At 33.8% G+C, this 72,089-nt stretch overlaps 7 protein-coding genes across 10 annotated transcripts; 2 read left to right on the top strand and 5 right to left on the bottom strand.

The window, feature by feature from the left end:
• Positions 1-2,997: 2,997 nt before the first annotated feature.
• Positions 2,998-13,689, bottom strand: LOC108208701 (starch synthase 3, chloroplastic/amyloplastic). The gene is made up of 16 exons (XM_017379222.2): positions 13,296-13,689; positions 12,658-12,718; positions 11,163-12,554; positions 9,994-10,208; positions 9,542-9,812; positions 8,978-9,153; positions 8,439-8,546; positions 7,541-7,650; positions 7,223-7,328; positions 6,681-6,851; positions 6,363-6,491; positions 5,999-6,181; positions 4,741-4,872; positions 4,535-4,646; positions 3,735-3,858; positions 2,998-3,461 (listed from the first exon to the last, which is right to left on the bottom strand). The coding sequence occupies exons 1-16, from the start codon at positions 13,413-13,415 to the stop codon at positions 3,329-3,331; spliced, it is 3,543 nt and encodes a 1,180-aa protein (XP_017234711.1). The 5' UTR covers positions 13,416-13,689; the 3' UTR covers positions 2,998-3,328.
• Positions 13,690-14,965: 1,276 nt separating this feature from the next.
• Positions 14,966-22,198, bottom strand: LOC108208702 (calcium-dependent protein kinase). Its single transcript, XM_017379223.2, has 8 exons — positions 21,224-22,198; positions 19,656-19,799; positions 19,397-19,549; positions 18,617-18,732; positions 17,836-18,003; positions 17,614-17,741; positions 15,518-15,617; positions 14,966-15,414 (listed from the first exon to the last, which is right to left on the bottom strand). Exons 1-8 carry the CDS (start codon positions 21,927-21,929, stop codon positions 15,340-15,342), a joined length of 1,590 nt encoding a protein of 529 aa, XP_017234712.1. The 5' UTR covers positions 21,930-22,198; the 3' UTR covers positions 14,966-15,339.
• Positions 22,199-23,918: 1,720 nt separating this feature from the next.
• Positions 23,919-24,531, bottom strand: LOC108208704 (uncharacterized). Its single transcript, XM_017379228.2, has one exon. It carries the CDS (start codon positions 24,451-24,453, stop codon positions 24,121-24,123), a length of 333 nt encoding a protein of 110 aa, XP_017234717.1. The 5' UTR covers positions 24,454-24,531; the 3' UTR covers positions 23,919-24,120.
• Positions 24,532-34,176: 9,645 nt separating this feature from the next.
• LOC108206583 (protein S40-5) lies at positions 34,177-35,194 on the top strand. Its single transcript, XM_017376929.2, has one exon. It carries the CDS (start codon positions 34,365-34,367, stop codon positions 34,983-34,985), a length of 621 nt encoding a protein of 206 aa, XP_017232418.1. The 5' UTR covers positions 34,177-34,364; the 3' UTR covers positions 34,986-35,194.
• A 3,904-nt stretch (positions 35,195-39,098) lies between these two features.
• LOC108208820 (protein DETOXIFICATION 40) lies at positions 39,099-41,371 on the top strand. The gene is made up of 6 exons (XM_017379373.2): positions 39,099-39,520; positions 39,599-40,230; positions 40,348-40,404; positions 40,493-40,731; positions 40,844-41,049; positions 41,169-41,371. The coding sequence occupies exons 1-6, from the start codon at positions 39,191-39,193 to the stop codon at positions 41,235-41,237; spliced, it is 1,533 nt and encodes a 510-aa protein (XP_017234862.1). The 5' UTR covers positions 39,099-39,190; the 3' UTR covers positions 41,238-41,371.
• Positions 41,372-42,563: 1,192 nt separating this feature from the next.
• LOC108208819 (heat shock 70 kDa protein 16) lies at positions 42,564-71,426 on the bottom strand. Of its 4 annotated transcripts, none has more exons than XM_064088326.1 (10): positions 71,271-71,426; positions 69,785-71,013; positions 68,878-69,087; positions 46,676-46,774; positions 46,449-46,589; positions 45,736-45,933; positions 45,032-45,178; positions 44,821-44,949; positions 43,129-43,259; positions 42,564-42,991 (listed from the first exon to the last, which is right to left on the bottom strand). In XM_064088326.1, the coding sequence occupies exons 2-10, from the start codon at positions 70,946-70,948 to the stop codon at positions 42,892-42,894; spliced, it is 2,319 nt and encodes a 772-aa protein (XP_063944396.1). In that variant the 5' UTR covers positions 70,949-71,013; positions 71,271-71,426; the 3' UTR covers positions 42,564-42,891. The 4 variants fall into 4 exon arrangements, with proteins under 4 accessions (XP_063944396.1, XP_063944397.1, XP_017234860.1 ...); XM_064088327.1 differs by having other exon boundaries at positions 71,206-71,369; XM_017379371.2 differs by lacking the exons at positions 68,878-69,087; positions 69,785-71,013; positions 71,271-71,426 and adding exons at positions 47,552-47,761; positions 48,796-50,024; positions 50,282-50,436.
• Positions 55,332-57,457, bottom strand: LOC108207818 (importin subunit beta-1). Its single transcript, XM_017378250.2, has 2 exons — positions 56,046-57,457; positions 55,332-55,949 (listed from the first exon to the last, which is right to left on the bottom strand). The coding sequence occupies exons 1-2, from the start codon at positions 57,440-57,442 to the stop codon at positions 55,769-55,771; spliced, it is 1,578 nt and encodes a 525-aa protein (XP_017233739.2). The 5' UTR covers positions 57,443-57,457; the 3' UTR covers positions 55,332-55,768.
• Positions 71,427-72,089: the final 663 nt, after the last annotated feature.

The raw sequence follows: 72,089 nt of genomic DNA, 5'->3' as shown, positions 1-72,089 counted from the left end.
AGAGAGAAATAATGGTGTCTGACACAGACTGCCTTTTCTGATTGTGTTGTGAATGGGGTGACAAACAATTCAAATGGAAAAAAATCAAGAAATTGAAACACAGCTCTTGAACCCTATATATAGACAAAGGGTTGATCAACATATAAAAAAACTGAAATAAGAATACTTAATATGCTAGATCTATTATGATTTCGAGATTCTGACAAACACATGTTATAACGTTACGGAGGTGCTCTAATTTAGCTCACTATGTGTGTTAGTTTAATAGGATAAGAACATATGCTTGTCTTGGACAGTTGTATAAGTATAGGAGAGTGTAGTTTTTAATGGCAATCAGATTCAAGGGTCTAGAGTAGTAGTACTATCACAAAAGGCTGGTTTCTGATTGGGAAAGGTGGAGATGAACCATTGGTCTCAACTTTTATTTTCTCTGATTTCACAAACCTTATCCAACTCAGGAGTTATTTTATATCCAGACCAATGAGGGGGAAGAAAGAAAATGAATGCACAATAAAAGAGGGCACACACATTTGGTTGGCCAAAGAAAATGAAGGTGTCAAGCAATTGGTTGGCTCAGCATCTCCAACCATGCTCACCTCTCAGCTATATTTTCTAGTTGACATCCAAATTTACATATCCTCTCAAAAATAGAGCATGACACTCCAAGATAATTATGTAGATTGTTTATTTTAGGAGACGGGACTTGACACGTATTTTAAGACTTACAAGTTACATAGAGTATAAAATCAATACTTATTTTATTAATCAAAGCTCCTCGATGGTGTAAAGCAAATGTATAAAACATTGTTTTTAAATTATGACTAACCATTATTGCTAACATTCTTGAAGTACAACGCCTTATACTTTACAGATTCAACAAATTTTATATAATCAGTATTATATATTATTTGTAACTAACCAACTTAACAACATTGCTCTTGTGCAACAATTTTTCACGATATCCTGTGTGTCTCATTTATTTCTTAACGTGTCTAGTCATGTGTTAAGTTGTGATTAGCAATACAATACACTTGTAAAAATATTAAAAAAAAAAATTAATGGTGCAAGTACCGGCAAGGTCCCTCAAGTATGACACCCTTTGCTATAACTTAAAAATCTGTGGTGGGTATTTTGTGAATAAAAGTGTGAATTAATGCAGAGTTTCTGGTTCTTATCTACTCACACAGTATACTACTACTCATCACTGTATCCTTTAATGCTTACCGGGTGTTAGGGCTATTTCAGCTGCTGCAGTTGCAGACTACCATCATACTGCTGCACTCTGCACCTCAAATATGTATATATCCCATGTACATATATTAAGATCATGCATATAAATTACTAATAAATACAGCATTACAGTACAGAATTATAAATGGGCATGGAGGGATACAGTTAAGGGTCTATAATAATTTATGGGAGTGTGGTAAGGTGAGGAGTCATCTCATATCAAATCAACTGCCTTTACATGGATGTTGACATCTCACTGTTCATATGGCCCAACCTTCTTTTTCTTCCTATCATATACTACTCCTAGTTTTAGTTGTAAAAAAATTTCATCGACAGCTCAGAAAATTTGTGTCATCCGAGTAACAAATATATAAAAACATATCATATGGTGTGTGTATACGTACCCCAGTCCCCAGCTCACGAAATTGTGTGTTTCAAGTTTCACCCAGATCAATGAAAATTCATTTCTTTTTGCTATAGGTTTCTACTACCTATGCTATGTTCCCCAGCCCAGAAAACACCCCCACCCAAGAAATTAAATTACAAACTTACAGGTTACAGACTTACAGCTAGTAAAAGAAAACTGGTACCAGGGTAACGGTAACTTCTGAGCAGTAATTTTTTACAAAATTCTCGGTTCTGTGCTTTATTTTGTCAATGTATATGTGATGGACTGCATAGTTTTGATAGGAAGTAGTTAATTAATGTACTAGAAGTGTATAACAATACTGCTGACAGAGATATCCATGAACTGGTTAATGTGATTTCAATTTCTTGTTAATGATTTAAAAGGAATAAATATATAATTCAGCGAAACAAATCATTGGCCTATTGAACCCTTGGAATCTGACCAGGGGATGATTTCGGCTGACAAGATTATATGAGAAGATATATATTATAAGCACACTGTAAAGGATACTCCTTCCTTTTTCTTGCACTTGATCTTTGAATTTATAGATAAGTAGGGTCTTTAATTGTTGATCCCCAAGCTGTCCACTCACATAATAGGGTCCCAAAATCACACCCTTTAACAGTGACTTCCACCCCCATAATCTTTTTATAAAAACGGTGACTTCCATTGTCACATACTACTCTACAATCTACATACTCCGTGACCCCCCCTAAATTATAGACATCATGCATTTTAATGCTCAACCTATTTTTTTTAATAAAAATTTAATATTTAATTTTTTATTCAGGAAAAAATAATTAAAAAAATCATAAAACTATACTTTATAAAAATATTAAAGCGCGTGCCAAACAATGAAAAAAATCGTATAGAAATGAGTGTGACGGATAGAGGAGTATATGTTAGTGAGAAGAGGCCATTCTGTATGATACATGAACTCTGGACCTTGCCTGTACACAACTTCCGCGTCAAGAATCTACGCATCTAACGAGAAGTTTCTGGTAATTACAATCATCCTATTATTTAAAGGAGGTTGTTTCCAATGAATCGACCTCGAGAGACCTTACGTTGTTTTATACAGCTTGTCGCGAAACACTGGCAACTTTAAACTGTTCTGCCATATGATTCGTAGTTGGCCACTAAAGATGAAGTGGTGGTGCCCATGACTGCAGTATCCATATACAGCAGCTTGCCAAGGCTGACTGATGGTGATACAATGTAGTATAAGTTTAGGTAACAATGTGCTCATGTTTCCTCTAGGCGAACCCTTGATGCAATTGCAACCATTTGCTCTCAACTATCAGAAGATATATGGTTGCACTAGCTGTTCACCACTAAAGAAAGGATAATAAAGAATATGTAAAGATATTGCCAGCTACTTGATTTTCTTTGGCTTTCTCCTTTTATTAATTTATTATCGTAGGAGTTACAAGTCGACAATAGTATTTAGTCTATACTAAACTATAAACTTATGCTAAACAAAAAATGTGTGAAGCGCATATTACAATTCTACTAGCTCTGCCCCTCTTTCTCTGTGTACCTAATTGTAATTAAATTAAATATATGCAGCTGTATCTTCATTTAAAAGGAAAGGATGACAGACAGACGAGGAATTATCACTAAACTGTACAATGGCAAGAGAAGATTTACTGGCACCTCAGCAGCCCTGCTGTTCCAAACAGGTTGTTCCTACAACTTTCGAGCTGCATGGTAAAGCTCCAGGTAGTCAAGGGCTGGTCTGTTCCAAGACCAATCTTGCTCCATCACAAGCTTGCATAATGAGTTGAACCAATCCCGACCCTCATACCAAGCAGACATTGCTCTGGAAATAACATTTGGATGAATTCATTTTGTACAGAAACAAAGCTACAGATAGGAGGACATTATAAATCCAATTTTGTGTGTGCTTGTATTTAATCATTATTATTATTATTTTTTTTTTTTTTGGGGGGGGGGGGGGGGGGGGGGTGTCAAACTACATTACATGGAACATGTATGTGCATACTAAAGCGAGAGACCAGTTTAAAAATAAGCCGTTACCTCATGCAACTACCAAATATAAACAAGTTTTACTGATCAAGCTACTGTTACTGACCTATTGACAGCATAGTCTACACCAGCAGGATCGGCTCCCTCAAAATTGAATCCATTTGGTTCAAGACCTCGTGCTTGTGCTCTCTCTTTATCATGGTCAATATCAAATACAGTATCGTAAAGCCCTACAAGTAAACAAGGTCAAAGTGACAGTAAATACATTTAATATAACTCGAATGTCTTACTTTATCATTGGATCTATCAAGTTCACAAGTTACAGGTGAATGGCAATTGTGAAAGGATGCAAGTAGCTTTTTATGTTGCTCTTAGATACAATTGTGTGTTACTACTTAAATGATATAAAAAGCTCTTTATGTGAAAACAAGGTGCTCTTGGTGGATTCAAATCCATACATACTTCCATCAAATGATGATGCTCTCGGTGGATATCTTAATCGCTTGTAGCATTTTATGTTGGAGATGATACATAATTAAAAAATATCATGAAAAAGCAACTTTTCCTATTAATATCAACCACCTAAAATTCCTCTGTTAATTGTGAGCAGGTGGTGCACTAAAAGCTAGCTAGTGGGGAAGAAGAAGATATTTCTCTACAGGCATGTACATACACAATATAGCAACAGAACTTATAAACTGGAAACCATTCATTATTATATGAAAGAGATACAGACACAGTTGGCTATGAAAAGTAATATAGTATAATTCTCCATGCTTGCAATATATATTCAGAAATTCAATACTTACAAAACAATTTGAAAGATGTAATTTCTGTATTCATCAAACATAAAGCTATAAAGTTCACAAAACTAAAATAGGAAAATAAACACAAACATTCATGTACCTCCAGTTTTACGAACAATAGGTATTGACCCATATCTCATGGCAGTGAGTTGAGTTAGTCCACATGGTTCAAATATTGAAGGGACCAGAATAAAATCTGCTCCTGCATATATCTAATGATGCCAAGAATTTGAACTGCGTTAGCTGTAGGAAAAATATAATTATGCATCCAAAATGCTAAATTCAAAAAGTTCCACAAGATAATACCAAGTGAGAAAGAGGTTCGTCATAGGTCAGACAGAGTCGTGCACGGTCATTATGGGAAGAGTGCAAATGACTTGCCATATTAACAAAATCATTTTGAATGCGAGGATCTGGAGCTGAACCTAGTAACACTACCTGTAACAACATATAATCAGCAATAGTATAGAACATATACATACTGCAAAATAACTAGTGCCTTGCCCTTCACAAGTGTTATTGGTCTGTTATGTACTTATTGCTTCCATGAGCACCTTGACTGCATATGGATTAATAATGTCAGATGAGGTCTAGAGTTTATTTTTACGGCTCCCTAATTCCTCTTTTCAGTGTACTAAAAAACTAATGCACTGAAGTGCCACAAAAAATAAGTTTGACTCTGTAGATGATGGTTTACATATACATGCAATCCCCGAGCATTGATGCGTACATTGTCATGTTATTACAAAATGTATTAGATGGCCTACACTCCCAAAATCTTATGGTGTCGGGAGGAATTGGTGGTTCAGATTATATCAATTTAACAGAAACCATTTCTTGGTTGAACAATAGATGACTAGGAGCCCATCTTTGGGTCTTTATACAACAGAGTATCCAAACTCCAAACTAAATTTTGAGAATATTGAGGGGTACCAAGCTTCAACCTCAAGACCGTAAACCTCAGAGATTTGCTAGCATCACACCACATTAGATGACCAATTCTCCAACAATTATCATACATTGTGACTCTAAGTTTTAGTAGAGAAATAAAGAGAAATCAATAAAATTTCTTAACAAGTCATGTCCCAGTTCTCTCAGTAGAATTACTTGGTGGAAAGGTACAGGAGAGTGTATACTTGTGATTTTCTTCCCACTGTCCAGATGATTTGGGGTAAAAGCTCTCACATAACATTAACATAATAACAAAACTACCCTTTTTAACCCGGAAAGCATGACGAGAGAATATGTATCAACTTCCTTTACTTTCTATATTCTTCTCTTCTACCTTTAAATGGCTTCAAAAACACAACAATAAGGTCTTAAGATGGTTAGGATCATATATATTTAACAATGTGTCATTTGTCGTATACAAGTCGATAGCTTCCCATCTGAAAAGAGTTAGACAACTAAAGGGTCCCTACACTTTCACAATTTACAACACAGCATATAAATGTGCATCACATGCAATGCTGCATGCACAAAATTGAGTAAAAGTTGGTTGTATTATATAATTTCACAACTGAGAAAAGTACACAAAATCTATTCTGAAAAAGAGTTGGATTACCTGTCCGCCACGATCCAGTGTGCGCCAAATGGCATGTTTAATAAGGTGGATTCCTTTCTGATGAGTTAAACGAGTTATAATTCCTACCAGAGGAAGATCGGCTCTTTTCAGACCAAGTTTTTGTTGCAAGGCTTCCTTGGCAGCTCTTTTACCTTCAACAACATTTTCTGAAGTGTAACATACCTGATATGGAAGTTCCAATTGTTAGCATAACAAATGTATATTAACAGGAATGAGTTCAATTAAAGATATTACGATTCTTAATTTTTCTTTTCATATGTGCGTGTGTCTGGACTCAATTAAACAATAGTAATATCTTTGAACATGTAAAGATAACGTCTGGAACAAAGGATGACCAACTTACAGGAAGGACTTTGTCATTATAAGGGTCCCATATATCTGGGTCAATTCCATTTAATATGCCGTGGAACTTGTAAAGATGAGGAGCAATTGCAGGGTTTCCAGAAACCTCTTTTGAGTAGGTGGGAGATACCTGCAAACATATACTAGATTATTTTGTATGCCAGACAGCTCTGATTAAGATTAGAAAAGTTGGGCCATGCAAATAAATATAACTTGCTCAAACAATTATACTTGTGACAAGTAGTTCTAAGGTTACAGAGGAATATCAATCCAAAATTCACAACAATAGAAGTGTTTGAGGACGGTCTTATGCACCAACCGTTGTAGCCTTATCTGCATATGCCATTGCTTTGCCAATTAAATGTGCTCCAAATTCAAGGTTATGAATTGTGAAGACGACACGAGCTTTACTAAGACCATAGTGCACATAATGATCCTTAAACAACCACGCAACTGGAGCACTAGACCAATCATGGCAGTGGATTATATCCTGCCAAGTCATAGATAATAGATAAATAAGTAATGGCAGTCTGATTTCTAATATGAAAAGACTGGATCTATTGTATGCAAGAAAGTTAATATTAGGAATCTATGTTTCTTTATAGTCTAAATCTAAAATGTATCTTTCACATATTTATAGGCAACAGGTTCAATAGGATACTTTGTGTTCTTTTCACATAAAAACGTTAAAGTACTAGATAAAACGAGCAGTAGTCCTCACATCCTATGGTGGAATGTTTAGGGTTCAAAGCTAAATTACTAACTGAGACCAACTTTTCTACTTTCCCAACCTCTGTTTCCAATAAGCTAACATAGAAATTAATATAAAAAATTACTCGATAACTTAAATCTAACACCTACAGGATTAGATCCACTCTGAAGAAGATACTCAAGAGCAGCATGGCAGAAGAAACCAAATCTATCCCCATCATTCTTGCAGCCATAAATGCAACCTGCCCAAAAGAGACTACAAAGCAAGAAAAATGTAAGAAACTCTGCAGATTGAGATATCAACCACATAACTACAAGTTTTTCCATTATCGACACTCAAGAAAAAGTGGCTGCCAAGATTACATGTACAAGTCTTATAAAAATGCGATACGTGCCGCAGTAGTACATACTAAAAAATTAGCATATGATACGGACAAGCACAAGGAAGAATTTCAGAAAAGTATTTACCCATTTTGAGGCTCCAAGAAGTAGACAGATAGGCCTTCTACTTTGCCAAACCAAACTTTTATTTCAGTCCCACCCCAAAAGTAGCTTCTGTGAAACTTAAATTCTTCCACCTATCTCAACACCACAACAGTAATTTAAGAGAAAGTAGTCAAACTTCACGTCCAAAAAAATGACCAAGAACCAAATTATGCAAGAGGCAGCCTTAAGACAAAGCAGAATTATATTTTGAAGTTAATATTACAGTTCCTACAAAGTAACATTTAGCACATCTGTGCCTGACCCAGTAGGGAATTAATACCGGAGACCAAAAAAAATTATAGACTAATCATGAGGTGATACTTGCAAAGTGAAAAAACAAACAAATATAATATTTTGCGAGTGAGCATATCAAGGAGGGAGAAAATGATAATTTACTTTTGCATGTGGGTTAATAATATAGCATTATACTATATTACTGCACATTACATATTTGTAAGAAAATTAACAGGAACAATGTCAAAATATGATTCTTTCTGCATATTATATAAGTTGTGATCATGGAAATAAGAGGAGTCAGGTTTAGATATGTGATACATCTAAAAACTGAATATGGAATAAAATTTAAAAGAACTGACATCTTATTCTTGAAAAAATACTATATAGCCAAGATAAATGTAACAAGGTAGAAAATCACGAAGTAATGCATTAACTTTGATATAAAAAAAATATTGCATCCTTTTTCGTTAATATAAGACTGAGCTGTATAAGTTCATTTAAACAATTACTTGCTAGAATATATACAAATGATAGACTTGTCGACTTTTTTTCAAAGAAATTATTTTACATAGAATAAAGCACATCAGACGTTTACCATGAGAAATAATATGAAGTCAAGTCAAAGCCACTGATTAGAGCTTACATTGCTTAGGTTCAAGCAGTCATACTTTGGAAAAATTATGTCGACATTGTGGTTTAGATCCTGAACAGCTCTGGAAAGACTAGTTACTACATCACCAAGACCTCCCACCTGCAAGTGAAAAGGTATAGGAAAAAAGAGGGAAAATGAAACATACTAATGCAGAACAAACAATAGTTGATTTGTTATACAGCAGAAATGTCATTAACCGCCAATCTATTAGTATCTTTCTTTGCTTAATAAAGTTATGAACCCTTCTGTGGATGTTGTAGTTAGCTTATGGCTTAGATTTCCGCAACAGTAAAAAAATGAAACAAAAACGGTTGTTCTTTAGTTCTCAGATCCAAATTTACTTAAAATTAAAATATAACAAACGAGTAAAGCCCGCTAATCTTGTTCCTGGTGATAAAAATATGGAATACTTTTAGACCAGAAACATGACAACAGCTGAACCTATACAGAACCACAAGTTTTTTTTAAAAGATAAATTCAGACAAAATGACATGTTAGCACTAAATTCTTCGAGGACCAAAATTTTTTACCTTTGCAATAGGAGCCATTTCAACAGCAATGTGTACAATATGCATAGGTGGTTCCTTTGCTATTCCTCCAAAGACAGGGATGTGGTAATCCATACCCAATTTATTGTCAAAAACCCCTCCATCTTCCCTCTCACTGAATACAAAGTCCATCATATATGCATCTAGTGGAACCTTGACTGTCAAAAGAAGAATCATACTATATGTTACATCTTACTCTTAATATTAATGTAGAATCCACTTAGTTTTAGACTGTGATGTAAAAAGTCAAACCGTAATAGCACCCAATGACATGTTCACAAAAGTTAGTCATAACAGACTTGGGAATTTTTCCTTTTTTTTGTTAAAAAACTCAAGTATGATATATGTGGGCTAGCAATCCATGTGATACACACACATGGATTCGGAGCTAGGTGCGAGAAAAAGATATTCAAACTTAATGCATGTAGATGGGCACACACACAAACAAAAGTGTATGTTCGTGAAACAATACTGCATAGGTCACACTGAATATCATGAACCAAAATAGTTTACAGATAGGAAATTTTACACAAAACAAAACTTTACCTCTGGCTTTTACATGGGAACCATTTTCTGCAGGCAACATTTTCTGAGGTTGCAGTGTACCCATGCGATGAGTCCAGCGGTTAAATGAACATCTAAGCCAAATTTCTGGTTTCCCATTTAAAACTGTGTTGGCAGGATTATAGAAAAGTGAAACAGTGCTTCCTGCATGGACATCCAAAGGCTCAGTATAGACTATATCCTTCTGAGACAACAGAAATGTTTTCATAGTTCTTTCCTTGGTTTCTGATTTGACACGTGCTGTTATTCTAGCCTGCAGATAGAGGCAAAAAGAGTTAAAAACGAAGTCAAATAGCTGGAACTTAAAATTGAAGGTGGATGAGCAGCAAGACAAGTTTCTTAAGAAAAAGATAATTGCAGAGGTGGCTGTAATATGACATATAACTGATAACAGCCTTAACTTTTATAATTTATACCATTCAAGAATAACTCACCTTCTCACGTACTGCTTCCTCCTTTAACATTCTCTCCTCCTGAAGCTTCTTGTATATTTCATGCTCTTCCTCAATCCAGTATTTATCTTCAGGACCACGTGCAGGGACAATAGCATGGAAATCATGACGGTGATTGTTGTCATAAATCAAGGCGTGCTGAGGAGGACCATCAGCAAATACCCAATCCAAGACAAGGGCACGGTCAGGTACAACAACTAGAAAAATCCAAGAAGTTCACCAGATAAATGCTAAAGTATAACTTGTAAAATAGGATATTATACAGTACAAGTTAAAAAGAACAATGCATAGGCGTGATGCAAAAATAAAAATCTTAACATCCACAGATTTTATATTGTGTTCTTATACACTCTGTTGCCACTATCAATATGGAATCCTCGTTTTAAATAAAACAATATAATCAGAGTTTTTTTTTGGGGGGGGGGGAGTATATTGCCCCAATCAGTCCATGCATTAGGTGAGGAAAAATATTTGGATTATTGAGCAACTCATTTATCAAACTTGACTTACTGTCAAGGGCATAAGATACTGTATTAATTTACCATCCCCATTGTAACAGAGAGTTAGACGAGCTTGTGCTTGAGTTTTTGTTGAACGAGCTGGCCAGCTGGGCAAGCCTAACTTATGGACAGATTTTTTTGTTCGAGCCTGAGTCCTTGTTAAATAATTCGAGCTTTATAGTCTAATATAGCTTAGAGGGGCAAGAGACAAACCATAACTAGTCATTAAAATCATGTTTTATACAGTGTAAATGTTAGAAATTGTACTTCCAAGCTTTGTTACAAGTATAAATCCTGATGAGAAAAATATCAAATAAGCAACCTACACATACTCCTGGGCTTATATATGCCAAGTATATACTTGAGAAGAGCAACAAAATGCAACTTTTATTAAAAATCACAGCAGGGACATAAATTATCTTGACCCCTAATTGTAAATTTCTAACTCTACCCTATAACCTTCCTTGATTTCAGTTTTATGTCAGCAATCTACATGTTTGCAACAAATATTTTAGTGCCATCCAGAGGTCAATTAATTATCTACCATAAACAATTTAGTAAGTGCAAACACACACACACACACACACTCACACACACATATGTGTGTGTGTGTATTCCTATGCACGTCAGAATATCCACGATAATACATACCATTAGTATGCCACCAATCACCATCCTTTATTTCAGAGCTGTCAAGCCTTGCAACAATAGATAATCCATCTTTCCAATTATTATAGCCACCATGTATCCATATCTGTTTAGCATTAGCAAGAGGACCAGAGCTCCTATTATAATATAGCTTGATAATGTCTCCACCACTGAACTCTCTGGGTTCTATGAACCATAAATTGTGAACAGAGGTCACAGCCTTTTTGATGACTCCTTGCAACATTTCCCTTCTTCTTTCAGCCTCCCCTTTTGCCTGTGCTCTGTCAGCTTCACGTGCCTCTTTCTCTGCTTCTATTCGCTTTAGTTCATTAGCATGTCTTTCCTTTTCAGCTTGCTCCTTGGCATGTTTTTCAAGCTCTCTTCGTTTTTCCTCAAGCAAAAACTCTTCAAATTCTAGCACATCAATTCCCCCTATTATAGGTATACAATAATCTTTTTTGTCATTGTTGTCATAGACATCTTTTCCATTAAAGAACACAAAATCCATCTTATAAGCTTCCTTTGGAACATGAACCTGGCAAGACCACCAATCCCCATTCAGGCGAGTCTTATTCAAATTTAAGGTAAAAGATTTCCACCGCCAGTCATTAAATGCTCCCATGATAATGAGATCAGATTCACTGTTTAATGTAGAAAGGCTCTTGTTAAGAAACACTTCTATTGTTTGGCCAGGTTTTACCTCCTCTGGGTAACAGAACATTTTATTCCCTAGCGAAAAGTTTACCCCGGAAAGTCTCTGAAGTGCCTGTTCACGACTCTTTACTTCCATTTCCAGTTTTGCTTGTAGAGAATAATCATCTTCCTTTCCTCCTGCGCTACCCAAATCTTTTTTGCCTTCAGCTGACTCAAGTTTTACCGCGTTCCTTTTTACATCATCATCAATGTTGGCACATTCAGTATGTTCCAGTCCATCTATCTCAACACCCAATTTCTTACTTTCACGGCCTCCTATATCTACCGCCGCTGCAGACACACCACTCTTCGCTGTTTGTTTTTCATTTGCGGACTCATTGCTGCCCTCATCAACTGTACTGATTCTTCCATTTTCTGTTGATTTGGTAAGCTTACCAACATGAGAAATTGTTTTCACCGTCTCCACAATATCATCCATACCAGGTCCTTCCTCAGCTGTAGTAGCTTGAGTAATTTCAACAGTTGTCTCTTCATCACTATCAACATTGAGTTTGATTGCTTTCACATTGTGCCTTGCATATTCATTGGATAGTGGGGTCCCTGAACCTTCTCTCTTGTCATCGCCTTTCTGACTTTTTGTTTGATTACTTGTTCTTGTCTGGGGTTTTCGGCTAAATCTCTTCGAGGTGGAGCCTCGAGGCCTAGGATTTGAAGCTTTCCCATTTCTTTTTCTCGAAAAATCTATATTGCATATAATGGACAATAGGACATACATTAGTTCCAATGCACATGAGTAACATAATGTTCATATATTATATAAATCAAACAACAAGTTGCAACTAACCTGCAGCTGCAGATATTTGATACAGAAGTCCAGCTCCTCGATAGCCTATAATAGACGAGGACTGCAACAAGAACATCAACATGAGATTTTTTAAATTTTTTTAGCACTACAGCCTAATTTATATATTCTTATTATCAGATAAAGCATGATATACATGATATAACATTTTGGGATAGCTGGTAAACCCCAACATTATTGAATATAAATTTAACATGGCATCTTTCAACCCATCAATTCCGAATTCTATTTCTGTATACCCCAATATTTTATCAAATTGATCACTAATGTTATTCATTGCCCCAAAGACGGACTCCTGTAGAACCCCTCTTAAATCCCAAAAATAGGTTTCTTGGTAAGGGAACGTAGTAACACATGAGCATGACATTCATATCGAGTTATCCTCCTAATACCTCCAGATATCAAGAGAGCCAGTAACCTAGGCAAGAAATTGATAAAAACAATACATAATTACAGAGGACAACATGAACTATACTTGCATACTTAGAACACACACATGAAAATGCAATATGTCATTCAATTGAAGTAATGAACAGATTAGATCCAAGAAATTAATAAATAAATCTCAATTGGCTGACTATAACAAAACAATAATGGAGAAACTGTAGAAACAGCATTACTTGTGATAAGTGAGGAGTTGTTCTTGTGAAACCTAGACGAGGTTTAAGCTTTAGATTGGGTGTATCACTACACACATTACTACACCAAACAGGACGTGTGAGTTGTAAAGAAACTTCCATAATCTCTCTCTCCCACTCTCCTTCTCTCTCCCTAATTTCTCTCGTTCTCTCTCCCTGATCTCTCTCCGTCTCTCTCCCTCCCTAATTTCTCTCTGTCCCTCTCCCTAGTCTCTCCCTCCCTTTTCTCTCTCTGTCACAGAATGCAAGTGAAGTAGATAGTGAGCGAGGGGGAGAGAGTGTAATTTGCAAAGTTATGATAACACGAAGTCATGGTGGGAGAGTCCCGAGAATCTGACTATCTGAGCCATTTGATGACTACTATGTGGCGAGGTGCATTTTTGTTACTGTGCTTCCTCGACAGTTTTAACGGCTGGGATCGCTTGTTAGGGCTTGTCTGATTGGTTTAAATAGAGATTTTACTAGATTATTGTGCTTGTGAAATCTGAATAATTTGTTTTTGTTTTATCCATTGGGAATAGAGCACATGGCGATGGGAGACATTTTGGAATTTTGTTCGCAGCTTATTCAAGTGATTTTACCTTTCTGCTCCGTGTTATTTCCATTTTACTACCTTTTTACAGTTGAATTAATTGTTTTTATTAAAAATTATACCTCTCACTCACTATAATTATTATATAATTATTAATTTTTTCGAATAGGGTTGACCGTTGACGCATTATCCTCTTCAAACGGACTTTTGGTTGTTTATGACACATGTTTCGTATGGGTATTTATTAATAATTATTTCTTTTATAATGTATATATCTATTCTGCCACCACAAAAACTAATAATATTTCCTTCACTCATTTTGACTCGTCGAAATTAACATGCTAAATTAAGTTTAGTACTATTTCACTCACAAAAAGTAAAAAAACATGATGATGTTGCTTGTGCTTCTTTTGCAGTTGGAAGATTACTGCCATCAACAAACTTGTCTCCTCATAAAATATGTATTTCCCTTTTTGCCAACACTAATGACAGAATATTCAAGATTTAGAGCTTTCAGTTCTTTGATTCTTGCTTCAGCTTTTTTGATGATTTGATTATTGAAACCTCCACACAGACCTCTATCACATGCAAGGCATAGCGAGAAATCGGTGTTAGAGGGTCATACATATAAACAAAATTAATTTAATTTTTTTATTATAATAAATTGTATCGCCAATGATCACCTGTGACAACAACTAATGCAACTTTTTTAACAGGCCCAACATTGGTTAATGAAACATCAACATCTTCTGTTTGTAGTTGCTCATTGATGCTTCACAGAACTTTCAAAGTGTTTCTGAGAATGGTCTTGCATTCACCACAGCCTCTTGTGCTCTTCTAACTTTAGCTGCAGCAACCAGCTTCATTGCCTCAGTGATTTTCTGGGTGTTGGCAATGGTACAGAAGAGAAACACCACGAGGAAGATATGTTGGGGGGGTCTATTTGTGTGTAGTAATGTAGGAGAAAGATGAATGGTGAAGACAATATGTTTGGATGAGGTTTTGGGATAAGGAGTTAAAAGCCATTAAAGATTTAACCATTTGAATCTAGCATAGTACATCATATAGAAGCATTATGCAGCTCAACTCAAGATTTGCTTTGCCACTGAAAAAAAGAGTGTTTCTTCATACAGTAAGCTTACCTCATACTGTTTTATTTATTTGTCGACCTCAAAAACAGTTTTAACATCTCATACACAAACCTCTTAATCAACAATATTCGGTGAAAAGAAGGGAAGAAGAAAATATACAGTACACTGCAAAATGAAATTTGCTCATGAAATTATATGTAAACCAGCATATTATAACTCGAACCAAACCGAACCAAAAAAACCTCATTAACTCTAATTATCCATCCCTTAATACTGAATTCGATATAGACAGCTGAGAACCTTGTACCTATCCCTGAAATTGCTTTTCATTCTTCTGTTCACTGAAACTCTGACTTGGTGAGAACGAGTAGAGGGTTTTTGCAGCTAAGAGGTTAGCGAGACACTAAAAAAGCTTCCCTTTCTGTTGTGTGCCACTTCTCATCATCGCACAGAACTCATCGTAATTAATCCTTCCATCCTGTGAGTTGCGGAAAAAAGTTATTTTCTATACACGGTTCTTCCATGGAGAAATTCCAAGACTTTTTTTGCTACAAAATTCCAAGACTTTTAATTAAACTTACATTATCTGAATCTACTTCAGAGATTATGTCCTTAATAGTGGCTTCGTCACCCATTCCATACTCTTTCATTGCAGATTCCAGTTCATCTTTAGTAATGAAGCTGTTACAATCAAATAACCAAGTCAAGGCTTCCGAACAAGTACCTCAATAATAAAAGCTAGACACAGTAGCTTGATACAATGACATAATTTCAGGGGGTTTTCTTTCTTGTTTCTGTTTTAGTGTATGATATGTACTTTACAATCCCTCAGTTTATTTAAGTATTAAGGAAGGGGGAGTGAGAACTCGAATCCATGACCTTTGAGAAGGAGAGGGGATGTTGTTTATGTCATTGTATCCTCGTGTTTCTCATATATGTGCAACATGGTGCAAATGACAATGAATACCATGATAAACATTAAGTTCCATTCTTGCCTTTCAAATCACAAGCATTAAAAGATATTTGCTAGTTTCACTCTGGCTTTCCAAATCAAGTACTGAAAGAGAGTATCATAATCTGATCATCATATTTGTGTCAACTATTATATCCTCACTATATAATCAGGTCAGTTCCTGAGGTATCAGATATGGCACTAATTACCACGACCTCAAATACTGGTCCAGCACACACAAAATGGTTATACAACTCCTAGGAGAAAATGATAAGTGCATATTTTTATATATTTTAAATGCCTAATTATTGCTTGTTCTCACTTATTTATTTGTTTATTTGTCTTTTTTTTAGGAAAATTGCAAAAGCTTGAAGAAATAAAAGAATAAAGCAAAAAGAAGAAAAAGATGGAAGAAAAGGATCAAAGGGGAATATTCTCTTGGGAAGCATCTAGATGGGACACCTACACCCCCCTCAACCCTAATTTCCCCCTATAAATACACATCTTCTCATCATGTTTCAACCAACCTAGGATTTCATATTTTTAGTAGCCTCTCTTTTATGTAGTAGATCTAGTAGTAGCACTCTAAATTTGTAAACACTTTTATTATATCAATACAAGTATTCATTATTGTTCTTAAATCTTGCTCTTTACTTTTACTTCTAGGCTATGAAATCTTTCTCTAACCACATGAGACTCAAAATTACTTGTGGATTGAAAGGAGCCTAATTATATGTTTTAAGCTTGCATTTTTTTAGTATTTAGATTGAGCCCCTTTTAATTCTCAATATTATTAGTGGGTTCAATGGTTTAGTATTCTAGATTTTGATTTTAGCTTGTAGTTTGATGGGGTTTTGTTAGATACATGGTAGATAGGCTAGTTTTGAAGTTTTATTTGATTTGGAGTTAGTTTGGTAGGATTTGGTATTGTTCTTGTTCTTGGTTTTGGTATTTTTAGGGGATTTTGGGTGTAAATTTTAGTTTATGATTTTGACTTGAGGTTAGTGGGTTTTGGTTAGTTATAGTTTATGTAGGTTAGATTTAAAGTTTGGTATAATTTGGAGTTGTTTTGGCTTGAGTTGGATCTTGTTTTGGTAAGAAATGGTTAGTTTAGGGGCTATTTAGAGTAGAAATTAGTGTCAAATCTTGTTTAGAGGTTAGTGGGCTTTTATTTGTCATAGTTGGAATGACTTTATTTTCCGGTCAAATCAATTTTCCGGCGAGATTTAAGCGATTCCGGCAACTCCATTGTTTCCGATAAGATGTTATTTGTGTTTGCTATGCTCCGGCGAGATTCTGATTTCTGAATGTCGTGCGCGTATAACTTTAACAGTGGTTTGTTTGTTTGATTTTGTTTCTTCTGTGACCCCACACCATCATCTATATCCACCCGTCAGTTTATTCTATTTTCTGCGTGTTTTTTGTCCGTAAATTTCACTTGCGCGCTGCTTTCTTCTTCTTTTTTTTATTTAAATATTATCTTTTTGTTTAATTAAGGTGCAATCTAATTTGTTAGTTAATAATTTGTTAGTTATTTAAAATCTAGATTAATAAAATATCTCAAAATCTTTTGGTCTAATTTGATTAAATTAAAAATTAAGGTTTTCGTGAAAATAATTTAAGTCCTTGTGGAACGAATCTTATATTACTAAAACGGGATCGTGCACTTGCGATTAATTTCAAAATCTTATTTTGAGCACATCAGAAAATGAGAAGAATACTTACCCGCTATTATCCTTGTCAAAATACTGAAATGCTTTATATAGATGCTCATAACTTTCAAGCTTGTGCCTATGCATAGTAGCAGTAATAAATTCAAGGTAGTCAATTGTACCATTTCCATCTACATCAGCCTGAAATGTAGGATAAAATTTATTATTCAATCCCACAAAGAACAAGTAAATAGGCCCACAGCTCTGGTTTTATTACTAGATGCACAAAACTTACAGCATCCATCAATTGTTGGACCTCCAGTTCTGATAGCTTTGAGCCTAGCCGTGCCAAACCTGATTTCAATTCTTCATAAGTGATTGTACCACTTTTGTCCGTGTCCATGTTTGCAAACATGGATTTAAGACCTTTAATTTCTTCCTCGGATAGACTTTCAGCGATGACCTGAATATTTTGGAAATCAAATTTTGTAACATGAATAAATAATATAACCACTGACCACATGTATAGTTGTGTTTGTCAAAACAAACACAAACATAATGTTCTATCAACTAACTAATCAACTCTCCTAGAAGCGTAAAGTTTTAGCAAATATATTTCATATAATATACCCCCCCCCCCCCCTCCGGTAAGCATCTCATTGAAGAGCGACATACAAAAAAAGGTGTCCAAACTTCATAATTATTAGAGGATGTGGGGTTCAAACTGAAGAAATCTTTAAACCTGAGCTCTGATAGAAAACTTTATGGTGTTAGAATCCACTAAATAGATCATATGTCATATACGACTGTCAAGCATGGACGAGCAAGTACTATGCAACGCTGTCCATAGATCATGTAACTGTTACGTCAAAGCACAAGACAAGTGAAATGAAGTTCAAAATAATACAAAAGATGTTGCATCTAACAAGGTCCAAATAAAAATTTTAAATAGAAGACTAATAACTGTTCGTCTCTAAAAATTCACAGTGAAATTTTTCACAATTATACAAACATTAAACCCAGACTTGACACTAACAGCTTACAAAAACTTGATACAGGAGCTTATTAGAGCCTACCTTAAGTGCAAGTTGTTTGAGCTTGTTCATTGCTCTGAACTGCTTCATTCTAGAGAGGACTGCACTATCTATTGGCTTGTCTGATGCTTCTCCGCCTTCTCTCATCCAGGGATGATCTATTTAAGGAAGACATTTAGAATATTTAAGACCAAGCAACAAGCCAGTACGTGAAACTTAATCTGAATAACTAGGGACTCAACCACTTAAACGATACAATTATACATGCAATGGAACAAACGATCTCTTATAAGTTTCTATGCTTGATAACAGTTACAGGCATTGGGTGAATTTTGTAAGGAATCCTAAATTTATATATACAATGAAAAACGCAATTTAAGACACAAAAGTCATGAGCTTTCATGTTAACCTAAAAACATTAACAAAAATAAGGGTTGTCATTTTTGTCTGTCAGCATCAAGATGCATAATACCACAAAATTTATGCCTGGGGTTATCTACAGGTATTCTGCATAGAAAGGCCTCTGTTCTACATATAGGCATTTGCTGCCCTCAAAAGCTTATCATTCCTCCCACCCCAAGTGCACCGAGTAAAGACTCTACGTAGATAGCAGATATATAGCATGATTTCAAACATCCCAACATGAGAAAACACTTTCTATATTCTTTCTGTGAAAAGTTCTCCGGTTGACAAATCCTCTCTTCCCAGAACTTTCAATTTTTCCAAAAAAAATGAGATGCTACTACTAGAAAAGGAAGAAACCATGGTAGATGACTTAGAAATAACACTTCAAAAAATGTTGTCAAGTAAGAAACGATATACCAAGAACTTGTGCAGAAGTAATCCTTCTCCTTGGATCCTGTGTCAGCATCTTTCTAACAAGGTCTTTTGCACTGTTTGAGACTGATGGCCATGGTTCACTTTCAAAGTCAATCACTCCTTCCAGTATTGCATCAAATATTCCTTTTTCATTCTCTGGAAAAAAAAAATAGAGTTAACACAGTGTCTTTCAGATGCACATCCAATGCATAAAAGACAAATCGAAATGGAAGGCGTAACGAACTGCTAATGTTTTGTTTACCTGCCCAAAATGGAGGTACCCCGCTAAGTAGAATATACAAAATAACTCCAGCGCTCCAGATATCAATCTCCTTTCCATAACTACGTCGTAGTACTTCAGGAGCAACATAGTAAGCACTACCAACTATATTACGATATACCTTTCCTGAAAATATATATTTAAAGATCACTAACAAGAAGACACTTCAAACATAGAAATATGGAAGACAAAACAATTTTTTCAAAAGTCAGTACCTCAACTAACATACAGAAGACAAAAAGATGACAGTTAGCCTCTGGTGTACTTCAAAACATTGATGGGATAAGGAGTTTTGGCATGTTAGCTAATTAAAAAAACGAATCATAAAAAAGGGTAAAAGCTCTAATTTTGGCGGAGGAAATTAAAATTTTAGTACTAGCTGACAACAGCTATATACCTACTAAAATAATTGCAGGAAAAGAAACCAACACCGTCTGAACAATTTCAAGTACAAATTTTCTTAAATAAAAGCAATGTATGAGAACTTCAGATTACTATATCCACGCTTCCCTTACAAAGATGTACTGTACTTATTAGAGCAGTTGCGATTACCATGCATATTCTTTTTAATATGAACTTCCCCTAAAGAATAGAGATATACTTGTAGATGTCGTGATTAAGCCTAGATAGAGCTAAATATATTGCGGTCGCTGGTATGGCCAGTTAGAGTACGTCAGTCAAGAATTAAACATCCGTGGGGTGACAAAATAAGCTCTCCATATTAATTATGACCCATAAGTTCAGCTAATTTAGCTCTTAATACAAGATCTTCTTCCCTTTCATGTTTACCTATAGTATGCAAAAGCCACAGAAAATAGGATGCACACAACTGGCCAGATCACCACATTTTATACATTTAGAAAGGAGACCTCCATGAAGTAATGAGCATGTATACTTGGCCATGGTGATTATTTGAGTAATGCAGGTTGAAACAGATTGCATGCTTGAAATGTTGAATTAGCCCACATGCCACATACTGCATGCAGTCAATCTTATTAGATACAAATGATGGTAAATGATTTGGTGTCTGTTGGAATGATCTGCATATGATCTGTATAACAATTGAAAACGAACAGGAATCATGCCATAAATATATGCAGGTGGTCCAACTATCCAGCACCCATACTAAAACTAGAAAAAATTACTTCCCACCAAAACATTCTAACTATTTAATGCTCGAGTGTATTGTGGAAACAAGGGCTTTTAAAGTCATCAATGAAAAATTACCCAAGGCATTTCCTGCCAACTATCTAGTACATATGCCAATTGCCATAACCAATTAACCATACACTGAGGAGTTAATTCTATTTGGTAGGCTTTTTAACGCTTTTCAAGTTATTATCAACAGGCAAACATATGATCATTGCACATTAAGCACATATCATTTAATACCATAAATAATTTGGTGACAGATCCTTATTACTTTAATAGCAGTTCTATTTCATCCTTTTGGTACCTTACCGCAGAAAATATTAATCAGGAAACGGAAAACACAAACTCAAAATAAATGCAACTGACATAAGAAAAGCACACGAAAACGACATATATACCTTCTTCAATGAAGACAGATAACCCGAAATCAGTCGCCTTCAGCATTGCATCTTTATCCTTACTCGAAAGCAAGAAATTTTCAGGCTTAAGATCCCTATGCATCACCCCCATAAAATGACAAACATGGACAACATTCACAATCTGCCTACAAATCGTAGCAGCCGCTCTCTCCGAATAATGACCTTGAGCTATAATCCTGTCAAACAACTCCCCACCAGCACAAAGTTCCATCACAAGGTGCACAGATTGCCTATCCTCAAAAACACCTTTAAACTCCACAATATTTGGTTGCCCACTCAAATGCTGCAAAATCTGAATCTCCCTCTTTATATCCTCCTTATCATTCTTACTAACAAGCTTTCTCTTTAAAATAGACTTACAAGCATATAATTGACCACTTGAATTCTCAGTACATTGATATACACAACCAAATTGACCCCTGCCCAATTCTTTCCCAAGAGTATACTTACCCCTAATATCTTCAAATGGCTTGCCTAAAATAGTGTTTGACTCAGGTCTATGAACTTGCCTGGGCTTAAGTGAAGGCCCTGTTTGCTGAACCTGAGGCTGTGGCTGAGCCTGAGGCTGAGACCTTTGGGATGACTTTTCATAGCTTTGGTCAGTAACAGTATGGTAAGCAGTGGGAGCTGATCTATACCCATTACCATCTGCTTGATACTCTTTCTTACTGAAACAGCCTCCCATACTTTGCACCTCAAGAAAACCCCAGATCAAGAATTGAACCAAAAGGACTAAAGAATCAGATTTTTAATCGAAAATCTAAAACTTTAATGATTTTTGAAACACCCAGAATCAAGAACTGGGGAAACAAGTCTTGGAATTCAAGAAGAGGGCAAAAGGATTGGATTCTTGATTGAAAATTGTGAAAGATGAGTGATATCTGAGAGATTGAATGTGGGTGTAGAAAATAAGAAAAGAATTGTAGAGTTGTGATTTCCAGAAGTCCTATCAGCACAGTAAAACTGTCAAACCGTGTGATTTTAACAGCGCATGTGTGTGTATTAACAATACATCTGTCTTTACGCGTTTGACTTATGTAATAGTATGTGGTGGCGGCCCACTAGAATTACCTTCAAAAAATAGTTAAAAATGGATATATGAAAAATAAGTTATGTTATTTTTATTAATATATTAATAATTTTAATATTCAATAAATTATAATTTGTTTATAAATTTATTTAAATGAATGAATTAAAAAGGGGTTTCACTAAAATCATCATAATTTATTTTTTTAGGTATCCCAATCCAAACAGTCCAAGCTTGGACGGGGAGAAGTAAACTGATTTTTAATTTTTGTTATAAAAAACAAAAACTATCCTCGACTCCATCTAATAATATAATTTATATTATTTTGTAATAACAATATGTTTCAACCAGTTTGTAAGTTTTACTATGGCCATGTTTGTTTGCTGCTTTTCTTGATCCGTCTTTGTAAAGAAATAAAAGCACTTTTTAAGAAATTTAGGTGGTGTTTGTTTGCAAGAAGCAGCAAGTTGTTTCTGGCTTCTGCTTTTCTTATCCGTTTGTGTAAAGAAATGGAAGCATTTTTAAGAAACTGAGATTCTTGATCCATTTGTGTAAGAAAGTAGAAGCACTTTTAACAAGCTGAGAATGCTAATTTCTCTCTCACAGCTTCTACTTCTTTTCCAAACACTTTATGAACTTATTTATTTCTCACTTCTACTTCACTTCTTTACGATAAGTAAGAAGTCACTTCTTTTAAAGTTAACCCAAACAGCCTCTATCCTAACTTCTCTCCCACAGGTGCTGCTTATTTTCCAAACACTTTATTCACTTGTTAACTTCTCGCTTCTGCAGCTCTGTTCCACTTCTCTAATTTAAACAAGAAGTGAAACGTCTCCTATGTGCACCAAACATAAACATTTTTGAGTTTCTAAATATATTAACAGTATACTCATATACGTCTATCTACAATAAATTTTTGAAAAATAAACTCTCATACCTTATAAGCTCATATTTATTCTATTAAATTCCGATCATGATTTTTGTTCTGATAGCTTGGAGATGTGGCATAAGCTGCTTATCTTTTGTTAATCACAGTAGAAGTCACTTGAATTGTTTCGGAACAATTTCCGGGCTAAACATTTCTCACAGGCCTCATACATTACGTGTTCGCCCATTTTCGTTTTGTAACTCCTTTTTTTTTCAAAAACATAGTTTTTTTCCTGAAAATTTTACTCCTTCCATTCCTCTCATTTCTTTACAATTTTTTTCATTACTTGATACGCATTTTAAAGCTCTTATAATTTATTTTTTAAAAGAAAAACTCTTATAAAATATAGTTCCGTAACTTATTTTTGAGATATTCTTTTTATGTATAAAAATTCAAACATCAATTTTTATTAAAAAAATAAAGATTAAAAAATAAATTACGAAAACTACGTTTTCTAGAAAAACTACAACGCCTGCAAACTCTCGTCCTCAAATATAAACCACTGAGGGGAGCAGGAAGAGCAGAAACTCTCGTGATAGTAATAGGGGCTAAAATATGACACCCGAAAAACTAAATTGTATAGTTAATTGATTATAGTTTCTTGATTTATATTTTCTGACTCCAGCCATTGTGATACCGGCACATAGATTTTGCATGAAGATGTTGAGCGCGTCGAATAACATTTTAAGACAAACGAAACACAGTTGTATATATAGGTATGTACTATGTACAGAGTATGTCAACTATGAATTAGCTAACATCAGATTCACAACATGAACGGACCTGCAGTCTGCAAATACGAGCTAATTTCCCCAGCTATTTTGGATTGGTACTTAACGAGTATACAAATAAATTGAACCACAAAATGTTTAAAGATTAGATGTAGCCGCCTAGTTATACAACTCATGATCTGGACCAAACTTAATTAACCTCGGGGATAGTTTGAAGTGCAGGCTTCCACGAACGATGATGAAACAAATCAACATGATCATGGAGAGAATCATTAGTATAATAATAGTGATGATGATCAGCACTGGCACTTATCAAACCCGACAGCACTTGCTCCACAGACATGCCTTGCAACTCAGATTTACCCAGCAGTTCCTCGAGCTTCTCCTTAGTGATCTTGATCTTGACTTCTCTATGTGCATGCTGCTCATCATCAATATTACCCAATAAGCTCTCCCTTTCCGTGGAATGAATGTGTGGAAACACCATCGATGAGGCTTCACCTCTACAACACGAGTTTCCCATCAACTTTTCAACTTTTTTTTTACTTTTCCAAGCGGAGAAATGAACTTGTAAATATGAAGAGGAGAGGATTATGGATGAGATGAAGATTGTATATATACACATGGTGGCCAAGCTGCCTGGCTGTTTCGTGGGATGCACTTATAAGTTACTGATATATTTTATTTGATGACGTCAATGCTTGCGTGTTGAGTCTGGGGCCTGGGCCGACTAATTTCTAAGTTGCAGTCGTCTTCTAGCTGCTTCTTCCTTTCTGTTAGTTATTGGGGCCGTTTGGGAAGCAGAAGTCATTTCTGCTTCTAACTTCTGCTTTTCTTGACCCGTTTGTGTAAGGAAGCAGAAGCATTTTTAAGAAACTGAGAATGTTAGCTTCTCTAACAACTTCTTGTTTCTTTTCCAAACATTTTATTAACTTATTTATTTCTCACTACTATTCCACTTCTTTATATATTTTAGCTTCTAGACAAGGTGTCTAATGCTAAAATATTTGACTCTGTCACTAACAACAACAACAAAAGTTGAGCAGAAAGAAAATGAGAAGTTCTCTGTCACTAACAACAACAACAAAAGTTGAGCAGAAAGAAAATGAGAAGTGGGAACTTCGTGATTATTCGTCTTTATTCAAAAATTAAGCTGATTAAGAGGTCAATTTTTTTCATTTGAATTCTTAATATATCCGAATTATATATAAGTCAATCGCACATCTGAATTAGGAATGTAATAATATTATTTGACACTTTTTATAATATGTTGATGATTATTATAATAAAATAAAAATATTAAATATATACAGAATTAAGTCTTCAATTTTTTTTGCTAAATTTAGTCATTTAATAAATATACACTTAAAGAATAAAAAATTATTATAATATAATAATCCGTCGGTGAAATAAATTTAAAAGAGTATTTTTTTTTTTTTGAAAAGATACCGTGAAGTGAAGATGAGTATAAAGCGTGAAAGGTAGCTGTAACATGCATGTATGAGCTCTGAGATAAGTTCGCCGTGTTCGACTGCAAAAAAAAAGAGAGTCAAATTAATAATAATTTTTCAGTTTTTTTTATTTTATTTTTGAAATTAAAACATTAAGAAAAGTTCAGCTTCCTTAGTCAAAAAAATATTTACCTTTTCCTAAAAAATTATATATATTTATGCACCCTTTTTCCAGAAATATATATATTATTTCCAAAAGTAAGAGACCAAACACTATGTATAGGTATCATTAGCAAAATTAAATAACTTGATAAACACAATTCCTTGTTAAGTGAACGTATTACTTCGTTGCAACATACTGTAGCTCTTAAATCCGAAATAGATACCTTAATTATATTATTATTATTATTATTATTATTATTATTATTATTATTATTATTATTATTATTATTATTATTATTATTATTATTATTATTATTATTATTATTATTATTATTATTATTATTATTATTATTATTATTATTATTATATTATTATTATTATTATTATATTATTATTATTATTATTATTATTATTATTATTATTATATTATTATTATTATTATTATTATTATTATTATTATATTATTATTATTATTATTATTATGATTATTATTATTATTATTATTATTAATTATTATTATTATTTATTATATTATTATTATTATTAGTATTATATTATTATTATTATATTATTCGTATATTATATATATTATTATTATTATTATTATTATATTATTATTATTATTATATTATTATTATTATATATTATTATTATTATTATTATTATTATATTATTATTATTATTATTATTATTATTATTATTATTATTATTATTATTATTATTATTATTATTATTATTATATTATTATTATTATATTATTATTATTATTATTATTATTATTATATTATTATTATATTATTATTATTATTATTATTATATTATTATTATTATTATTATTATTATTATATTATTATTATTATTATTATTATTATTATTATTATAGTTACCTAGTTGACCGGTTGTTGTAAGATCAGTGTGAACGAAGGAATCTTTAGGAGGACGTGTGAACAAGTCGGCACACGTTTGCATCGACCTGTCCGACTTGTTCATCCGTGGAGCAGAAACTTCTGTAGACAAGGTGAAAACTTCCAGCACTACGGGTCGTCCTTGAGTTTCTGACAATTTATTTTAAACCAATTATATACATTAAACATATCCTTTATGAAAAAAACAATTCTAATAAAATATTGTTCTTATCTATAAATATTGTCAAACTCTATAATCAGTAACAGACTCTACATAATCTACTATTATGATAAAATGATATTTTTATTTATAACAATATGATACAATAATAATAATAATAATAATATATCATTTTTAAAATATAATCAATTAGTTAATTTTAGTATTGAAGAAAAAAATATTTTCACATTCAGCAAACTATTCATAATATTAAAATCCAATTTATGATGGGCCTATTGGTCCTTGTTTCGACATGATGGGCCTTTATCGGGATCACATGTTCAGGTCCACGCTATGCGTTACTCACTAGCTTCTGGACGTATATGGGCCCCTAACTGTCAAGCCCACATATATTTTGTTTGAACTTGGAATTTTGGATTGTGAATTCACATTTGCCGACCACAGCTACTATCCAAAACCGACTCGTGCAAGGCAATAACATACCGTTTCTGAATTCTGCTACAAATCTTAAATACAATCTCGTTTTTTTAGAAAATAAACTAGTGAATAAAGCCGCGCTTCGCGGCGGCGTTATAAATTTTGATACGAATTAATATTATAATAGCAAAAATATTATTTTGAGTCATCTTCTGGTTAAATATATCACTAATAAAAAAAATATTATAATTAGTATAAAAAGTTGTTTAAATGGTCATCCTGTCAAACACAATACTAATAATAAAATTAGTTCGAGCCGCCCTCCCGTCAAACACAATATTAATCCATAATTATTATTTATACGATAAAATTAAATATTACACTATAATTTAGATCAAAATTAGTTTGATCCGCTCTCTTGTCAAATACAATACTAATAACAAAATATCATAATTTAAATATTAGCTTGAGTCTCTCCTTAAGGTCAAACACAATATTAATAAAAATTATTCTAATTATGATAAAATTAAAGATTATAATTGGATAAAAATATTTTGAACCGTGGTCCCGTTTTAACAAAAAAAATATATTATGACATAGGAAAAAATTATTTTAGCCACTTTACCGTGAAACATAATACTAATAGAAAAATATTATTATTTATATAAAAATTAGTTTGGACCGCCTCCCCTGCCCGTCAAACACAATACTAATCAAGAATCATTTGCAGTATCATAAAATCAATATATCATAAAATCAATATATGATTCCTATTTTATATATCTTATTTTATTTTATTTTATTAATCATTTTTATTTTATGATTCCTATTTATTAGTTAAAAGTTATTATTCTTTTATGGTTCTAATTTTTTTGCAATTAATTTTTTTAATGATTATTATCTTTACGATCCTTTATTTTCTATTCGAAATTTAAGAAAATTATAAGACTAAATCGAAAATAAAAATTGTACGTATTACCTTACCAATCTTAAATATAAATTGTATTTTATCAATGATTGTTAGTTTAAATAAATATAAAAATTATTCTAATAATGATAAAATTAAAAATTATGATTGGATAAAAATTATTTTGAACTGTGGTCCCGTTTGAATCACAGAATAAAGCCGCGCTTCGCGGCGGCGTTATGAATTTTTATAACAAAAAATTATAATATAAATATTAGTTTGAGTCGTTCTACCGTCAAACACAATACTAATAAAAAATTATTATAATTATGATAAAGTTAAAGATTATAATTGGATAAAAATTACTTTAAGATTATAACTTAGATAAAAAATTGTTTTAGCAGCTTTCTCGTCAGATATAATACTAATAGAAAATTTATTATTATTTAGATAAAAATTAGTTTGGGCCGCCCTCCCCTCAAATACAATACTAATTAAGAATTTTTTTTATAAATTTTGATACGAATTAATATTATAATTTCATAAAAGTTATTTTGAGTCATGTTCCCGTTAAACATATCATTAATAAAAACTATTATAATTAATATAAAAATTTGTTTAAGTGGCCCTCCTATCAAACACAATACTAATGAAAAAAATTGTTTGACCTGCCCTCCCACCAAAGACAATATTAATCAATAACTATTATAATTATGATAAAATTAAATATAATAATATAGATAAAAATTATCTTGTCAAACGCAATACTAATAACAAAATATTATAATATAAATATCAGTTTGAGTCGGCCTACCGTCAAACACAATACTAATAAAGATTATTATAATTATGATGAAGTTTAAGATTACAATTGAATAAAAATTATTTTAAGCCGTGGTCCCGTTTTAATAAAAAATTATATTATAACTTAGATAAAAAATTATTTTAGCCGCTTTCCCGTCAAACATAATACTAATAGAAAGTTTATTATTATTTAGATAAAAATTAATTTGGGCCGCCCTCCCCTCAAACACAATACTAATGAAGAATCATTTACATTATGACAAAATTATAATTATAATTGGATAAATATATCCAATTTCATAGATTTTAGTTATTATATTTTTCTTTAGATTCTTATTTTTTAATTGTTTAGAATTATCATTCTTTTCTTTTAAGATTCCTATTTGTTAAGTACTTACAATTTCACAAAATTTAGTTATTATATTTTTGTTAGAATTCCTATTTCTTAACTACTCGGAATTATATCTCTTTTACTATTATTATTTAGCTACTTTACTTATTTTCATTCAAAAAATTAGAAAAATTACAAAAATTAAACGAAAAGTTTCTAGAGACGCCACATCATTGTCCATAAATTTTATAACTTTTGAAAATAAAAATTGTACTTTTTTTATAATTCATATATTTAATATATAATTAAAAATGAGAATTTTATCACCGTACAAATCTTAAGTATGAATTGTATTTGTTTTGTTATTGTTATTTTGAATAAAATCCTATTTCTTTTACGATTCCTAAATAAGAAAAATATTGAATTACCTTTACAAATTATAATCCTTGAATTTGATTTTTAGATTGTAATTTTATTTTCTATTCGAAATTTAAGAATATTATAAGACTAAATCGAACAATTTTAGACACTCCACGTATAGGTCTATAAATTTTATTACTTTTAAAAATAAGAATTATATATTTTTTATAATTTATATATATATAAGTAAAAATGAGAATTATATCACCGTGCAAATCTTTAAAATGGATTGTATTTATTATGTGATTGTTATTTTAAATATATAAAATCCAACTAATGACAGCATGGATCAGGAAAACATCAAGCGGAACCCATGTCATTCCCCAACTTTGGCATTCCCAAACTTTAATCTGGCTCGGCAAGAACCTCTGTGTAGACAAAAGAAATCCAAAGCTAAAATACATCTATACTATACTATAATAAGCCAACATGGGTATAATTTGTAGTCCAAGATTTTAGTTATATTTTTTGGTTTGGTACTCTCCTTTTGGTACTACAAGTCTACAAATTTGGAGTCTATCTATTAGTATTACATTGTTAAACAGTTTCAAATACTAAAAACTTTCATAACAATATATCATCATTTAATATTTCATTAAAAAAATTATAATGATGTTACAAATAAAATTATAAATATACAATTTTGAATATCTTTTTTCAACAAGAACCTTTATATAACTTTTTTTAAATTTAACGTGTTCTATTTCAATATAAACACGAACCATTACATAACCCTTTCTAACTTTAATCTTGAAAGTTTCTAACGTGTTCTATTTCAATATAAACACGAACCATTACATAACCCTTTCTAACTTTAATCTTGAAAGTTTCTGTTGTCAAAAAAACCAAAATTACAAAATTACGTTGAAATTCGATTGATTAGATTACTGAATCTTTCAAAGGTATTACACAATCGTCTATGTTTGGAAAAGATTTGAATTTTCTGATTTTTTTTATTTTTAAATCTACGTGTACTAAATTTGGATTAAATGTTTATATACATATTTATTAGGGTATTTTCAAGTAATCGGGAGAAAATATAGTCAGCTGAATAATATAATTTAATTAAAATTCAATCCATTAATATTAAAATACTAATAAAATGATTTTAAAATTTAAATTATAAATAATAAATTATGAACTATATACCCGCCTGTGCTTCGCACGGGTTAAAAGCTAGTACGAATAAACCACTATTCGAGTTTGCTCCGCGATATCATCTGGGCGGCCAAGGAGCTTAAGCAGTAGGGTAGTAAATATATCGATTCAAAAATATCGGGACGAAAAAATTGTATTATATTTAAATTCCAATAACAAAACTGATTTTTTGAATTCTAGAGTATATTACCTTTCGAATTCAATAAGAAAAAGAATTATATTACCTTTAGAATCCTTAATCTTTTTTTTTTTTGATGTATAATTATATTTTTTTCATCCGAAATTTAAGAAAAATCAGAACACTGAATCAAACAATTCTAGAGACGCCTGCATCCTCCTTTATATATATATTGATGATTGATATTTTATATTTGATAAAGTTTCTTATATTTCTTTTTTTGAAAGCAAAATTTCTTATATTTTATATTTTATGTGTTCCACTGAATCCAGAGATGCCATTTTATATGTTCTTCTCTTGACTAAAAATTATTTCCAGTCTAAGATTATTCAAATGGATCCAAACTGAGTCACTAACTTCCGTTACGTAGGGATATTGATCTGCAATAATTGTAAACTAAAATAAGGCAATGAACAAATCATTCAGTTCAACATCATTAAACTCCAATTTTAAACATAAGAGACGCAATTATTTAGGATTGTTTAAACCAAAGTAACACCAAAGCAAGTTAATCACGACCAATTGGAGCCCACAACAGAAGTTAATTGAAGTATTAAGATTCCAAACATGTCAACTGTTGTAGTAATGTTGAATATAAAATTGAAAAAATAGAAAGATACCGTTTCGAAGCTTCACGACTAAAGAAACCCCAGCAAACCAAACAAAAGAAACAGACCAGTGAAGAATGTTACAACAACAAGTTTACACAGAACGGAATTGGAATGCCTAGGTTTTCTGTTAATTGTCAAGCATTAAGGTTACGTCTCTATAACAATACTTAATGATTAAATTTGACATCACTTCGTTGCTTAAAAACATGATTAAAACCTGATACGTGGCACTGTGGAAGTGGAACCTCCGAGTTTGACAGGCGCAACTTAAATCGGACATAATGAGTTCTAAAGCATATATTTTTGTTAGATTTTTTAATTAGTAAAAGATTATTCATGCTTTTGTTTATTATCTACTCTAGGGTCCGTTCTTATTTTCTTGTATTTGGTTAATTTTTAATTTTTAAAAAGAGTGAATTTTTTGAAAAACAAAAGTTTTCGATGATTTAAGACGTGTCAAACATCTGTAGCTAGCAAGTCAGTTGGTGGATATTAATACAGAGACCCCGCAATAACAAATTACTCCCTCCGTCCCCTCAATTGTTTACATTGGAGGAGGACACAGAGACGAAGACAATGTATGAAAAATGAGTAAAGTTAGATGAAAAGTGGATAAAGTGGTGAGACCCATCAATAGTAATAGATTTGCGATAGTGGAGGAAAGTAGTGGGTGTAATAGTAGTTTTTATTGTTAAATATGAGATAGTGGGGGAAGATAGTGGGTGTAATGATGAAAAAAACTTACTATTTATGGTATTGTAAAGAAATGAGAGGGACATCCAAAATAGTAACCGTAAAAAATGAGAGGGACAGAGGGACTGATTAACAAGGATCATGATGAGAGCAGTAATAACAAAGACAGCAAAAGGTCGCATTCATGCTTACATAAGAAAAAAACTTTGCTGATCGCGACACTTACAATACTAAATTATTGGCTGATTGGGGGAATTGCGAAAGCCCGCCTAACTAAAATAATAATAAGGAAATGGATATCTCAAGAATAAAAAGATAGATTTGGTCTTAACTAAAGAATTTTTGTCATATTTTTTTTAGAAAAATTTATATGTCACATAATTTTTTGAAACCATCCAACCATAAAAGTCATAGTATGAGGTTGTAGCTTTAAAATAATTATTAAATTATAAATATAACAAATAACAAATAGCAAATAAATTAAAATATCAAATAATAAATAAATTATACATACGATTATAACAAGTAGGATAATACAAAGCATACACTTGAATACGGATATACTACTAGCGTGATAATAAATTAATAAGTTATATTTATAAAAAAAAAAGTAAAAAGAAATACGTACTAATAGATAATTAATTACTAATATGAAATTCTTAATGCTGTCCAGGCATTAACATTTGATATATGGTAATTTGTTGATCGATATCTAAGCCCGACTAAAATAATATAAAACTATTATTATATGGATTTTGGGTTTTGAAAAATTAAAAACTTTTGAAATTAAAGTTTTGAATAATGATGATATTTTTGATGCGGCGTTTATTATATTAGCAGATTAGCATATGAGCTGAAGGTGAGCTTGAGAACAAATAATTGAATATAGCAGTAGTTGGCCGTGCCACCTCGGTCTTGTCATGGGACAAACGCTTCTGTCATGTCTTTGTCATATGACTCAAATAATATGCTGTGTTTCTGTATACATAAATAAATAAATATAGATAATAGTATTATTTCTTATGTTTTCTGCTTCTGGGTAACAAAGAAATGATAGCTTTCTCTTCCAGAATAATATCTATATGACAAATATTTTTTTTTAATTTTCTATTTAAAAGTCGTTAATAAAATGATGTAAGCGTTTGGAAAACAAAAAAATATTTCAATTTATGGTTAAATAATCTTGGATAGAGTACATTTTTTTAAACCATTTTAAAGTTATTTAACGGCATACAATAATGGAGAAATTGTAATCAACAAAAGGTACGATGTAACAGTGAAGCTTGTCTTGACCAAAACGTACAAATATGGGGGAAGGTTTTCCAGGAGTGTTTTGTCCGCATTCATTTAATATTTCCTTCATTATCTTCCAAATTTGATTGCGTTAGCACTTAGCATTTTTAAAATCAGCCAAACAACAACGAACATGTATGGAGAACGATTCTACACCAACATCAGAGTGATTGGAGATATGATTTTAATCTAGTTTTGATAGTATTAACCACGTCCTGACATTTCAGCCTTAGACTAACAAACTATATTGTTCTTATTAGATTTACATGCGGTGAACATGGACCGGATCTTTTGGAAGGACATGTCATATTTCAGTATAACTGAAACATGGGTACAACTGTAAGCTAGTAAACTAATGATGAACACACACCGGTTATATTGCAAGAACACTAGCTAGCTGGTTAGCTGAAAATCTGTTCTATACATGAATAGTACCAGGATATCTAAAGCCTCGCAGCAAAAAAGAAAATTTTAGGTGCCCTATTCGTTAGTATAAGCGGTTTGGTCTTAAGACCAATCCTCAATGATACACACTGCTTTCTAAGATTTCGTTTCTAAATCCGCCCTGCGGCCCTGGTTTTACCGTATGTTTTTTAAGGATAAAAGAAGATGAAATGCATGAAAAATGTAGCCTAAATTCAAATGAAATGAAATGTATAATTCAAAGGAGTAGGACCAACTGATGCAATCATCGATCGTTATTTCATCTGTGTATATATAACACACATGTATTCGCATGAAGCCTCACTCTAGTTTCTTTCTAAATTCTTATGGAACTATAGCAGTACATCACAAAAATATAGATATATTTATTTTTTTTAATTATATAAAACATACTATATATATCTGTAAACATATACAGACAGTTTTATATTAGTTGCCGGAAAATCAAGAGATTGTTCGGACAACAATTGTGATGCTACATGGCTAAAGGTAGGAAACTCACCACCAGTCTCAGCGAACGTTTGTTGGGCAGCTACAATTACGGTCAAAACCATGCCACGGTCAACGCAGGCCCCGATTTATTCGAGGATGACGTGTGGTCCGCCGTCGACATAGTCACCGGAGACGACGACGATCAGCTGTCGAACAATCCTCACGTGGAGTGGGCCCCACGCGCTAACCCGGAGACCAACAGGCGCGTGAGTATTAGAAGCCATATGCATGGTGGTAATGAGGGCGGCCACGTGGGCGGGTTGTCTCATGCTTTTGATGATCCGGGTCGGACCAGTTCTCCTCGGATCCTGCACCAAATCCGTGGTCAGGAGATTGTCGGGTCGCCACGTGGACGACAGTTTGCCACGTCAGCGCCAGTCAACGTGCCTGAATGGTCAAAAATGTGGAAGCCAGTCGAGTCAATGCATCATGACTCGGACGAGTTAGATGATGGCGAGTTTGACAAGGTTCCCCCACACGAGTACTTGGCTCGGAGTCGAAACTCGGCTGCCTACTCAGTGTTTGAAGGTGTTGGGCGAACACTTAAAGGCAGAGACATGAGCCGAGTTCGAGATGCGGTGTGGAGTCAGACCGGATTCGATGGTTAATCATAATTTAGAGTAATTTTAATTTTAATTGTTAATTAATGATTATATTATTAAATTAGTACGTAAAATGTGGCTAGTACTAGTGATCAGTGTCGAAATTATGTTTTTCCTTGTATTGTAAACGGGGAGTTCTCGGTTGCAAGAACTCAATCCAGTGAGTCAACTCGGTGTCCCAAGCATAATCATGCTTTTGAGGTATTTTTGTTCAATCTTGATGGTCTTCTCTCTTCACTCGTGTAAAAATAAACAAATTTTAAACTTAAACCTTGCTTAACATTTATAAAGATGTTTTTACAAACATTAATTTAAGTAGGGAAGAATCTTTAAGTGTACTAAAGATCCCACAAGGTTCTGATGTGCAGACAAAAGAGCTGTTGTCATTAAGATAATACATGCACTGTATTTGTCCCATCACTCCATCACGAATATAAAACTGATCAAAATATGTCCAATAGTAACACTTTTAAGTGTACTTGGTGCATTCATGCAGCTCATACTCTTAACAACTAGCACACCAACCGCAAGCAGGAACAGTAACGGAATCAAATATTTAAAATATTCCCAGCCAATCATTAATATTCAGTAGAAAATTTCGCGTAATTTTGAAAGTTCAGTCGAGACTGAAATTTAGGCCGTTCTACCCTTTTTTCCTCACCGAAACCAACTCGTAATGTTTTTTGAATAAATTTTTGTACGAGTGCTGTGTATTTTTGTCAAGAAAAGCTGAAGCATAAAAATGGAAGCACGGAGAGAAGAGAGGGGGAGAAGCACAAATTGCAATTGAGTAGTGACACAAGTTGACAAAGGTGGCATTAAAAGTATAGGAACAAAAAAATATGAATGGTGGTTAGAAATCTCTCTGGCAAATTTACCTTTGTCAAGAAAAGGACATTGATGTATTTGATTGGGCCACAGGCCCTTGTGAGCCACAGATTTATCTATCTGCTTTCCTGCAAACTGTGAGTGATTGTAGTCTATATGCTATGGATATTTAGAGGGCCCTCACCTACTTGCCATTATATGCGTGTACTGGATCATTTGGATCATATCATAGGACGACTGCAGTTAGACATCAGTAAATACTGTACTATTTTATGGGCCCTGTACATAAACTTAGACTCTCATATCTGGGCCTTGAATTCAAGTTCTCTGCTTCTGGGCTGTATACAGAATGACTTGTCAAGATCATTACCCAATCCACTGCTCTATGACCTGCTCTATGGTGTTTAATGATTTCAGCCAGTATAGAATCAAGATTCTATAAATCGATTCCAAAACTTTAGAAGAAAATTTATGATATTACAAGTGATTAAGATTCTATAAAATCAAGATTCTACTGATAAAAGTGATATTGTTATGAAAATCTAGCACATTTTTCTGTATGCTAGTGAAACTGTGAAATGAAAACAGTAAACTGTAAACATATGATGCAAAAGTGAAGTTTCGTCATTCAGCAAAAAAAAAAAAAATGATGTTCGGGAAATTTTCAAACGTTTTGTTTCTCTTTTGTTTTGCCAGGGTTGTAATATTCGCAAACAAGAGCAATTACCTTACATTCAAGTAGCTGTTATTGTTCTCAGCTAAAATGCGTAGATTATGAAAGCTCTTAATAATTTTCTTGTTAGCTAGTTTTATAGCTTAATTTTTGATTTTTTTTTCTGAAACAAAAATTTAAATTATATTAAACTTTTAATCAGAAGAGAGAAAATTAAAATAATTTATAAAATTATAGTTTATAAGAGTCTTAAATTTTTTTGTGTTAGCATTCTATCCCAACTTATATAATATGCTGGGCAGAGGGCATAGTTTATTATTCTTTCCCTCAAGAAAAGCTTAAATTTTACTCGAAAAGTTCCATATTGACAACTAAAGGTGATTCCTTTGTGCCAACACCGGTTGTGAGTGCATGCTTTGTAATTGGGTCGAAATTTAGCAACATAAAAGAAAGGATAGCTATGTTTTTGTTCCTTGAGAATCTTTTGCATCGCACTGTAAACCATCACATGTTTATCTGTAAACGGATAGAACTACCATTTTACTTCTGAAAGACAGAAGAAAATGTTTAAAGTTGTGTCTGTCAGTGTTAGAAATTGCATAACTGGCCTCTTACATGTTCTCTTATTCAAGTATTGCACCTATTATTATTCTTTATGACACAATAAATAATTCCATTCCTTTTCGATCAGGCCTTGCTCTAGCCTGTTTAAGGGTTATTACTTCCTAAGCTCAACACATATACTCTTTACCCGCTTATGCATTCATAGCACGCGACTTTGCTACTCAAGCTGCGTTATATACTCATCACCAATACATCACAGGATTCATCATGACAGGAGCTTTTGCTCACGGAGCTATATTTTTCATTAGAGATTAAAGTCCAGAACAGAATGAGGATAATGTATTAGCAAGTATGTTAGACCACAAAGAAGCTATCATATCTCATTTAAGTTGGACTAGCTCTCTCTAGGTTCCATACCCTGGGACTTTATGTTCATAATGATGTTATGCTTGCCTTTGGTACTCCAGAGAAACAAATCAACACCGTCTCATTTTCTGTTCTGAATTTTGTCTGAGTTTGCGTTGTCATGGTTGAATTGAATCCGGAGTCTTGCTTTCCTGCACAGTGTAATTATTAGCTACACTTTCATAAGTGGCGGGCTGCTGGCAAATGTCACTGTAGTGGTGCACTGGTGCTTTCGCTGCCCATTTATAATACTAACACATTAGGGTTATATCATATATGCCACATTCCAACTTTTCTGTTTTCTGATTACTGCACTTTTTACATGTATTCTAATTTTGAAAAACAAATCATAAGTTAATTGCTTAATGTAATTGCGAGTCTGATGACTGACTCCCGCGGATAAATCAGAATGTCAGAGGTATGGCCTTGATTGATAAGGCTGATCCTGTCTTAGTGCTGTTAACTTTACTTAGATATAAAATAATTCTCTTGTTAATCAATATGCTGTTACATCAGATGGTGCTGTTTTGTCAGGGCATATAATTCTTATCCTCACTTTATTGTATAAGTATAGCCTTCATAAATCTACAGGTTTATTTAAAACAAAAAATTTTAAAGGCACCATAAGAAAACCATGTCCAAGCTACTACAACACCAGGGTTACCGTTTCAACTTTAAAACTATATCTGAAATTAATTTTATCTGTAACATAACTCTTAATGACACCAAAAATGTATGGCTGGCATAACTTAAAGCTTTAAATTATAACAATTATCTCCTAATTAATTTTATGTGCAATTGAGAGCCAGAAGTACACAAAACCTAGTCCGTTCATTCTTCCTAACCAGCAATACAATGAGGAGGATATTAATATTGCAACTGCTAGTTGTTATATCTCACATGCTTTGTTTGTCGTAAGAGGCAACTTTCTCAGTGTCCTTAACTATGATCAGTGCACATCATATCACTCATTCATCTACTTTCTATTCCAAGCGTCTATTCAAGATTGCTCATATTAGTTTCTTACTTCGACAACGTATCGGAATTTAATGAATGAGTTACTATCACGTTAATTTTTTTTAGAAATTTTGCTTTCTGTTGTCAAGAGGTGAGGTGTTGGCATGTGCAGTGTTTTCTTTACTCGAAAACAAATCATCTGAAAAAGAATTGCAACGCTTAGTGCTTATAAGCTCTTTACTCGAAAATCATTTTATGCTGTGACTGAGACATAAATCTGCGCGTGTAATCCTGAGAGTTGCTAGAGATTTATCAGTTAAAAAAAATCAGCGCCATGGTTAGGCAGATGGCGATGCAGGATCAAATTGTGAAGATTTTTGGACAATGCTGGACTAGGTTCGGGGACCAGGTAACGACTGATCATCATACTAACAACGTTTTTGGTTATTAAAATACAAGACACATTTTATTAACCAGGATTTTAAGATCTAAATTGAAAGCCACCTCTTATTAGAAAGCCAGTTCTGCCACAAATGTATTATTTGCAGTGACCACTTAGAAATAAAAATCAAATAAACTACATGGAATAAAGCTGTGGATTCTAAAGCTGTTGATGAGCAGTAAACCATTCTTTGTGATGGTCAATTTATTATATATATTTTTTTTCAGAAAAGAATAATATTAATTATTAAGCCAATGAAATGCAAACGGAGTCACTCTGTCACTTGGCCTATAAAATTATATTGATTTGCTGTTTAGAAACAGAGATAGCAAGAAATTAGATATGGAGTCCTTAGACGAGCTCCATAAGCCCATCTTACGCTCCATCGAGCCTGAGCCCTTGCCATTGCCACTGCAGGTAGGTGGCGTAAGCACGGAGCTGGAAAAGGTGTTGTCAGATACAGAATTACCCTTACTGAATCGTGTCCGAACTGCAACTTGGATTGAGCTCAAGCTTTTGTTCAGATTGGCTGCACCAACCGTGCTTGTATACTTGATCAATAATTCCATGTCTATGTCCACCAGGATCTTTGCTGGTCAGCTTGGAAACCTTGAGTTTGCAGCTGCCTCTCTTGGTAATCAAGGCATCCAACTCTTTGCCTATGGTCTCATGGTAATGCTCTGTTAATATTTTCTTTGTGTTTGTAGTAGATGATCTTGTACATATTAATCAGCTCTGTGGTTTTTGCAGCTGGGGATGGGAAGTGCAGTAGAAACTCTCTGTGGACAGGCTTATGGAGCACACAGATACGAAATGCTTGGAGTTTATCTGCAAAGATCAACGATAGTCCTCACTCTGACTGCCCTGCCAATGACCATTGTCTACATTTTCTCCAAGCAAATCTTACTTGCACTAGGTGAATCAACGGCTGTGGCATCAGCCGCAGCCTTGTTTGTCTATGGCCTAATTCCCCAGATCTTTGCCTATGCCGTAAACTTCCCCATACAAAAGTTCCTGCAGTCACAGAGCATCGTGATCCCAAGTGCATGCATATCAGCAGCCACACTGGTTGTGCACCTAGCCTTAAGTTATGTTGCAGTGTACAAGATTGGCATGGGTTTGATTGGCGCATCACTGGTGCTCAGCTTGTCGTGGTGGATCATTGTCGTGGGCCAGTTGGTTTACATTCTGTTGAGCGACAGGTGCAAGGCCACGTGGACAGGGTTCCGGTGGGAAGCATTTAGTGGGATTTGGGAGTTTGTCAAGTTGTCTTCTGGATCAGCTGTTATGTTGTGCTTAGAGACATGGTATATGCAGATTTTAGTCTTGATCTCTGGGCTGCTTGAGAATCCCGAGCTTTCCCTGGATGCACTATCTGTTTGGTACGATTTCTTGATTTATACTATTAATCCCAAATTTATTACAGAGCAGTGGTCCAGGAAAACGATATAACAATTCTAATCTTATAGTAATTCTATGCACACATTTCTTGTTTGTAGCTCGGCAGTGAATGGGTTAATGTTCATGGTTTCAGTTGGATTCAACGCGGCAGCAAGGTGAGAATGAGATTGAAATCAATTTATATATTAGTAGTTAACTGTCAGATAAACGTATAAAACTAAACTAGGTAAAATTTATTTACAGTGTGAGAGTTGGAAATGAGCTTGGAGGTGGAAATCCCAAGTCTGCAGCATTTTCAGTCTGTGTAGTGAATTTAGTATCTTTTAGTATAGCTGTGGTGGAAGCTATCGTCGTGCTTTCATTGCGCAATGTTATTAGCTATGCTTTTACTGGTGGTGAAACTGTCGCCAGAGCCGTCTCTGAGCTCTGCCCTCTCCTGGCCGTGACCCTTGTTCTCAATGGCGTTCAGCCTGTTTTATCTGGTAACACACTTTCCTGCAGCAGTCCTTCACAATTTTTTTTACTAAATAGCAGTCCTTCACAATTATCCACCATAATCTAATTCTAAGTTTTTTAAACATGTCTAACATGTAGGTGTGGCGGTTGGGTGTGGATGGCAAGCGTTTGTGGCCTATGTGAATGTGGGGTGTTACTATGGCGTGGGAATTCCATTAGGCTGTCTTCTCGGATTCAAGTACAAATTTGGTGTCAAGGGAATATGGAGCGGAATGATTGGAGGAACAATGATGCAGACCCTTATCTTGCTCTGGTCTACGTACAGAACCGACTGGAATAAAGAGGTCATTTTCTTTCCTGAGCATTTCCATCAGTTCCGTCCTCATCCTCCTCTTAAGGGAGGTTGATTCGGATAAAGTAGAGTCTTTATGTTAAGCGGTATATTTATAGATGAGTTTTTCAGGTGGAGAAATCCAGAAAGCGGCTGGACAAGTGGGAAGGAAATGCGCAAGAAGCTCTAGTTAAGGAATGAGATTACTTGTCAGATTTTTAAGTAGCGGCCAAGCCATTTAATAATAATCTCTCCTTTACCCGAAATTCACGATATTCAAGTTTCTGTATCCATTAAGTGATTAACTTGGTGCCTCATAAGCGTTTATTTTGCAATTCCATAAGGGTCATGCTAACTACAGCTTTGGGATATGAAAACCCTTAATTTTACTGTGGGAGTTTTACTTTGTTGATCAGTGCACAAAACTACCGCATCACTGCGTATCAACCAAACATACCCATGGGCATGCAAGACATACACACTCCTTAGTTCTACTTCCAAAAGATTACACTAACTGGTTAAAAAGGGTAGCAGCTTATAGAAATAGAATCACTGTATTTATCTAATCTCAGTAGAGCTGAGAAAGCCAGAAGACTTGTATAGGAAGATGATATCTTATTTAAGCCATTCCTCATTACCTCCAGAGCCGAAATTTTATGAAGGCATAGAAATGTCATGAGTCATCACAGCTGGTACGAAACCACTTCCAGTGCTATTATTAATACACTGTTCTTGTTTGTTGCTTTTTTCCATTTCATCGAATTTGGGGGATCCTCCTTTTCTTCTTTTTCTATTGATAGGACGCGGGAATCAACTTTTAAATGCACCAGTTGGACCAAAACGAGTACGACGAATAAAGTTACTGGAAAAATACCTGTGACAAGCCTTTGTGGCCTATGTAAATGTGGGGTGTTACTATGGCGTGGGAATTCCATTAGGCTGTCTTCTTGGATTGAAGTATAAATTTGGTGTCAAGGTATCTTGTTTTACTGGAACGCCAAATTTGGAAGAATTGAACTCAGATCAACAATAATTTTTCCAGACTAGCTAAAAATGCAAGATAAAAGCTTCCTTGGATCAAGTGGAAGAGATAGACACCTGACTCCTCAGCATACGGATTGAGAAAGATCACTGTTTGCACCAGGGTTGTACAGAATAATAGAAGTATGATTTTTTGTAGAAGCAGTTCCCTAAAATGTTTCGAGATTGGAATGTTACAAACTTTATCACTTAAATTTCTCGAGATTGGAGTGTTACAAATTCCCCCCCTTAAATTCTTGACAAGTCCCCAACTGCTGCAATAACTTGGATAATCCACAAGCCCATGACAAGCCCCAAAAAATATGATTCATTGCTGCAATTAGTAGTGGTACTTATACATATAAACTGAACTAAAGTCTCCACACTCCATGATTCGATGTAGAACTATATCATATTAAATAATATTGTTCTGACTTCACTTCAGGTAGCGACATGAAATCCCCGAATAAACTAACACTGGAAGTAGCATCAACTCACAAACACAAATAAGCTTAAACATAGAAATTCTTTTCAAAATCCGGCCATCATTTACAGCGGACCTCGAGTTCTGTTATAAAAGAGCTTGATCATTAATATTTTCTCACAACTCATATGTAAACACGTGGTATAATAATCTCAACTGAGCTTGTAAGGTATATCAACAAAGTTGGTCTGCTTGTAGTCTCAGTGCTAGTTTGAGCTGGTGGCCGGTGCTAATTTGAACTGATGGTCAACACAGCAATTCTTCAAGGGTTGATATGCACAGTACTGGTAACCCAGTTAATCAAGTTGCTAACTTGGCATGTTTCCAAGGCATCACGTCTCTGTATGTACATCAATCTACTGACATGTTATCATCCTCTTCGTTTCTATCATCCATTACTTCATCTGGTTTTGTAGCTGAATCCTTGGGCCTAGTTATATGAAAGCACGTCCTAATATACAGAAGGAAATCATAGCATTAAATCTTACAAAATCAAAGTCAGTCAGGATTCCACCACAGAAGGTTTTGACATGGTTTTCTGATGTATAATTCAAAACGTTGCAAAAGTTGGTGATACAAGATACATACGCATCAAGGGTTTCTGCTTTCTTGTTGATTTCACTTGACCACAAAACTGGATCAGCATTTTTGGGCATACACTCCTGCTGCTGAATCTTTTCCAATAACCATTGTTGTGCCTTGTCACATTCAATCAGAACCTACAATGCAAAACTCAAATCAATACAAGATCAGCCACAACACTAACATCGGTCGTTGTGGTATAGATCTTAAATACTACTAGTGATGTGAATAAACGGTTTTAGATTTTCTTTTTCAATTTATAAAAGCCATCATGTCTTTCAAAAAATTTATTCAAAAGCCATGCAACTATCCTTTAGAGGATTCTGCCTAAAGATGAATCTGAAGAAATACTTGGTAAAAGGAATTTCAGATTCAGATTTCAGACAGTAATCAATGATTTTTTTTATTTAATGAGTAAAGTGCAGAGCGGTGGCTGAACTTTATCCATTATTGCATCTTGGTAACCAGGGTTTCAAATTTGCAATATTATGGCCAAATATTGTTTTTATGATTCAAAGAAATGGCTGAGGGCCACTTGTTTGAGGGAAAAAACTACTCTTCATTCTCAAAACATTAACACGTTGGCAGAATAAAAAAAATCAAAAAAAAAAAAAAAGGTTTGTAAGTTTATATAACATACAAACCAAGAAAAACCACCTCTAAACGCTATCACTCACCCTCTATATGTCATCACCCACTTGGCACTACTCTTCTAGAGGCATTAGATTAGACTCATCTAAGGGCTTAGATTAGTTTATATTTTCTATTGTAATTTTGGTTTCTATTTGATCATTTGCGCACATATATATATATATATATATAGGGGAGGGTTCCGATACAAACTTACAAACTTTTTTTTTCCCGTATGTGTTAATTATTAGTTATATAAGGTATATTGAAAATACAAGGTATACGTTTTGGCTCTTAGGACTTTCGTATGTCTTATGTTTTTTCAATAATTTTCAACAGGAATACTTTCTACAACTAAGGATTAACACGTTGGCAGAATAAAAAAAAATCAAAAAAAGAAAGTTTGTAAGTTTATAACATACAAAACAAGAAAAACCACCTCTAAACGATATCACTCACCCTCTATATGTCATCACTCACCTAGGGCCCACCTCACCCCACTCAATCCACCCCGGACTAATTGGAGCCTCACCAAAGCTCCGGACAGGCCTTGAATAGACTCTATAAAGTCCTAAGAGCCAAAACGTGGCCTCACCACGTTCCCACTAGGCCCTATTCCAACCCTACTAGGCCCCACCCAGACACAATCTAAGCCCACCTCAACCTCAAGGGTCCATCCCCGGCCCCAAAACCCTTACCATTCTACTTAATTGCTTTGATTTATATTTAGTTTGTATTTTAGTGGTTTGTACAGGATTAAGACGGTGGTAGTCTACTTTAAGATGTATAGTGAAGCATACAACCAAATACAAATTATGAACATTCAAGGACACAAAATTTCTGATGTATCAGTGTAATTCTATATTTGCCACCAGATATGTCAATTACAAAGTTTGGTAGCTCCATTATTTATCGAGCTCCAAAAAAAAAATTGCAAATTTTTTATATGCCCGTCTTTTTACAAAAAGTATCATGTGTAATTAACCTCAAACCATTAAATTAAACATTCAACCTTAGGTTTTACTTTTTAGAACGATACTATCCAACAAATGTTATGTAGAACCATACCGCCTCTTTCTGATCGGAGGAAAGTGACCCAACAGCCTTCTGGTAGTCTTCAATGCAATTAAACAACCTGCTTGCCGCTCGAACTCGGGCCTCTTCATCTCTAAATCGTCTTTCAATTGGATCCACTAGCTGGTACAAGAAAAAATAGTTAGCATGATTACAAGTTACAACTGAGGGAAAGAATAATGAAATCATGAAACTTAAAAAAGACCTCTTTTAAATGTGCTAATTTCTCTGAATAAACAATTTCAGATTCATCATCTCCATCCTCATACAGCCAATCCTCTGTTTGTTGTAAATTTGAAGAGATCCCCTCCCTTTCAGATTCCGCGGCATAGCCCCGATATGTATTAAAAAGCTACATATAAAACATCTATTATTGTCGCATTCAAGAAATTCTTGCAAAGAAGAAAAAGAGTATACATACATATGACATATATACCAGCATAACTTGCACATGTACACATTAAACAAGTCTTTTGGTTGATCATCCAAGTCAAGATTAAGGGGACAATAGAAATATATAACTCCCATCTTTGAAAAGAAAAATAAGATTTCAAGGTCATTAGATATTCAACTATAAGTTGATTGCCACATGTTAACTAAGATCATTATGATGTAGTTTTCCATGCAAGCACATATGATGCATCCTCATATATTAGCAACTCCATATAGACGGGGAATGCATCCTTCTGGACATGTACAAGTTCTAAGCAAGCCAATCAACAAAGAAAGTTTCGAGTAAACAGAGGTTCTAAAGTGTCACAAACATACTAAGCAAAAAAAAAACCCAGAAAAGTTGTCCAAAAACAACTCACTAAAAATGAAGTCCAAATAGGGTACTCAGAGGATTCAGAATCCAAAAGCTGGTTATTGAAGGACTCGAAGAAGACAGTTTAATGTCCAAAGTATTACCTTAGTACGTGTCTCATAGACATAAGACTCAAGCAGATTCTTCTTTTCCTGAGTTCGCTCCATCTTAATGTCTTGCTGGGTCAGCTGGAGTTCCTTGGTTTGAGCTTCTGAGAGTTCAGCCCACGTCATTCCACCACAGACACTCTCACTAACTGGTATATCCTGCCTCTGAATTTCCTCCTCTCTCATATCATCAGCCTGCACATTAATGTTGTATAATTTTAATTTTTACTAACTTGCAGCTTTGAGAAAATTATTTTAGCTCAAACTAAAAAAAGTGTCCATCAGCAATAAAATACGCATATGTCACTGGTAATTCTAAAAGTAAAATCACCAAAAATACCAGTGCTCAAAAACAGAGAAATTTGATAAGTATAAGAAATTGACTAAACTAATAATATGAAGTTCGGGCCCACAAACATTTTCATAGAACACGCTTGGTGACATTTCACCAGAAGCTCCCCTCAAATATTTGGTAAGCAACACAGATAAGATTAATCGGAACAATCCAACATGCCACTAGATAGTCAAAAAGATGGCACTGTTTAATAGACAAAGAGCTGCCTTAAAATGGACATCAACGCATTTTATGTCTTATTTACCGTGAAACATGTCACCTGTCCTCGAATTAGAAACCTAATGAAATGTCCATATGAAAACCTAAACCTCAAGTCACGACATAAGAGAAATAAACTGTCAAAAAAAAAACATACAGTGCGCTTTGTTGGGAGGTAAGACTCTGCACTTGCACCATTTGCCACATCAGAGGAAACATGATTGTCACCCTCTATGTGTTCAGAAGTCGAATGAGCATTGCTCTTTCCACTAGAATTATCCCTGCAACCTTCTATAAGCTGAAGGAACCATAAAATTTAATTCAATTTTATTATCAAACAAAAGATTAAGGTTATATAGACTGCACATAACAAAGAATACTTACAGAAGTAGCTGACTGTATCATAACAATGCCATGGAGGTTTAGCAGAACTTTAACTTTAACCTTAACTTTTTCTGCATCAGACACTTGTAAGGGGCCAATCTACAAAGTTATGTAGCAAATCTTCACTTTCATATATAATAAATAAATAAAACTAAATAAGAAAACATGGTCTAACATATATTTCCTGTGTGTGGAAGACTGGAAGGTGGAAGGCATTTTATTAAACTTTTTAATGGTCTTAGTTGTTCTTTAAAATATCCTGTGGATTAAAAAAAATTCATGTAAGTGAGAAATTCTATAAAAAATTGTAAATACCAGGGACGCATATATCTTTAATGAGGAAAAATATATAACCTGTCCTATCTTTTGACTATAGAAACATAATAATGCTCAGATTCAGGTACAAGCAGAATCCAAATGGATGGCTATTACCTTAGCTAAGGCAAGACCTTTTTAAAAGAATGGCCAAAGGATTACGGAAGCTTGTTAAGTCAAGCAGAACAATCCAAGAAAAACCATAACCCCCTTTAGTTATAACCCGACAGTGACATATTTTGGATTATTCAAAGTCAATTATCTTAATTCAAGCTCCCAGATAATCAAAATCAGAGTCTTTATACCCATAAAATATTCACACGCGCATATACCAAAAAATGAAGGATATAGATACAGAAGTGAACCTCTAAATACCGGGGAGAAGTGCATACTAACATTAGCCTAACTCACCATGCAAAGTGACTACACTTTATTTGTTGAAACCCACTTTTTATGTAAAAAAATTTCAATGCATTAAAACCATAATTTTATCAAAACCTTAATACAGATTTGAGAAAAAAATATTAAAAAACGACAAAAAGGGGGTAATGGCACACTTACAATAAATTTGCTCATTTGGGGTGATATACCAGAAGGCAATTCATTTTGATCAGCATAAAATGCTTCCATATGGAATGTACTCCTTCTATGCAGTTGAAGGATCTTTTCACTTGGAAAGAGACAGCCTTTCGGGAAAAGAATCCCATTTGAATTATTGATTAGACCTTCATCTAATGAAAGTCCTATGGAGAAAGGAAATGAGTCTTTGACCTGTATATGATGTGATCACGTGAAAAATTAAATTTTGTAAGCTTTAAATAACTACACAAAAATGACATTCATATATAAAGTTCATACAATATTGCTCAGAAAAGTTTGACCCTGTCATCAAATCTAGATCCATATATCTCTAAGGCTGTGTTCACTTCATGGAAAGGAATGAGGGGAGAATGGAATGAAAAATTATATAGAAGTTTTAAGGAGAAAGAAGAAAGTATGAAATAATAGTGACAAAATATGAATGTAGTTAATTTTTTTGTGAGAAAGGTTGTGAAGAAACATGATGCAGAAATGGAATGAGCATTCCTTCCAAAACATGTGGGTTAAAGTTATAGATAAAATAGTAAGATTGGAATGATTGAAGGAATGAAAATTATATACAATTTCTTTGATCAACACCATTTTAGAGTACAAAATTCATTCCATTCTCCCTCTATTCCATTCACTCCAAGTGAACACAACCTAAGTGTAGGGATGGGTTTCCACTGCAGCAATAAGGAACTTAGGAACTACATACAAAGACCTGCGACTTACAACTTTGTGACGACAAGCACCAATCAGTATTTGATTCCATAATAAATTAGCAAATGTATGTCAACAGCGCAGCTATATAATAAAGACTTTAAACTAACACTTCCATGTATCGAATATGAGATCAGCAACATATAGAGCCAATATGCAACAATCGGCCCGGACCAAGCACGGCTAAATCGGTCTGATAGACAATCAACCAAAGCTTTTTCTATAACCGAGTAGATCATTCACTAGCAATGTATAAAAAAGGGAACACTGAAGACCTGTTAAGGTAATTAGGTATATACTTTAGAGGTCAGATTGCAATATTGGTTTTTTCTTGTATGAGTCAACAAACCAACCATTTACTAGCCTAGAAAATCATCAGGCAAGTATATAGGTAGGTAAATCAATTTTTCACCCCTTACAACTTCTGCAAAAAAAAACCCAATAAATAGCTTGCAAATATGTACTATACTTTAAAGTTTAAAGATGTAAGAAATATAACGAACCTCGTAGTCTTTAACACGGTATATCGGACTAAGCATTGCACACTGAATAGCACAGCCACGAGCCACACACTCACTTGCATTAAGGGTCCGCCTAGGTTCTGTACCAAATAGAGAAGCTAAGATCTTCTTAACAGCTGGTATCCTAGATCCAGAACCGATGAGCTCTACAGAATTAATCTTATCCATAGACAGACCAGAATCGAGCAAAGCCTTTTGACAAGGATGGCTAATCCTTTCGAACAAGTCTGCAGAGAGCTTCTCAAAATCTTCTCTCTTTATGAATCCCTTGACATCTTTCTCATCCATCAGACATTCAATATTAAGAGGTGCTTCAGGATTTGCACTCAAAACTTTCTTCAGCTTCTCGCATGCAACCCTCAGCCTTACAGCGGCCCTGGTATTTGAATAAACATCGATATTATAGTGCTCTTTGAACTCTGTAGCAAAATGTTTGAACAAAACCTCATCAAAATTTCTCCCTCCCAAATTTCTATCAAAAGAATGAGACAAGATCTCCATATGTCCAGGTCGGAATGCTGCAACAGTAACCTGAGTATCACAATGACCAATATCAACAAACACAACATTACTACGCCTTTTACTGGGGAAATCAGTCCTGTAGATACCATAACCTAAAGCAATAGCAGTACAATCATGCATCAGCCTTAACGGATGCAATCCAGCAATCTCTGCTGCATCCAAATAAGCACGCCTTTGTTGATCCGTGAAATACGACGGTATCCCAATAACACATTTTGATATAGATGTCATAAGACTTTTTTCCGACATTTGCTTTAAGTGAGCAAACAACATTGCCAGTATCTGAACAGGAGTAAAACTATGTTTCTCATTCAAGTACTGTACATGAATCAAAATTTCACCATCAGGACCCTCACTAGTCTCAAAAGGCAACAACCTAAGATCCTCCTCCATCTCCCTAAATTTCACACCAATCATTCTTTTAACCTGAGAAATAGTCGATTTAGGGTTCATTGTCGCAGAAGCAGCCCCTGCCAAACCTATAAACCTTTGCTTCTCACCAAACGACACCACAGCTGGTATTTCCCTATTAGATTCCTCATTCAACAAAACATCAATTCCACCTTGCTTAGCAACACCAATAACACAATTCTCATTCCCCATATCAAACCCTACTATACTCATTTTCGTTCAACCTCGTATATACTAACAAGTATAACCAAATTATTGCTCTAAAAACAACCTATCACCTACAAATCAGTCAGCAACATAAATCATTAGCACATGCAATTTACTAAATAAGAATAAAGATAAGTAGATTAAGTAAATAAAACACAATTAAGTGCACAATCAAGTAGATTACAATGTAAAGGCTCATTGAATTGCTTAAACCAATACAAATCAGATCATACTTAAACAAAAAAGCGATATAATATACATACACATCATCTGATCTATACAGGCATGTTTGTCACTTAATTCCGGCTGAAAATGAGTTGAAAAGTACCTCAAGGAGATGGAATATTAAGTGATAAACCCTAGAAAATGGGAGTGACGGAGCCGTGACCAGTAACAGCAAGACACGAAATAGAACGTTTCTAATCGGTAGTCGTCTATTTAAATCCACACATAATTCTCTTGTACAGTAGAATCCCCGTAAATAATGTCCAATATAAACTCCAGTTGAATATTAAAAATCAAGGATATTTATCAAAGTATTAAACACAAATTTACTGTAATACTGTAGATCACGTATGTTCTGCAACTATAGGATGACATAAAAACATTGCAAAATGTATAAAACTTGTTATTTTATGAAATACATTCTATAAATATCACTATTTCATGATAAATATTGAAAATCATTTATGTTCGACAAGTAGAACACATATGTTCTGTAATATGTAAATATATTCTGCAAACTTAACATGTTTTGCAGAATAATGTGTTTTTCACTATTTAACTTGTAGAATGTTTAGGATTATCAATTTTTTTTAACAAAATAATGATGTTTAGAACATGATTTGCAAAATAACACATTTTGCAATGTTTTTATGTCATTTTATAATTGCAGAACATATGTGGTCTACGGTACTACAGTAAATATGTAGACTGCATATGGAACTTCGTTCTAATTTATAAATTTTATTATCTTTCAAAACTAATAATAAAAATATTTTTTAGGTGAAATCAACTAAATATAATTTATGTATTATGAAGCCTAGGCAATGAAGCCAATATCAGGAGTTTAAAATAAATAAAAATTTAATGCACATGAATGTGTATAAAATTTTGTACATATTATGTGGTCTATATAATTTTGTTCACGTAGCATTATTGTTAAAAAAAGGTGACGAGGATAACTGACTGTAATATGTGCACATGCCTTATCCCTCTTTGCTGCGGTGGCTTCCGCTGCCAACACTTTGGGTGGCCATGTCAACCCCGCTGTGACATTTGGCGCATTGGTAGGGGGAGAATCTCTGTAATGCGTGTAGTTCTCTGTTGGTCTGGTCAACTCTTAGATGTTGTTGTGGTTGCCTTCTTCTTGCTCATGTTACCCACTGATGACATGGTAATACTTAACATTTGTTCAATACAAGTCTTATCCGTAAGAAAGCAGTCTGGGGAAGTGAAAGCAAGCAGAATAACTGTGACTCAAGTCCAATAATGTTCTAAATTGATGTTTTAAATTAAAATTTAAGATATTTGAATTAAACATGTGTTTCAGCAATGTTTTAGTGGTGCTTTAAACCAACATCCAACAAGTGTCTATTTTTGAGGCACCACTAAGAGCAACTTCAACAGCATTTTAACACATTCCTTAAATATAATATAAAATATTAGATCCTAATAACTTGAGATAATAATAATTATTTCCACCTCCAACAATATTCCTTATATTCATTCCTTATACGCTATTTTATTATTAAAAATTACCATTATTACAATAGGTGAAGAGAATGAACGTGCTTGTTTTCAAAATTTATTATAAAATAGATTTAGGAGAGGAGAGAGGTTAGCTAAAAATAAGGCATGACTAATGCATCTTAGTGATTTAGGGAATCACTAGGATACTGTTGGATTTTTTTCTCCATATTCCTCATATTTTGGTTTAAGACTCTAAATAGCTGAGCTACTGGAGTTGCTCTAAGCATGTCCTAAACCAATTTTCACACTAAAATATTAATTTCCCACCATTTCAATAAATCTCTTTCCTCTTACCTTTTCACTTCTCTCCAATACTAATTCAAATAAATTATTAGTTTAATAATAAAGCACAATTATGAGAAATATTATTGGAGTTCATGTATCAAAAAGATGTCCTAAATCACTAGAACACTATTTTATATTATATTTTTAAAACACTTCCTAAAACATTGTTGGACTTGAATGCATCTCGGTAGTAGCTGATAGATCCACTTTTTTGGTAGACAATACACCACCAATACATTAATTACTAATTATAGATTCAAATCGTATTTAATATTTTATTTTACTCATATATTGTATTACAATTTTAATTATTATATTTTTTTTAAGAATATTAAAATAATAAAAGACACATAAATTCATTATTAAATATTAAATTGGCCGATTTTAGTTAGAAGGCTAATTTTATTTGAAAATTAGTGTGCATATAGGGGGGCTCGTTATTATTTTCGGGATGAAATCAATTAAAAATTGTCATATAAAATGTGATAAAAAGAATTATTCTACGTTCCCCTATTTTTTGAAATTTAATAATATTTTATTATAATTATAAAATTTAGAAGACAAATTAAAAGTAGATGTATAATTAATATTTAATAAATTTTTGAATGATTCTGTACACATACACGGGTAACTATACAAATATTGGACCAAATTCTGGTAACTCAGTGCAAAATTTGATCATAATTCTGAAATTTATTTTGAAATTATGTAAGTTTATGACAAATTTTAACGAGTAACCAAGGCTACACTTTTAAAAACCGAAAGAACTATGGGCGAACTTTTTGTAATTTAATGTAAAGTTTGAGCACAAGCGTGAAACTATGGGCGACGTGCACATGAACTAGTCTCACTACATATGTTTAGATGAGAATTTTAATTTTGTTTTAACTATAACACATAATTATTATAATATGTTATAAATTAATGAGGTTCTTAAGCCCAAATATTTAATGGTAATAAAAAAAGTATGTAATGAATTAAGGAGTACGAAATACTTATATGGCTAAGCTTATCAAAAATATTAATTAAAAATTAGTCTGAATATATGTTTCGATAATAATATTCAGAAATTTTATTTTAATTATTAATAATAAATATGCATTAAAATATGTTATAAATTGAGGAGGCTCGTAATTCAGATACCGATTGGCGAACAAATCAGCCAAAATTTTAATGTTTTGATTTGAATATAAGTGACATGCCTAGATTTTTATCAAAAATATGTATATATTTTAAAAATTGGATAATTTAAAAAAAATATATATATAATATAATATCAAATTTAATTTTTGCATTATCTTACTAATACTGTATAAATTGACATATACATGATTAAAGTTAAGATATCTTTTTTCTTTTATTGTCACAGGTTAAGATTTTCATCTTGTTAAAACATAAAATCGCTTAGCTGTTTTTCTTAGTTCGGAACTTGCTAGTGGGGATCGTGGAACTTCAAAATCATATTCTGATTATAAAATTATTTCTATTTTTACAAACCTACTTTTATTTGGTTTAGAAAAACTAATTCTTACAAATTTAGAACATGGAAAGTCTAAATTACTCCTATATATTTTGGTAGGGTTTGGTTTTGGACCAGAGGCTTTTCACCATATATCAGAACGAAAAGATACATAACGACAACGACGATATTTGATAAGCTAAGCTATCCAGAGGCGACGTGCACATGAACATGGATAAGATTTCCATTATTCCTGATGATATAATCCGGTTTGAGATTCTAACCCGACTGCCTGTGAAAATCCTCATGCAATTTCAATGTGTCTGTAAATCTTGGCAATTTCTCATCTCTCGTGATCCGATCTTTATAAAAGCTCATGTCGCTCGCAGCGTAATGGATCCCAGTAATGACAGAGTGATTATCAGGTGTCACCCTACACTCCGCCATAAGCATATCTCCGAAGACAATATCTTCAACTTTCCTCTATTTGTGTGTAGCGAAGTTGGTCCAGTGAATAAATTTGACTATCCTCTGTTGGCGTCGGGCATGGTGCTGGCTGGTTCAGTGAATGGCTTAGTGTGTCTGTACAGTTACAATGATAAGTCGAAATCAATACCATGTATTGGGATTTGGAACCCTGCAACTCATCGCTACAAGGATGTTCGTCCTCCCTTGAATGCATATAATATCAAGGCAGGTGATTTCTCTTTCGCGTTTGTTTTTGATTCGATTAAAAAGGATTATAAAGTGATCTACATAATCAAGACTCGAAATAAAAATAAAGCTAACAAACCTGGGCAGGTACTGGTAGCTGATGTCTACTCTTGTAATGCTCGTTCTTGGGCTCATATCAATGTTTCTTCTAGTTTCGAATTAGAGAATGGTGAACTTTTTAAATATGCCATAACTGTCGGTAATAGGGTTTATTGGAATTACAGTATGGCATATGGAAGAAAACATGATGTCATCTCATTTGATATAGGACATGAAGTTTTTAGGTTGTTTCATGCCCCAGATCTTTTGCCCAGACAAAAGATGGCTACAGGGAATTTGAACAATCTTCTTGTTTGCTTAGTCCATGAATATTGTAGGGACAAAACTACTACATCTGTCGATGTTTATGCTCTCAATGAAACAAATGGTGAAACCTGGAATAAGATGTACACGGTTGGACCAATTAGTTTGACAAGACGGATGCATATCGTTCAATGTTTTAGGAATGGTGATTTATTTTTTAGTGATTACAAAGAATACAGATGTTTGCGTTTTGATCCAAAAACTCATGCACTACTCCGCAGTAACAGCCATGCCTTTGACGTTGATTGTCTCGCTGTTGCATATGGCATTGGGTACACGCAGACTTTAGTTTCTGTCATGGGAATGAAGCACATTGAGAAAAACGATTGTGAACGTCTTTTATTCATACAGTCATAAAGTTTTATTATTTAACTTGTAAGTATATTGCGCTTTATAAATATTCTAGCTTTTTTATTATCACTTAATTTTTAGTGGACAATTGGTTTATAATATTCTAGCTACCCCAAGTTCGCAATGTTTCCTGGTTCATTATTTTGATCACACGCAATCCATTCACCAACTCGCTAATACAAACTTGAGGAGAAAGATTGTGTTGGGTTATCCTCGGATACAAAACTAACTACATGCAGTAAATTAGGAGCTGATTGCGCACTGAGAACAAAATAAAAAGAGGTTAAAAAGGTGAAGAAAGAAGAACGAAATCGAACAAAATAAAGAAGAAAAAAGGCGAGGCAGTCTATAGTAAGAAATAAGAAATAAGATTCGCCCTCTAAACATATATACGGGTAGAATAAACAGATGGATGAAGCCATCGATTAACATGTTACGCTGAAGATTTATACGAGTTTGAACTAAGGTGAAAGCAAAGGTCCTAAGAAGAATGCTTAAAAGGACAGCATATGTATACAAAGGAAGTGAAAGTTATCTCACTGCAACTTTAGGGGCAAGAACCGAGTGCGGAATCAACAGCAACCCTAACATTTAACCCACCATTTGCATTAACAAAGACTTGACAAGATAATTGTGAAAGAAAAAAGATCTTGATAGATTTGGATTCTTACTTATGCCAAGTTAACACATAAATCCCACTAGGTAACCTCTTTCTAGAATTAAAGCACAGTTAGTATTGTAGTCACTTTGATAATGATCAGTACATATCTGCATCCCAAAAACTTGCAACTGAATGATACTAGACTAGAGCCAAGTTTAATAACATGCTGTGCTGACCTTCAGTACTAATGAAAAAGAAATTAGAGAAGAGAAGGCTTTTTGTTCAACAAATCAGTGAGTTCCACCAAGCTCCTGTTGTGTCCAAGCTGCAGTCTGCCTCAGCTCCTCATTGTCCGATTGTTGAAGCTCTGTTAATAATATATCAGAATGCACCTTCAGTGATCCCTTAATTTTTGAACAAACAGCTAGTTCCTTCAGCAATTTGACGGCTGTTCTCATACGTCCCTTATCCCTGCAAATGAACATTGTAATTAAGCAAGGTTGTCCGCAAGTGAGCTATAAGAAGTAAACAAGAAATTGCATAAAAATTACTAACAAAAACTTTTACCTTGGTTTGTGTTTTTGTATTAACTGCAGCATGTAAGGAACATAAGGCAACAATAAATCAGCATTGGAATCACCGAGTCCTATTAATATACAAGTAAAAGCCTCAAATATGCTCTGCCTCAGCCGATCCCCATATTCAACCATGTCATCACTGTTGTCCGAATAGACATGCAGATCTGAAGCATCCTGCATTATTTTTACCACATCCTGATAGTAATTCTTAAAGTGTTCTCCAATCGATTTAGCTATATTCCCATAGCACAAGAAAACAATAGGTGTTACTGACTTCTTTACTTCACTGCTAGTGAGATCCTTCAAACGGATCATGATACAAGAACAGTACGGTAGAAACTCTTTACGCAAAGCAACACAAATTTGCCCAACAACACCAACTGAGGTGGAACATGCCTGATATTCCTCTACATTCTGCAGCCCCATTAACACATACGGGTACAAGTCTGGCATATATTTCACAAACTCTGTTTTAGCTGCACAAGCTAGAGCGCCTATAACAAGCATTTCTTCTTTTTGTACTTTACGTCCACTGCATTGGGAACCAAAGAACAATGATATTACCTTATCACCAACTTGGAGAATGACAGGCTCCATGTTATCAACATCACCCATCCTCCGAATAATTACTTGAAGGACTCCAAAAAACGAAGCTTGTAAATCTGAAGCTTGCAAATGTTCTTGTATTTCCCTATCATCTGATGATCCAGTTTTAAGCACAGCTGTCTCTAACAACTCGAACATAACAGCAGGCAGATCTTTTATTTCACAGAAATCTTTTTCAGCAGAATATCCAATCACCACCCTCAAGGTCTCATATGCAACAACACGGAGTTCAGAGTCACCATCTCTTCTACCTGCAGTTTGTACAAGAGATTTTACAATATTGGGAAGATCAGAAGACAACAGAAATGCACTTGTACGAGCAATGGCACATATAGATCTACATATCTCTTTGGATATACAAGGAGCACATTCTAAGCTTTCCAACAGAATGACGACAACTCTTTTTGAAAATCCAAAATTTTTGAGAGGTATAAGAGAATATCCAGGAGAATGCAATAACTCAAACATACGACTGAGAGTACATGCAGTTGTGTACTTTACATGATCGATTTCATCTTTCATTAGAAGAAGTAGAATATATAATGTTGGTTTTACTACTCCCAAAAGTTTCTCGATACTGGGCCCTTCAAGAATTAAGCAATAGGCATGGGCTACAGCTTTACGAGACTGCCAATCAGAATTCGAAAAATTTCCTTCGATAAAATTTATCACGGGTTTCAGGACATCATCCTTAACAATCCTAGCCAAAAGACAAACACAGGCCTTGCTGGCTATAAAAATATTTTGGTCTTCATCATGCTTCAGCAGATTCAGGTACATTTGAATCAGAGGTGACCAAACATCTAAATTAGGATACAGTTTGCGGAACTTTGGCACGCGCTCAAACTTTCGCTGCACATCAAGTTTAGCTTCAGCCTCAGTTGTGAGTAGGAATGAGTTAGTTGTCAGCTCAAATATAACCTGCATAAAAATCTCAGGCAGAGGCACAATTTTCTTGAAAAATCTAAGACACGTTAGAGCACAACGTCTAACATCACACATTTCCGCCAATACTGCCTTACAAATTACCTTTGCTGAAAGGTCCGGCTTCCACCAATATTTCCGAGCAGCCACATGCCTACGGTGCTGATACATGCCCTCAAAGATATTCTTCAAAGTCTTAGTAGCCGCCAATAGAATTTGTGAGCAAATCTGATCCCCATTCATCACCTGAATTATGGCTTTAATTACGGATTTGACCTTGTCGGAATTCTCATTTCCAAATATACCAACTACAAAGTGCATGTCGCTGAAAAAAACCTGGAAGACTTCTAATGTGGCATGTTTCAATGTTTCGGATTTGTTTGGTTTCAAATTCATCTTCAATATTTTATCAAACAATCCAAACCACTTCAATTTAGGCCAAATGCGTGCAATCCTTGCTATAAGTTGGGAGGCGGTTTCGGAAGCATGATGCCTCCTCCCATTAACCAAATGGACAGCTCCGAGAGTGTCTAACAGCCGTTGTGTGATTTCGGATTTTATAACCACATCCATTTTACGCCAATAAACAGAAAATTTCATAATTTTGTTCCTCTTCAACTCGAACTCCCTCTTATACGCCTCCTCCTCAACCAACTCCCTCTCCCTCTCCATCGCCTCCTCCTCACCCTCTTGCATTTCAACTTGATCATCATCTACGTCTTCAACATCAACATCATCTTCCTCATCATCTACGTCTTCAACATCATCATCATCTTCCTCCTCATCATCAGACTCCGGATATTCAACTTTAATTTGATCATCCAGATATTCAACTTTAATTTGATCATCACTTTCCCCCTCACTTTCATCAGACTCCGGATATTCAACTTTAATTTGATCATCACTTTCCTCCTCACCGTCTTCGTCAACATGTTCAACATCTCCCTCCTCATCGTCTTCACTTTCATCATCCTCAAAAAACTCAAATGCCGGGCGCACAGCAAAATTCGGTATCAAGTCCAACAACATTATTCCAGCCAACTTACGACTTGCATCCGGCTTTGTGTCATTAGATAACTCAACCACCAAGGACAGAAGATAATATTCTGGATTATCTTCTTCAAATTTCTTAAGCGCGCCCATCGCCTCACTCCGCACCGTTGAATCTACTGACATAAAAGAAGATAAAAGGGCTTGGGTGATATCCATGGCCATCCCTTCTCAGTTCTCTGTAACATACATATGAGATATTTAAAACAACTCAAACCCTGAGATGAGATTAAGTGATGGTGAAACTCACACAAGTTAATCAAGTAAAAAACGCAATTAAATTAACACACTAAGCACCTGACAATGAAAATAAAATAGATATACAAGGAGCTTGCTTACCTGAGAGTGAAGAGTGAGAGAATAACAAGATGCTCTGTAACTTGTGTGTTTGTGGATGACCTTGTAAATATGATATACAGTACATAATAAAATTACACCAGTATTGAGGTTTAACTACTAAAGATACTGGCTGTGATGCTACTTCCTGTGACAGACGAATACAGTGCAGATGACATGACAGATGAAATGGTGCAGCTGTATGTACCAGATTGTAATGATCACCTCGTCTTTAATTTTGCCTTTTTAAATTGATATTTTTGTGTAAATGAAACAAAATAAGAAAATGAAAGTGAAGGTATCTATTAAAGTGGCATGCCTTTCCTTCAAAAAGAAGAAAAATGCAAAAGTGGCATGCTTTTCTTTGCATAGAATTGTCATGCTGTCAGAGGACCATGTAACATACGGATGCGAATATTTGTTATTATGATAATAAAGACAATTGTTTTTGCTAAAACCGCATACCGTGTTCAACTTTCCAGTCATAAATATTTTATTTTTATATAATAAATTTAAATTTGTTATTTGTGATTTACTAATAATTTTTTATTTTTCTATACAAGAGTGTATGGAAGTTCGAAACACATATGATAAAAAAAGTCGTGAATTTGAGATTTGACTTTTTATTATTCAAAACACATGTGATAAAAAAAAATCGTGAATTTGGGATTTGATTTTGTAATATTCTAAAAATTCTTTATTTATTAAAATTTTATGATTTATGAAAAATCTCTGATATTCCTCAAAAATATTCTATCAATTTATTAATTAAACTTATTTTGATTAAAATCGCAAATTTAATAAATAATTTCTGATAGATCCTCGATAAATTGCGACTCCCATTGATTTTAACAACCCCATTAGCTTCGAATTGGGCTCGAGTTGGACTTGTACTCGAACAATGGCGCCCAGCGTATGCTAGCTATTACTATTGATGATCTATGTGAAGCCTGGATTTACTGCCAAAGGGCCTCGGCTTGTTTGACTTCGATTTTGGCCATACTAACTTTCTGTCATTGTCTTTGTTTCATGAGCCTATTTGTCTATTATATATTATAGTTTTATTTAAGGAACTTAGCAGTAAAAATTATTCACAATCTAATGTATTATTTTGGGTGGTCACATTTATCATCGAGAAGGGGAGAGACGGAAGGGGGGCCACCCCAGCCCCCTCCTGGATTTTTAATTTCTTTTGTTTATATAATATTAAAAAAATATTTCATTTGCGAATGTAGCCTTACATATACTCCCTCTGTCCCTCTCATTTCTTTACACTTATTATTTTGGGATGTCCCTCTCATTTCTTTACATTACTATAAATAGTAAGTTTTTCTCATCATTACACCCACTATCTTCCCCTACTATCTCCAAGAGCCTCCTTGTTGGCTCCTAAATATAATATAAAAAATGTGGCTCTTAGCAATTTAGAACAAAGTTAAGAGTGTAAACTCCAACAATACTCTCTACATCTCTCCTCTATTTAATATTTTATTCATATATTGGGCTCCACTACAACAAAAGAGAGTGAAAGATGGAGATGAATTGGAGGGAAAGATTTTTTTATTGTAAAAAAATAAGTTAGGAGCCATGTGGTGGCTCTTAGAGCATCTCCAAGAGCCTCCTTGTTGGCTCCTAAATATAATATAAAAAATGTGGCTCTTAGTAATTTAGGACAAAGTTAAGAGTGTAAACTCCAACAATACTCTCTATATCTCTTCTATATTTCATATTTTATTAATATATTGGGCTCCACTATAACAAAAGAGAGGGAAAGATGGAAGTTGATTGGAGGGAAGGATTTTTTATTGTGAAAAAATAAGTTAGGAGCCATGTGGTGGCTCTTAACTTTGAGGAGAGAGGAGAGAGAAACAAGAGTCTCTTAAGATTTAAGAGCCACTTAAGAGTCTCTTGGAGCAACATTTTGTTTCTCCCTCCTCAAATCTCAAGTTAGGAGCCTAAATGAAGAGCCTCTTGGAGATGCTCTTAACTTTGAGGAGAGAGGAGAGAGAAACAAGAGGCTCTTAAGATTTAAGAGCCACTTAAGAGTCTTTTGGAGCAACATTTTTCCTCTCCCTCCTCAAATCTCAAGTTAGGAGCCTAAATAAAGAGTCTCTTGGAGATGCTCTTACACCCACTACTTCCCTCCACTATCTCAAATCTATTATTAAATATTGGTAGGTCCCACCACTTTACCCACTTTTCATCTAACTTTACTCATTTTCCATACATTGTCTTGGTCTCCGTGTCCCCCTCCTATGTAAACAATTGAGGGGGACGGAGGGAGTAATATTATAGTAGTTGTATTTATTTAGTTTATAAAATAATAGTTAAGTTCTATGGAGTACATAAAAACATTGGAGTATTGGAGTACAAATCATAATTTTTTAGTTTGATCCTATATAATATTTTTGATTATCCAATTTTTGATATAATCTATCATTTATAAGTTGTCTTGCACATAATTGTCAATTAATCATTAAAATCTTTCAAGTTTAACAAATAATAAGATTATTGTTCTGCTTATTAGTTATATTGCAGAACATAGAGTCCTATGATTTATAAAAGTAATTATTCTAGCATTTGATCACGATGTTTATGTTGCAGAACATAATGTGCAGGTTGTCAAATATTTACAAATATTATTGGACAAAAAAAATTAAAATTTAGATGACTAGATTACATTTTATCAAACTTTGTACTCCAATACTCCAATTTTTTTTGTACTCCATAGAACTTAACTCTATAAAATAAAATTATATCATTTATTATATATTTTAATAATATAGACTTTGATGTTAGACAATATCTTTTTACTTTTCCTGTCGTGTCGATGAGTCTCCATATTTGCAACTCATTCTCTTAAGTTTCTGTCCTCAACGATTTGGTAATTAAATAATTAAATTTTCTTAATGAAACGATTGAGTTTTCTCATAAAAACCCAAAATAAATAGATTTTTATCACTAAAGTTACTATAAAATTTAACGTATACTATTTTTGAGTTTAAATAGTATTTATATTTTTACTCCCTCTAAAAATTCTTCCTCGCTCCGTCATTGAATACGGGTAAAAAGTGGAAGTTAGAATTTGTCCCCCGCTAATGAAATAAATAAGTGGCATGGAATATTGGGGCCGTTTGGATGAGTTTAAAATAAGTGCTTCTTGTTTAAAATAAATAAGTGGAGTAGAAGTTAAAAGCAAGATAAAACTTATAAGTGATTAAAGTGTCTGGAAATAAGTAGAATTCCTGAAACAAAAGCTAGCATTCCTAACTTTTTATAAATACTTCTTAATTTATTACACAAACGGTACAAATATGTGCTCATAACTTATAATCCAGAAGCTGAACTTATAAGTTCTAAACAAACACCCACATTATTTTCATAGTATTTGAGGTTGAATGCTTGCGAAGGGATGTATGCATGTATCTCTCGAATAGTTCATGCGTGGCGTCGTGGCGACGGCGGTTCCACTTTTCACAAACAACATGCAATAAGTGGATTTTTTTCGAGAAACTTAATTGATTCGGAATTTTCAATAAATAAATATACTCTTCCGTTTCACAATACATGTTTTTTTAAAAGAAATTTTTGTCTCATAGTACTTGTCCACTTTTAATTTTCAATGCAAATATACTGACATTATTCCAAAATTCCTCATTTTGAAAGTTGTATACTCCCTCCATCCCAATAGGTAGCATACATTTGGTGTGGACACGGAGATCAGGAAAAAGTGTTAAAAATGAGTAAAGTTAGATGAAAAGTTAGTAAAGTGATGGGACCCATTTGTATTTAATTATAGATGTTTGATAGTGGGGGAAAGTAGTGGGTGTAACAGTGTTTATATTATTATAAAATGAAGATAGTGGAAGAAAGTAGTTGGTGCAATAGTGTTTTACATTATTAAAAGTTGCTATTTTAGGAATGTATAAAAATGATAGGACGTCCCAAGAAGGAAACGGTATAGAAATGACCGGGACGGAGGGAGTAACAATTAATGAAGGGGTACAAGTGAGAAAATTTTATCTAATTAATATTTAATATGCATAATTTTTTCAAAAAAGACATGTATTGCCGGACGAAGGGAGTATCAATTTATATCTTGGAAATGCAACTATCTCTTACCGCCGGAATGAAGGAAATATAATAGAATTTATATTATAAATTTGATGAATAAATATATCTATAGTTTTCGTTTGTTCGGTTATTTCGCCCTAAATTACTTGCACCGGAAATTAATCCATATATTTTAAAAGAAACACTCATTTTACTTTTTCATTCTCTAATTATAAATTTTTTGACTTATTCATATTTATTATTTCATAATTTCTTATATTTCATAAAATTATTCTATAATTTTTATTTCATTCAAATAAACAAAAATTAATAAATATTATTTTAACTACTCTTCCTTAACCAAGGGCCTTCCTCGATTGGGTTCATTCGTAGCGAAGAACTTGTCTGTTATGCCTCTTTATTTAACATACTAGTTGAGAATCCGCGCATTGCGGCGGCCTATAAAATTTATATTAATGATTCAATACTAATATTTGTAGAATAAAATAATTTTGTGGCTTTCCTGTGTACAAAGTAGATCATATAAAAATTAACCGCAAACATGTCTGATGAACAAAACAAATATTATAAAAGAATAACCAAAAACAGACATCACTGATAGTTAATTTATTGATATCATCCATCAATATCATGTCAAGATTATATTCTTTTCTCGTGTTTGGATTTGTAGACTCCCATATAACGGTCTATAACTACCTTTACTTGCAACCACCTTTATTTTTTTAATACTGCATAAACAACCTTCACTTATCGTTGCAGAACAACGGCACCACCAAGTTAAAAATCGAGCAAATAGAACTATCACCCGAGAGAGGTAGGGTTGTGGTATTGAAAGAGAGGAGCTTGTATTTAGATGATCCAAAACCCAACAATCTATAGGGTATTTATAGGTGCAGAGAGACTTGTGTGCTACTCTTTCCCATAATTAAATAATCTGAAACTAAATCAGATTAAAATTTCAAGTTACTATATTCCATAAATAATTTGCAACAAAATCAGATTCCGAAACTTTTTTCTAATATACCCGAAATTAAAAAAGATAGTTCTAATTTTTGATATTTTTCATCAAAAAATTCCAAAAAATTAGAAAAATAGAACGGAGCGATGTGAGGGTTGTGGTATTGAAAGAGAGGAGCTTGTGTTTAGATGATCCAAATATAGGTGCAGAGAGACTTGTGTGCTACTCTTTCCCATAATTAAATAATCTGAAACTAAATCAGATTAAAATGAGAGAGGTAGGGTTGTGGTATTGAAAGAGAGTAGCTTGTGTTTAGATGATCCAAAACCCAACAATCTATAGGGTATTTATAGGTGTAGAGAGACTTGTGTGCTACTCTTTCCCATAATTAAATAATCTGAAACTAAATTAGATTAAAATTTCAAGTTACTACATTCCATAAATAATTTGAAACAAAATTAGATTCCGAAACTTTCTTCAAATATACCCGAAATTAAAAAAGGTAGTTCTAATTTTTGATATTTTTCATCAAAAAATTCCAAAAAATTAGAAAAATAGAACGGAGCGATGTGAGAGGCGCCACCTACACGCCCCTCGCTTCTCCTTTATATAAGTATATTGATTTTCCAAATCACATCTTTTGAATTATAAATTTAAAATTTGATATTTGATGCTGAGTTCAGCCGGATTTTCGGAACTTCGAGCCTGTTTTTTTTGATAAAAATGAATCAATTCATCAATTCATTAATTAAAAGTTATACGGCATCTACAAATATAATCGAAATTGGACAGACGCCGAATAATATCGCTGTTGAATCCTTCCTTCTTGAAGAGGCAACTAAGCGATTTGCAGATGATTTGAATATACACACTTGTTTCCATCTGATTGGTTTTCACCTGAATGTTCTGAACAATCGACCATAGATGCGATCCCATAATAACCTTCAAACCTGAATCAAACCCATGAAAATCACGCCGAAGCCGATCTATAACCTCGGTCATGAAGAACATAAAAACACACCAAAACAAACTAACTCTCACAGAAGGAGAGACTAACAAAACCCAAATAAATTGGGAACTTATTGAATAGAAAATAAGATTTCAAAATAAGAAAGTAGAAGAAAAGAAATCAGGGCTTTCCACCGGTGGAAACTGATGGAAGCCCATTCAAAAATATGTGATGACGGCTAGGTTTTGAGAGAGAGTGAGAGAAAAGGAACGGAGAGAAAATGTGTAGCCGGATTAATAAAAATAACTTCCAGGAACTTCGAGCCTGTTGTTAAGTTTTATTCTTTTTTTGTCAAAACTTTATTGTTAAATTAAGTAATCAGTTCAACCAAAATTTTAACCTGGATTTAAGTTGTTGAACTAATCAAACAATATCAGTTTAAATATAATGGATAAACCCTAATCGTGCTGCAGGTAGATTGTAAAAGATCATATTTAATTTTCATGTACTACAAATTTTGAAAAAGAAAGAAATATATTTGTTATATGATTTCACTTTTGCAGAACTTTTCTGAATGCATATTTCAAATTGACGAACTATATGACACTTGGGCAATGGGAGTAATAAATTTGAATATTATTATTTTATTTCACATAATTATTATTAATTATCAATATCAATATTCAATTTAATATATTCTAAATTCTTGCTAGCATTAGCCTTTATCATTGGACTACCCATTTTTTTTTTGACAAAATCATTGGACTACCCATTTTTAAACGGGCTAAACCCACCTGTTTCTAAATATTTTTTTGACAATTTGCTGGATGATCCATATACAAACGGGTCTAGGAAGCATTACTCCAAGAAAGCATGTAACTTTCATCTGATTCTCCAACTGCCCCTTTCACGCACAACACTATTATCTTCTTAGAGCATCTCCAACGGCGTTGGCTATAATCGTTGGCTAAATTGGACATGTAAGACATTATGTAAAATTTGCTGAACCTGTAAGACATTTTGTTTCAATGGTACTGGCTATATTGGTTGGCTATAATTTAAAAATAGTATGTTATTAATATTTTAAATTGTTAAAATAGAATATATCAGTTCAATATGGTAATAAATGATGTACAATCTTCCTACAGATTTTCTTACAGACCTGTAGAGGTTCGACAAATTTAGCCATCCATAAGAGATTGGCTAAATTTATACACAACAGGTGAGCATGGTTGGAGTTGAGTTTTTGGAGCTGTTGGCTAAATTTTTTTATTTTAAGTAAGCCAACTCATCTTTTAGCCAAGGGTTTTAGATGGTTGGAGATGCTCTTATCAGTTTGAAATTTAAATTCCTTGATTCGTGGATGCTTGATTACTCTCTCATTCCTATTATCTTTCATATTAATTTGAATTTTGAATTCCTCGATTAGTGGAGACATGATTTGAAACCTACGCTCCGAGGATGTGTTGTAGCGCATTTGGCTTCATTTTCTGATTATTCACAGATCACTGCGACCTTGCATACGAGATGTTCGATTTGTTTTCTACCTCGGGATCATATATCAATGATTAATGACTTATGACATTTTAACTATAATTATAATTTTTCAATTTTTTTTGATTAATGACTTATGATATTTTAACTATAATTATAATTTTCCAATTTTTTTTAAATAATTACTCCCTCCGTCTCAATTTATAGGTCCATTTTGGAATAAACACACATATTAAGAAAAAAGTTGGTTAGACAGAATCTTATCTCATGTATCATTAATTAGTGCATTGATAAGTGAGAATATAGTTGAGTTTCAAAAAAATCACAATAAATATAGGGAGTTAGTACATTGAGAAATGAGAATAATGTTGAGTTTTAAAAAAATCACAATTAATATGTAGATAAATTTGTATTGAAAGAAGAGAGGGACAAGTATTTTGAGACAAATTTTTTTTCCAAACTGGACCTATAAATTGGGACGGAGGGAGTATAAGTTTATAAATGTTTAAACACGAAATGCATTTTAATAATTTTATGATAGAAGTATGTAATTGAGGAGATGCTAAGAAGCGAGTACAATTAAAATCTTAACTTATTTTTTTAATTATATATTTTTATTTTTAAGTTAACATTTCATGAATAATATGTATAATCATGCTTGTGTGTGTGTGTGTATATATATTTGAATTATTTCTAAACATGACTTAATATTTTTATTACAAATTGGTGGATAAAAAAACAACCGTATGCGAAGCACTAGGCATATTATTCAGAGAAGCAATTTTGACCGTGACCTTTCAAAATAATATTTTTTTTCATCGTCGATAATCACTAATAATTTAAAATTTTGGAATGGAGTATAGAAAATTTTCGTGTGTGTGCGAAGCACGTGCACAAATATTAATTATCTACATGTTATTATGAGGGTAATTTGTAATTGTAATATCCGTCAATAATATTTTTTGTCACGGTCAAAAACTGGTTGAAATTTATAAAAATTAAATGGAACATCAACAATTTTCGTGTGCGAAGCACGAGCAAAAAGCTAGTTAATAATACAATAATTGCTAATAATACTCTTTTAAAGCTATTTTACTAACTATGAATATTAATAAAATTACTTAAAAAAAAAACCGACCATTTAACTAGCCTAGAAAATCATCAGGCAAGTATATAGGTAGGTAAATCAATTTTTCACCCCTTACAACTTCTGCAAAAAAAAAACCCAATAAATAGCTTGCAAATATGTACAATACTTTAAAGATGTAAGAAATATAACGAACCTCGTAGTCTTTGACACGGTATATCGGACTAAGCATTGCACACTGAATAGCACAGCCACGAGCCACACACTCACTTGCATTAAGGGTCCGTCTAGGTTCTGTACCAAATAGAGAAGCTAAGATCTTCTTAACAGCTGGTATCCTAGATCCAGAACCGATGAGCTCTACAGAATTAATCTTATCCATAGACAGACCAGAATCGAGCAAAGCCTTTTGACAAGGATGGCTAATCCTTTCGAACAAGTCTGCAGAGAGCTTCTCAAAATCTTCTCTCTTTATGAATCCCTTGACATCTTTCTCATCCATCAGACATTCAATTTAACCTTAACTTTTTCTGCATCAGACACTTGTAAGGGACCAATCTACAAAGTTATGTAGCAAATCTTCACTTTCATATATAATAAATAAATAAAACTAAATAAGAAAACATGGTCTAACATATATTTCCTGTGTGTGGAAGACTGGAAGGTGGAAGGCATTTTATTAAACTTTTTAGTTGTCTTAGTTGTTCTTTAAAATATCCTGTGGATTAAAAAAAATTCATTTAAGTGAGAAATTCTATAGAAAATTGTAAATACCAGGGACACATATATCTTTAATGAGGAAAAATATATAACCTGTCCTATCTTTTGACTATAGAAACATTATAATGCTCAGATTCAGGTACAAGCAGAATCCAAATGGATGGCTATTACCTTAGTCAAGGCAAGATCTTTTTAAAAGAATGGCCAAAGGATTACGGAAGCTTGTTAAGTCAATCAGAACAATCCCAGTAAAACCATAATCCCCTTTAGTTATAACCCGACAAAACAACCAGACAGTGACATATTTTGGATTATTCAAAGTCAATTATCTTAATGCAAGCTCCAAGATAATCAAAATCAGAGTCTTTATACCCATAAACATATTCACAAGCGCATATACCACAAATGAAGGATATAGATACACAAGCGAACCTCTAAATACCGGGGAGAAGTGCATACTAACATTAGCCTAACTCACCATGCAAAGTGACTACACTTTATTTGTTGAAACCCACTTTTTATGGAAAAAAATTTCAATGCATTAAAACCATAATTTTATCAAAACCTTAATACAGATTTGAGAAAAAATATTAAAAAACGACAAAAAGGGGGTGCACACTTACAATAAATTTGCTGATTTGGGGTGATATACCAGAAGGCAATTCATTTTGATCAGCATAAAATGCTTCCATATGGAATGTACTCCTTCTATGCAGTTGAAGGATCTTTTCACTTGGAAAGAGACAGCCTTTCGGGAAAAGAATCCCATTTGAATTATTGATTAGACCTTCATCTAATGAAAGTCCTATGGAGAAAGGAAATGAGTCTTTGACCTGTATATGACGTGATCATGTGAAATATTAAATTTTGTAAGCTTTAAATAACTACACAAGAATGACATTCATATATAAAGTTCATACAATATTGCTCAGAAAAGTTTGACCCTGTCATCAAATCTAGATCCATATATCTCTAAGTGTAGGGATGGGTTCCCACTGCAGCAATAAGGAACTTAGGAACTACATACAAAGACCTGTGACTTACAACTTTGTAACGACAAGCACCAATCAGTATTTGATTCCATAATAAATTAGCAAATGTATGTCAACAGCGCAGCTATATAATAAAGACTTTAAACTAACACTTCCATGTATCAAATATGAGATCAGCAACATATAGAGCCAAGATGCAACAATTGGCCCGGACCAAGCACGGTTAAATCGGTCTGATAGACAATCAACCAAAGCTTTTTCTATAACCGAGTAGATCATTCAGTAGCAATGTATAAAAAAGGGAACACTGAAGACCTGTTAAGGTAATTAGGTGTATCCTTTAGAGGTCAGATTGCAATATTAGTTTTTTCTTGTATGAGTCAACAAACCGACCATTTAACTAGCCTAGAAAATCATCAGGCAAGTATATAGGTAGGTAAATCAATTTTTCACCCCTTACAACTTCTGCAAAAAAAAAACCCAATAAATAGCTTGCAAATATGTACAATACTTTAAAGATGTAAGAAATATAACGAACCTCGTAGTCTTTGACACGGTATATCGGACTAAGCATTGCACACTGAATAGCACAGCCACGAGCCACACACTCACTTGCATTAAGGGTCCGTCTAGGTTCTGTACCAAATAGAGAAGCTAAGATCTTCTTAACAGCTGGTATCCTAGATCCAGAACCGATGAGCTCTACAGAATTAATCTTATCCATAGACAGACCAGAATCGAGCAAAGCCTTTTGACAAGGATGGCTAATCCTTTCGAACAAGTCTGCAGAGAGCTTCTCAAAATCTTCTCTCTTTATGAATCCCTTGACATCTTTCTCATCCATCAGACATTCAATATTAAGAGGTGCTTCAGGATTTGCACTTAAAACTTTCTTCAGCTTCTCGCATGCAACCCTCAGCCTTACAGCGGCCCTGGTATTTGAATAAACATCGATATTATAGTGCTCTTTGAACTCTGTAGCAAAATGTTTGAATAAAACCTCATCAAAATTTCTCCCTCCCAAATTTCTATCAAAAGAATGAGACAAGATCTCCATATGTCCAGGTCGGAATGCTGCAACAGTAACCTGAGTATCACAATGACCAATATCAACAAACACAACAGTACTACGCCTTTTACTGGGGAACTCAGTCCTGTAGATACCATAACCTAAAGCAATAGCAGTACAATCATGCATCAGCCTTAATGGATGCAATCCAGCAATCTCTGCTGCATCCAAATAAGCACGCCTTTGTTGATCCGTGAAATACGACGGTGTCCCAATAACACATTTTGATATAGACGTCATAAGACTTTTTTCCGACATTTGCTTTAAGTGAGCAAACAACATTGCCAGTATCTGAACAGGAGTAAAACTATGTTTTTCATTTAAGTACTGTACATGAATCAAAATTCCACCATCAGGACCCTCACTAGTCTCAAAAGGCAACAACCTATGATCCTCCTCCATCTCCCTAAATTTCACACCAATCATTCTTTTAACCTGAGAAATAGTCGATTTAGGGTTCATTGTCGCAGAAGCAGCCCCTGCCAAACCTATAAACCTTTGCTTCTCACCAAACGACACCACAGCTGGTATTTCCCTATTAGATTCCTCATTCAACAAAACATCAATTCCACCTTGCTTAGCGACACCAATAACACAATTCTCATTCCCCATATCAAACCCTACTATACTCATTTTCGTTCAACCTCGTATATACTAACAAGTATAACCAAATTATTGCTCTAAAAACAACATATCACCTACAAATCAGTCAGCAACATAAATCATTAGCACATGCAATTTACTAAATAAGAATAAAGATAAGTAGATTAAGTAAATAAAACACAATTAAGTGCACAATCAAGTAGATTACAATGTAAAGGCTCATTGAATTGCTTAAACCAATACAAATCAGATCATACTAAAACAAAAAAGCGATATAATATACATACACATCATCTGATCTATACAGGCATGTTTGTCACTTAATTCCGGCTGAAAATGAGTTGAAAGGTACCTCAAGGAGATGGAATATTAAGTGATAAACCCTACAAAATGGGAGTGATGGAGCCGTGACCAGTAACAGCAAGACACGAAATAGAACGTTTCTAATCGGTAGTCGTCTATTTAAATCCACACATAATTCTCTTGTACAGTAGAATCCCCGTAAATAATGTCCAATATAAACTCCTGTTGAATATTAAAAATCAAGGATATTTAATGTCAATTCATAAAAAGTAATTAAAATAGTAAAACCCTGATACTCTCTGGCCTCTCCTTTGTCACAGCCGCCTTGGGTTTCCATCGGTTTTCACCGGTGGAAAGTCCCGAATCACTTGATTTCTTTGTTTTTCTTCCTAGTTTTTGAATAACACATCTTCTCGGGAAATTTAGATCTAAAACTATCGGAGATTTCGCTGTCTCTCTTCCAAGCGGATGAGTTTTAGTCTGATTTCTCTTGTTTTTGTGGTTCTGTTCCGGATCTATTCTCGAGAGAATTCTTAGATCTAAAAACCATCGGAGATTTCGTTGTATTTCTTCTCTGTTTCAAGCGGGTGGATTTTCAATCAGACTTCTCTTGTTTCTATGGTTCTGCTTCAGATCTAAAGTTGTTTTCTCTCCCTGGTGAGAGTTTTGTTTTTCGCTTCTTAATTGTAAGCGGGGTCTTGATTTGGTGATGAAAGTTTGTATGGAATCGCCGTTTTGGTCGATAGCTCAAACGATAACTCTGTCAGGGCTTGATGAAGAGGGTACCAGTAATTCAACGAAGGTGCATGAAGCGGTTACTTGTATTTGTATATACATTTTCTTCAAAATATCGTTTAACTGTCTCTTT

This window comes from Daucus carota, chromosome 2 (genome assembly GCF_001625215.2).
Source record: "Daucus carota subsp. sativus chromosome 2, DH1 v3.0, whole genome shotgun sequence".
NCBI lineage: Eukaryota > Viridiplantae > Streptophyta > Magnoliopsida > Apiales > Apiaceae > Daucus > Daucus carota.
The sequence above is the reverse complement of the archived record's forward strand: the minus strand, read 5'-3'. Positions and strand labels throughout refer to the sequence as shown.

Excerpts from the sequence above, each read along its gene's own strand:
- LOC108208701 (XM_017379222.2), bottom strand. The coding sequence starts at position 13,415 with ATGGAAGTTTCTTTACAACTCACACGTCCTGTTTGGTGTAGTAATGTG. Across the intron at positions 6,492-6,680 it reads ATGCAGATAAGGCTACAACG|GTATCTCCCACCTACTCAAA; the intron begins GTTGGTGCATAA and ends ATATGTTTGCAG. Across the intron at positions 3,462-3,734 it reads GTAGACTATGCTGTCAATAG|AGCAATGTCTGCTTGGTATG; the intron begins GTCAGTAACAGT and ends TGTTATTTCCAG.
- LOC108208702 (XM_017379223.2), bottom strand. The coding sequence starts at position 21,929 with ATGGGAGGCTGTTTCAGTAAGAAAGAGTATCAAGCAGATGGTAATGGG. Across the intron at positions 19,800-21,223 it reads ATCTGTCTTCATTGAAGAAG|GAAAGGTATATCGTAATATA; the intron begins GTATATATGTCG and ends ATATATTTTCAG. Across the intron at positions 18,004-18,616 it reads TCAAACAACTTGCACTTAAG|GTCATCGCTGAAAGTCTATC; the intron begins GTAGGCTCTAAT and ends CAAAATATTCAG.
- LOC108208704 (XM_017379228.2), bottom strand. The coding sequence starts at position 24,453 with ATGGGAAACTCGTGTTGTAGAGGTGAAGCCTCATCGATGGTGTTTCCA.
- LOC108206583 (XM_017376929.2), top strand. The coding sequence starts at position 34,365 with ATGGCTAAAGGTAGGAAACTCACCACCAGTCTCAGCGAACGTTTGTTG.
- LOC108208820 (XM_017379373.2), top strand. The coding sequence starts at position 39,191 with ATGGAGTCCTTAGACGAGCTCCATAAGCCCATCTTACGCTCCATCGAG. Across the intron at positions 39,521-39,598 it reads TCTTTGCCTATGGTCTCATG|CTGGGGATGGGAAGTGCAGT; the intron begins GTAATGCTCTGT and ends TGGTTTTTGCAG. Across the intron at positions 40,732-40,843 it reads CGTTCAGCCTGTTTTATCTG|GTGTGGCGGTTGGGTGTGGA; the intron begins GTAACACACTTT and ends TCTAACATGTAG.
- LOC108207818 (XM_017378250.2), bottom strand. The coding sequence starts at position 57,442 with ATGTACCTGAATCTGCTGAAGCATGATGAAGACCAAAATATTTTTATA. Across the intron at positions 55,950-56,045 it reads ATACAAAAACACAAACCAAG|GGATAAGGGACGTATGAGAA; the intron begins GTAAAAGTTTTT and ends GTTCATTTGCAG.
- LOC108208819 (XM_064088326.1), bottom strand. The coding sequence starts at position 70,948 with ATGAGTATAGTAGGGTTTGATATGGGGAATGAGAATTGTGTTATTGGT. Across the intron at positions 44,950-45,031 it reads AATTAGCACATTTAAAAGAG|CTAGTGGATCCAATTGAAAG; the intron begins GTCTTTTTTAAG and ends TTCTTGTACCAG. Across the intron at positions 43,260-44,820 it reads CCTCCGATCAGAAAGAGGCG|GTTCTGATTGAATGTGACAA; the intron begins GTATGGTTCTAC and ends TTTGCATTGTAG.